This window comes from Grammomys surdaster, unplaced genomic scaffold (assembly GCF_004785775.1).
Source record: "Grammomys surdaster isolate TR1022 unplaced genomic scaffold, NIH_TR_1.0 139176, whole genome shotgun sequence".
NCBI classification, from domain to species: Eukaryota; Metazoa; Chordata; class Mammalia; order Rodentia; family Muridae; genus Grammomys; species Grammomys surdaster.
In genome coordinates, this window is record NW_021622535.1 from 2,127 (window position 1) to 74,215 (window position 72,089).

The 72,089-nt window shown below is 35.8% G+C and overlaps 2 protein-coding genes and 1 pseudogene across 2 annotated transcripts in view; all 3 read left to right on the top strand.

Annotated features, from left to right (window-relative positions):
- The first annotated feature begins 2,402 nt into the window (after nucleotides 1-2,402).
- On the top strand, nucleotides 2,403-4,657 carry LOC114615753 (annotated as a pseudogene).
- Nucleotides 4,658-7,835: 3,178 nt separating this feature from the next.
- On the top strand, nucleotides 7,836-40,577 carry LOC114615754 (complement factor H-like). Its single transcript, XM_028761399.1, has 9 exons — nucleotides 7,836-8,055; nucleotides 8,438-8,614; nucleotides 17,714-17,896; nucleotides 18,059-18,268; nucleotides 18,839-19,012; nucleotides 19,631-19,807; nucleotides 24,606-24,782; nucleotides 37,413-37,595; nucleotides 40,107-40,577. Exons 1-9 carry the CDS (start codon nucleotides 7,836-7,838, stop codon nucleotides 40,301-40,303), a joined length of 1,698 nt encoding a protein of 565 aa, XP_028617232.1. The 3' UTR covers nucleotides 40,304-40,577.
- A 21,524-nt stretch (nucleotides 40,578-62,101) lies between these two features.
- LOC114615752 (complement factor H-related protein 3-like) overlaps nucleotides 62,102-72,089 on the top strand; it is a gene marked incomplete at its 3' end in the record, with an annotated part of 13,106 nt that continues 3,118 nt past the window's right edge. Inside the window, exons 1-2 of the mRNA XM_028761398.1 lie at nucleotides 62,102-62,228; nucleotides 66,875-66,928. Coding sequence (XP_028617231.1) covers nucleotides 62,156-62,228; nucleotides 66,875-66,928 — 127 coding nt within the window. The remainder of the gene's footprint in view (nucleotides 62,229-66,874; nucleotides 66,929-72,089) is intronic.

The following is a 72,089-nucleotide window of genomic DNA, read 5'->3' on the forward strand; positions in this document are numbered from 1 at the left end:
TTCTCTCCATTTAATTTGGTGCTATTAGATTGGAGTATATTGCCTTTATTATTTTTAGGTCTATCCTTTGTATCCCTCATATCTCTGAGACATTTATCATGATGGGTTACTGGATTTTGACAAAGACTTTTTCAGCATCTAATGAGTTAACCATGCCTTTTTCTTTCAGTTTATATATACATATTCTTCAATATGCATATTTTGGAGTCCAAGAGTTGCCTAACAAATGATGCAAACAATGATATCAGACAGACAGGGATAGTTTATTATATGCATACCCTAAGACTTATCAATCAGGGCCTTAGCTCCAATTTCGGGGGCTGAGCAACAACCCCAAACAATTTTTCTGTATGAGCTTATAAAAGCTTAAACTTCAAAAACCATAGTGAGATCATATACAGGTGCCGGAAGTGTTGCCCGGTGGTCTGCTCTGACTAAGTCACTTTAGACATAACAGTTCACATAGAACTTTAATTTGATGGATCCTATGCAAAACTTTGTAGAAAAAATAAATCAAATGACAAATTAGACTATGAATGTCATGCTGGATATAAAAATGAATATAAACATATCAAAGGATCTATAACATGTACTTATCTTACAAATCTCATACAGAATATAACAGAACATGTGATCAGCATGACCTTGCTTTGAGTCAAGTTATATTTCTGTGTCAATGACTGGCAGGCATATACAGTAACAATATGAAATACCTGTCAGGCATGGAATAAAATGGCTACACATATGCTATGGTAGGAGACAGGCATCGAAAGTGTGTCTGTATATTAACAGATTTTCATATGTTTAAGCAACCCTGAATCATTGGCATGAAGGTTACTTGACCATGGTGGATGGTATATTTCGTATGTTCTTGAATTCTGTTTGCTGGTATTTTATTGAGTATTTTTGGATCAATGTTTCTGTAGATTCTTGAGCTAAAAATCTTTTGTCTCTGGGATCTTTTGTGTTAGGAGACATTTAATGAATGCTTCTGTTTCCTTAGGTATTATAGGTCTATTCAAATTATTTATCACATTTAAATTTAATTTTGATAAATGGTATCTATCAAGAAAATTGTCTATTTCTTTTAGATTTTTCAATTTTCAAGTTTTTGAAGTCTAACCTAATGATTCCTTGGACTTGCTTGGTATCTATTGTTATGTCCTTGTTTTCATTACTGACTTTGTTAGTTTCAACATTCTTTCTGTCTCTTAGGTAATTTGGCTAAGCATTTATCTTGTTGATTTTATCAAAGAACCAATTCTTGTTTTCACTGATTCTTTGTATTGTTCTCTTTGTTTTTACTTTATTGATTTCATCCCAATAATGTCTCTTGGCTCCAAGTTGGTTTATTTCCTGCTTTATACTCTTCTTCTAGAGTTTTCAGATATGCTGTTAAGTCATTAGTATGAGATCTCTCTAATTTCTTTATGAAGCACTTAGTGCTATAAACTTTCCTCTTAACATGCCTTTCATCGTGTCCCATACATTTGGTATGTTGTGCTTTCATTTTCATTAAATACCAGAAGCTTTTAATTCTTTATTTCTTCCTTGATCCAGTGGTCATGCCATAGAGAGTTATTCAGTTTTCAAGAGTTTATATGCTTCTGTTGTTAAAGTTAAGCTTTAATCCATTTAGTCTGATAAGATATAAGGAAATATTTCAATTTTCTTGTATCTTTTGAGACTTGCTTTGTGATTGAGTACATGGTGAGTTTTTGAAAAAGTTCTGTGATGTGTTGAGATAACGATATATTCTTTTATGTTTGGGTAAAATATTCCATAGGTTTCTGTTAAGTCCATTTGATTGGTAATATCTCTGAGGTTCATTTTTTCTATGGATTTTTTTTTCTGTCTGGAAGAGGTATCCATTGGCAAGAGTTGGTTGTGGAAGTGTTCTACTATTAATGTATGGTGTGTGAGATATGTAATTTTTTTCTTTTTTTATTTGCTTGTATGTTTGTTTTTAATTTTTATAAATGTCAGTGCCCTGGCATTTCGGGCATAGATGTTAAGAATTGAGTTGTCATACTAATGAAATGTTCATTTTGATTAGTATGAAGTTTCCTTCTGTACCATTAATGATTAATTTAGCTTGATGTCTATTTTGTTAGATATTAGAATGGCAACATGATCTTGCTTCTTGGTTCTGTTTGCTAGAGAAATCTTTTTCTAGCCTTTTACTATGAAGTAATACCTATTTTTGATGTTGAGGTATGTTTCTTGTATGCAGAAGAAGGATGATACTGTTTTCACATCCATTCTGTTAACCTGTGCCATTTTTATTGGAGAATGGAACCCATGGATATTGAGAGCTATAAATGACCAATGACTGTTAATTCCTATTATTTTGATGGTGGTGGTGGTGGTGGTGGTGGTGGTGGTTGTGTGTGTGTGTGTGTGTGTGTGTGTGTTCTTTTGCTGGTGTGAGATTATTTATTACCTGTGGTAGAGATGATCTCCTTGTGTTGAAGTAAAGATTATTTATTTCGGAGAGGGAGACGGACGTTTTGAGAACGAGGAGGAAGGAGAGAAAATGGCGTCCACGGATTACAGTACCTATAGCCAAGCTGCAGCCCAGCAGGGCTACAGTGCTTACACCGCCCAGCCAACTCAAGGATATGCACAAACCACCCAGGCATATGGGCAACAAAGTTATGGAACCTATGGACAGTCTACTGATGTCAGGTATACACAGGCTCAGACCACTGCCACCTATGGACAGACTGCATATGCAACTGCCTATGGACAGCCTCCCACTGGTTATACCACTCCAACTGTCCCCCAGGCATACAGCCAGCCTGTCCAAGGATATGGCACTGGTGCTTATGACACCACCACTGCTACAGTCACGACAACGCAGGCCTCATATGCAGCTCAGTCTGCATATGGCACCCAGCCTGCCTACCCAGCCTATGGCCAGCAGCCAGCAGCCACTACACCTACAAGACCACAGGATGGTAACAAGCCTGCTGAGACTAGTCAACCTCAATCTAGCACAGGGGGTTATAACCAACCCAGCCTAGGATATGGACAGAGTAACTACAGTTATCCCCAGGTACTTGAGAGCTACCCAATGCAGCCAGTCACCGCACCTCCATCTTACCCTCCTACCAGCTACTCCTCTTCACAGCCGACTAGTTACGATCAGAGCAGTTACTCTCAGCAGAACACCTATGGGCAGCCGAGCAGCTATGGACAGCAGAGTAGCTATGGTCAACAAAGCAGCTATGGGCAGCAGCCTCCCACTAGTTACCCCCCTCAGACTGGATCCTACATCCAGGCTCCAAGTCAATATAGCCAACAGAGCAGCAGCTACGGGCAGCAGAGTTCATTCCGACAGGACCACCCCAGTAGCATGGGTGTTTATGGGCAGGAGTCTGGAGGATTTTCTGGACCAGGAGAGAACCGGAGCTTGAGTGGCCCTGATAACCTGGGCAGGGGAAGAGGGGTATTTGAAGGTGGAGGCATGAGGAGAGGTGGGCGGGGAGGAGGACGCGGTGGAATGGGCAGCACTGGAGAGCGAGGTGGCTTCAATAAGCCTGGTGGACCCATGGATGAAAGACCAGATCTCGATCTAGGCCTTCCTGTAGATCCTGATGAAGACTCTGACAACAGTGCAATTTATGTGCAAGGATTAAATGACAATGTGACCCTGGATGATCTGGCAGACTTCTTTAAGCAGTGCGGGGTTGTCAAGATGAACAAGAGAACTGGACAGCCCATGATCCATATCTACCTAGATAAGGAGACAGGAAAACCTAAAGGTGATGCCACAGTGTCCTATGAAGATCCACCAACTGCCAAGGCTGCCGTGGAATGGGTTGATGGGAAAGATTTTCAAGGAAGCAAACTTAAAATTTCTCTTGCCAGAAAGAAGCTCCCAATAAACAGCATGCGAGGTGGCATGCCACCTCGTGAGGGCAGAGGGATGCCACCACCACTTCGGTGGAGGTCCTGGTGGCCTGGGAGGTCCCGGAGGACCCATGGGTTGCATGGGAGGCTGTGGAGGAGACAGAGGAGGCTTCCCTCCAAGAGGGCTCCGAGGCTCCAGAGGGAACCCCTCTGAAAGAGGAAATGTCCAGCACCGAGCTGGAGACTGGCGGTGTCCCAGTCTGGGCTGTGGAAACCAGAACTTCACTTGGAGAACAGAATGCAACCAATGTAAGGCCCCTAAGCCCGAGGGCTTCCTCCAGCCACCCTTTCCACCTCCGGTGGTGATCGTGGCCGAGGTGGCCCTGGTGGCATGCGAGGAGGAAGAGGTGGTCCTGGAGGAATGTTCAGAGGTGGCAGAGGTGGAGACAGAGGAGGCTTCTGAGGTGGCCGTGACGTGGACAGAGGTGGCTTTGGTGGAGGAAGACGAGGGTGGTCCTGGGGGGCCTCCTGGACCTTTAATGGAACAGATGGGAGGAAGAAAAGGCGGACATGGAGGACCTGGGAAAATGGATAAAGGCGAGCACTGTCAGGAATTTAGAGACCGGCCCTACTAGAGACCTGAAGAGCTGCATTGATGACCAGATTTATTTTTTAAACCAGAAAATGTTTTAAATTTATAATTCCATATTTATAATGTTGGTGACAACATTATGATTATTCCTTGTCTGTATTTTAGTATTTTCACCATTTGTGAAGAAACATTAAAACAAGTTAAATAGTAGTGTGCTGAGTTTTTGTTTTGTTGATTTTGTTTTCTTTGTTTTTTTGTTTTTTGTTTTTTTTGTTTTTTCTTTCTAAGATGGTTGTTTTAAGACTTAACAATGGGAACCACTTGTGAGCATGCTCAGTATCATTGTGGAGAACCAAGAGGGCATCTAATTGTAACAATGTTCATGGTTGTGATTTTTTTAAAAATAAAATTCCAAATGTTTATAAAAAAAGATTATTTATTTCTTAGGCATAATCTGCTCGGGTTGGAGTTTTCTTTCTAGTACTTTTTATAGTGCTAGGGAGTTAATATATATTGTTTAAGTTTGATTTTCTCATGGTATAGCTTGTTTTCTTTTTTTATGTTTATTGAGTGTTTTTCTGACTACAGTAGTCTAGGCTGCAACTGTGGTCTCTTAGTATGTCCAGGACCTTCTTGTTTGAGTTTCCATTAAAATTAGGTATATTATGATAGGTCTGCCTTCATATTTTTCCTCTCACATCTTTTAGTATTTATTCTTTGTTTTGAATATTTTGTGCTTTGATTACTGTTTTAACAGAACTTCACTTTCTTTTCCCATCTATGTATTGTGCTGCAAGCTTCTTCTACTTTTATAGACATCTCCTTCTTTAGATTAGTAAGTTTTTCTTTTACTATTTTGTTGAAAATATTTTTGGCCTTTTTAAAATTAATTCCTGGTAAGTTTCACAAGTATTAAATCCCACTCATGTTTCCATTCTTCCATATCTAATTCGTGCTCTTGCAAGATTTTCCTCAAAACAAAACAAATTTTTAAAAAAATCTAACAAATAAATATCTTATCAAGGAAGCCGCAGGCATTGCAGTGTGCCATACAGTATATCCTTTTGTCCAAACAGCTTTACTTGCAGATGTCCATTCCATTCAATCATTGGTCTGGGTTGAGGCTTCTGGCTTATGGTATACCATAATATATTCTGGATATTATATGATCCTATTTTCTTTTACACTGTCTCATCTCTATAAACAACATATCATCCGTTCCTGTCCTTTTCCAAGAATTGTAATTTTGAGTGTTGACGTATGATACATTTAGCTCAACTCAGGAAATATGTATAACATTTGAATTGGACTTGTATTTTCAAACCTGGTTTATTCATTAGTGGGTATAAGCTTGAAAGCAATGATTCCCTACAATTCTAAATCTATCAGCATAAAATAGTTCCAAAAGTGAGGGCCGTCATTACCTGAGACCTTACTACAGTCGTGTCTGGATATTGATGGCCCATTCCTGTGAGGGGTCTGTAATTTTTGAGAGTTTGTGATTATAATGGCAATGTTTTCTTCAGAAGATATAGCAGCCTTGACCATTCTAGTTCTTAGAATCTTTATGCTCCTTCCTTCACAGGGTGCTTGGAGGGGATGGTGCATGTGTCTTGTTTAATACTTCCACACATTGTTGCGATTGCTAGTGCATTTTGTATTAATAAATCTTTACTTTTATTATAATTTACTAGAAAAAAGTATATTCTCTGATGTTAACAGTGTGATTAGCTATGAATATAAACATATTGACTTAGAAGATTGTTCAGTGTTAAGTCAATTTATTTTAATACCAGAATTAATGTGTGTCTCTGCATGCAGATCTTATGACATCTTTGCCATGGACTTTTGAGTAGCTTTACAATTACAAGTGTAGAATCTGTGTAGTGCAGTGAGACACAAACCCAACTATGCTTGAGTTTCCACAATGCAGATCTGCCCAAATATGTCTGAATTGTCTGTTGCTTGAATATATCTGAATTTAATTTATTTTACAATGAACTTTCTGATATTTCCTGGATAAGATAAAGATGATTAATCTATCTGTAGTGTCATTAAATAACTTTTTCTAATTAAAATGTGTAGTGCTCGCTCCTCAGTGATGTTTAATTTCTCATTACTTTCATTAATTCTTTTATTATTTGGGAGAAATACATTATAAAATGTACAACTGGAACAATAAAGGAGATGATGATTCTGAGTCTGTGCTAGAAATTACTCTAGAAATTAATGTTTTGTGTCATGTTGAATATGTAGTAGGATGAGATTTATCTATAAAAATAAGAAGATCTTGGGATTGAAGATCAGTAAAAACTAGAAGATCTTGTACTGTGCTCATAATATTGATAAAAGTTGTAAAATTGGTAAATATATTGGTCAGCTGTCTGAGTAGACTGCACTAACAGTGTGATACATAGTACAACAATCATTTTTGATGCAGCTACAACCTGCATCTGAAAATTGTAAGATGTCAAACAAGGATCATTTAGGTACTGACCAACTCAGATGACCATGTAGATTATCAAATATTATTTTTGTTTCAAGAATTGTGTCTAAAGGGGGAGAAAAAGATTTACCTGTGCCCACTGGAGAGTGAAGATTAGGTAAAAGTCTGAGGACTGTGGTATTAATGATATTCGTACTGTAAAACAAACCTCCTTTTGTTACTTTTTAGAACAAAATCTCAGTGCACTAATTTAACTTATTGATGTCCTATGAAAAGTATAATTCTCAAAATTGTTAAAGAAGAACATTTAGGATAAAAAGAATTATAATTTTTGAACCATGTAAAAAATGTGTAAAAAATTCTTGAAAAATTTCTCTAATAAAATAAAGTCTAAAATGAATGAGGAAACTTAAGGAGAATTGTTTGTTTTTATAAATATTTGTTGAAATAATTTTTAATACATTGCATGAGGTTTCTTGAAGCAGAATCACACTTCATGAAAAAAAGATATTGTCATACTAAAGTACAAATTATAAGTAATAATAAAAAATAATTATACATAATATATTACTTATATACTTAATGTAATGAATAATGCAGCATTTTAATACAAAGATACAAAAAGAGCTCCATATGTTCCATATTCATACTGTATTTTAGTTTCAGTGTAAATTATAAACAAGCAGTTTTATTGGATATTGATAAATATCTCTAACCCACATCTCTGGTTGGGTATCAGTATAACTTGATTTCATGTTGAAAGGCATTGTCACAAACTAAAGTTGTCTTTTGTTTTATTTTTTTGTCCCACATACTCACTGTTCTATCATGTAGTTATATTAATCAATTGAAAGTAATTTACTGATCAAGAATTCTATCTCTGATATGAGTGGTTTTCTGTTTGTTTTATATATATATATATATATATATATATATATATATATGTATGTATGTATTTTATTTCAAGTAAAACCTTGTGATTTTCCACAATTCAAACATGGACGTCTATATTATGAAGAACTACGGAGACCCTACTTCCCAGTACCTATAGGACATAATTACAGCTATTACTGTGACAATGGGTTTTCAACACCTTCAGGGTCATACTGGGACTACCTTCGTTGCACAGCACAAGGGTGGGAGCCTGAAGTCCCATGCCTCAGTAAGTCAATGTCTTTATATTTAACGATGTTTAATTCTTTAAAAGAGGAAGCACATACATACGTACAGTTAAATTTCTCATGACAAAATGTGACCAACAAAAGCATTTGTGAGCCAAAAGCAGCTAGTTTCTGTCCTTTGTGAGCAGCCCTTCATGAAATGTACACACACAGTAGGGGCTATGGAAATACCTTTATCACTTGCATATTTTATTTATAAGAACTAAAGACAAATGCTAGTCTCTTAAACATTTGTTATTAATTTTATTTTTGCACCATACACATGATATTAAACAGTTGTAAAGATAACATTTACCTTAGTTTACTTTTAAACTAATGAAAGCTTTTGTACTGTTTTTCATTTATAATTTTTATGTTTCTTAGAGCAATGTGTTTTCCATTATGTGGAGAATGGAGAATCTTCTTATTGGGAAAGAAAATATTTACAGGGTCAATCTGTAAAAGTCCTGTGTTACAATGGCTATCATCTTCCAAATGGTCAAGACATAATGACATGTACAGAGTCTGGCTGGTCCCCTCCTCCCAAATGCATTCCTATTAGTAAGTAACCAGCACTGAAATCACAAGATGCTCATGATTTTCCTTACCATTTGTATTAACTGTGGCGAATTGTCTCATGGTTTCCAGTGTGTATAAGTGAATACTGTAGATTCTTGACAACTATATAGCAAACACTCCTAGTAATCATTAAGCTATAATTCAAAAAATTTAGCAAATTTTATTTTATAGTAGCATGCACTTTGAAATTACTTTGCCATTTTATTCAAAACTATTTTAAAATTATAGTTTAAAATTAAACAAAATAGCTATACACATCAGTCATATATTCAAGAAATAACACTTTACAAAATGGCTAATTGACATTGAATTCTCTATGATGTGCTACAGGGAAGATGACTCTTGAATAGTGTTCTTGGCCCAGGTTTGATGTTCTTTTCCAATATTTGTGTCAATATATATTTATGCTGTATCAATTTCTTCTTGTTGGGTATTGTTGTAAATGTCTCAGTTTTGTCCATTTTAGTATTTTAAAAAAATATATCTATAAGAGGTTACAACATCATAGTGTTGATATATATTCCTTTTAATACCATTTGGATATTTTAAATATAATCCTAGTTCAATTTGTAGTTTACTATTTTTCAAATGCAGGGTTTTTTTTCTAACTTATACTTTAGCAATTATTTTGCTGGAAAGTGAAGATTTCTAAAAGAATAATCCTTTAGTTATACATGTCCCAGATGTGTCCTTTTTTGTTTTTCTTTTTTTACTTCATATGTACATCTTTCTTTACATAGACTTGATTGCCATTATCTTGCATTTTCAGAATGATTTTCAATTATTATATAATAATGAGTATTTTTATGACTGTGAAACATATTTAAAAGTCTAATCTGTTTTTGAATGTTCATCAATTGTCTTTTATTATACCATTTTGCTGATGAGAAATTTTTCTTACCTTCAGTATTTTTTAGACACTTGTCCTTTCTTTAATCTCCAAGAATTTTTATCTTCATTTATTTAAAATGTTTTTATTGGACATTTTATTTCTTTACAATATAAATGCCATCCCCTTTCCTCATTTCCCCTCCCTAGAACCCCCTATCCAATCCTGCCCTACTCCTTTATGCTTTTATACCATCTTGATTAAATATATGTATTAAGTTCAGTTCTTGGTTGAGGGTCTAGCACCACAACAGATGCAAATTATCAAGGAACAAGCTAAACAATAAACTCAAGTAATCAAAGTAAAAGCAAGGCATTAAACCCAATTACCTGAACACTCCCGTGATCACTGTCTCTAAGGGCTTATCAGCATGACCAAAGTATCTGAGCCTACTTCCTTGTCCTAGCCCAAAGTCATTTTTGTGTCTGAAGCCTACTTCCTTGTTCTAGCCTAAGATTTAGATTCCTGCCTGAAATAACTTCTTTGTTCTACCCTAATGTCAGATTCCTGCCTGAAACCTATTTCCGGTCCTTGGCCAATGTCATACTCCTGACAAGTGCCCATTTCCTTGTCCTTGGCTCATTTGAGATTCTTGCCAAGCAACCTCCAAAGGCTCTCTGCCTCTCTGCCTTTCTTATTTCATTAACAAGACTGAGCCTGTCTTAGGTCATTCTGAAAAGAAAGGGTTCCTTACTTGTCATGGAATATACATTATAGAAGGCACTTATGTCTGAGGTTGATAAGCCTCTGTGCAGAATTTTAACTATCCTTGTCTTGTCAGCCTGTTAATTTAATAACTCTGTCTGGGAGTCCATTTTAAGGTTCAAGTGATGTACTTGGCTGCCAACATGTTGATGTTGTTGAAGAAAAGCTTTAACATTATGGGCAGGAATAAACGTATTCCCAGGACAAAAAGGGCTAGCGTGATCAGCCTATATATGACTATTTTGAAGCTGGAACAAAATAGAAATACTGACCTCAGGCCATGAGTAATTTTATCTGCAGTATCTACCTCATCAACATTCAGCAGAACAGCATTCATGAAATTCATTACTTCTCTATGTATCATTAAAACATCCGAAGACTTTCTAGAATTATGCCAAATGCACAAATACACTGCACGTGTCATTAAACTTCTTCCTAATTATAATGACTACCACTGCAAATTGTAGAACTAACATGAATCCAATAGTATTTGCCAACATTCAAGATGGATACTTACCCATAAATTCTGAAGCTCCTTTCACTAATTTGAATAGGATAAAGAACATCAATCTGGTCTTCCAAATGCCTATCTGAGTCCTCTGATATATTCAATACTTTAGTAGCATATTTTGTTAAATGATTAACAAAAGTAGCTGTCTTAACTTCTTGTGTCACAGCAATTGCAGAAGCAGTGGTGCTACCAAATAATGTAATTAAAGCTGTTATGCCAGCAATAATCAAGCCCAGTATCTTCTTTCTTCTACTTAATGCCTGACTCATTTCTTCCAGTACTGGGAGGCTATTTTTATAATACCAAAGATCTGTGATACTCAGGGCAATAAAACAAAAGCTGGTTGAGAGACCTCTATAACTGACATGCCTGATTTCAAAACACAAACACAATAAGAAGGTGTACAAGCAATGCAAATTACATTTAATACTGTAGAAGAAACAAAAGTATTAACTTGACAATTTAAAGAACCTTAAGTCATGTGCTAACCCCTGTCGGAAATCTAGATGCTACCCCAACTTTATCTCTTGCTAACATGACATCATAATGAACTGCAGCTAATTTCCATATATGTCTCTGAAAGTGTCCAGAACCAGACTTCCAATTGGAGACTGTTATTTCCAATATTGGATTGATTTCTATGCCAGTCTGAATAATTGGTGACAGTTAAGAACAATAGAAGAGGCATTATAACTTCTATTTCTGACTTTCTCTTCCACAAGGTCTAAAATCTTGAGATAAGACAGCTTGTCCCATCAAGGGTATAGGTAAGCAATGGTGGATAAGAAACCTATGTCCAATACAGCTTCCCAGTCATCATTATCAGGGCACTCAGCAAGCTCATGCTTAGCATCATTGTTTGTCCTGGCATAAGCATGTCTCACCCATCGCTCTGGTAGCCACCATGCTCCGTCAGCATCTTCCAGAAAAAACACAAACATGCCCTTTTCCCCATCTTTAATACTTGATATGGATCATACCTTATGCTAGTAATTGGAACCTTCTCTTTCACCTATGCATATGTATGTCTAGCTGTAGAGTGCCATAGACACTCAGCAAAAAATCCCTTGGCATTCAAATATTTTTAGAAAAATACTTTAAACTGAAAAATAAAAGAATATAATTTAAATAAATTTATGGTGTACACGGGTGTATCTCCCCCTTTTTAATTGATAAAAATATTGTTTTAAAGTTCCATGAGCCCATTTCAATTCTCTTGTCCTTGAAAATTATAAGGAATCCCATATTATTGGTAATGTTAAATTTCTGTTAAAATTTCTCAAATGTTCGACTGCTATAGCAAGTTCTATTATTTTCTTGTTTGTTTGTTTGTTTGTTTGTTCGTTTTTCTTATTTTATAATTGGGTACTTTATTTATCTACATTTCAAATGTTATCCCCTTTCCCAATTCCCAACCCACCAAACACCTTAATCCATCCTCTTTCCTCCCATTTCTATGAGGGTGTGCCCCACCCACCCTCCTACTCCCAACTGCCTTCTCTCAAATTTCACCTCACTGGGGAATCCAGCTTTAAAGGGACCAAGGCTCTCCTCTCCCATTGATGCCCTATAAGTCCATCTTCCTCTTCAAATACAGCTAGAGACATGATTCCCTCCATGTGTGTTCCCAGGCTAGCTATTAAGACCCAGGGAGCTCTGGTTTGTTGGCATTGTCACTCTTCCCATGGAGACAAAAGCCCCTTCAACTCCTTCATTCTACTCTCTAACTCCTCCACTAGGAAACTTGTGGTCAGTTTCATGATTAGCTGTCAACATCTGCCTCTGTATATGTCAGCTCTGGCAGTGCCTCTCAGGAGACAGGTATATCAGGCTGTGTCAGCATGCACTTCCTGACATTCACAACAGTGTAACACATTTTGCATTTGAGAGGGATTTCCAGGTGGGGCAGTCTCTGCATGGTCTCTCTTCTAATTTCTGTACCACAAATTGTCTCATATTTGCCCCCCTGAGTATTTTCTTACTCCTTTTAAGAAGGACCGAAGCACCCAAACTTTGGTCTTTCTTTTTCTTGGACTTCATGTGGTCTGTGAGTTACATCTTGGGTATTGTGAGATTTTTGGCTAATATCCACTTATCAATGAGTACATATCATGTGTGTTTTTTTTCTTTTTTTGATTGGGTTACTTTACTGAAGATGATTATTTTCTAGTTCCATCCATTTGCCTAAGAATTTCTCAAATTCATTGTTTTTAATAGCTGAGTAATACTCCATTGTGTAAATGTACAAAATTTTCAGTATCCATTCCTCTGTTGAAGGACATCTGGGTTCTTTTCAGTTTCTGTCTACTATAAATTAGGCTACTGTGAATGTAGTGGAGATGTGTCCTTGTTATATCTTGGAGCATATTTTGGGTATATGCCAGGGAGTGGTACCACTGGATCCACATTTTCTGAAAAACTGCCAGACTGATTTCTAAGTGGTTGGACAAGCTTACAATCCCACCACATCCTTGCCAGCATCTGTAGTCATCTGTGCTTTTAATCTTAGCCATTCTGACTGGTGTGAGGTGGAATCTCAAGGTTGTTTTGATTTGCATTTCCCTGATGACTAAAGATGTTGAACATTTCTTTAGGTGCTTCATGGTCATTTATATTCTTCAGTTGAAAATTCTTTGTTGAGCTCTGTACTTCACTTTTAATAGGGTTATTTTGCTGACTGGAATCTAATTTCTCGAGTTCTCTGTAAATTTTGCATATTAGTCCTATATCAGATATTGCATTGGTAAAAGATCTTTTCCCAATTTTAGAGTGGCCATTTTTTCCTATTGACAGTGTCCCTTGCTTTACAGAAGCTTTGTAATTTTATAAAGTCCATGTGTCAATTCTTGATCTTAGAACATATGCCATTGGTGTCCTGTTTAGGAACTTTTCCTTTGTGCCCATGTATTTGAGGCTCTTCCCCACTTTCTCTTCTATTAGTTTCACTGTGTCAGGTTTTATACGGAGTTCCTTGATCCACTTGGACTTGAGTTTTGTACAAGGAAATATTAATAGATTGATTTGCATTTTCCTACATGCTGACCTCCAGTTCAACCAGCACCACCTGTTGAAAATGTTGTGTTTTTCCACTGAATGGTTTTAGTTCCTTTGTCAAAGATCAAGTGACCATAGGTATGGGGGTTCATTTCTGGGTCTATTATTCTATTCCGTTGATCTCCTTGCCTAGTTCTGTACCAATATGATGCAGTTTTTATCACTATTGCTCTAAAGTACAGCTTGAGTTCAGTGATGGTGATTCACCCAGATGTTCTTTTATTGTTGAGAATAGTTTTCTCTATCCTGGATTTTTTTGTTATTCCAAATGAATTTGAGAATTGCTCGTTCTATCAATATGAAGAATTGAGTTGGAATTTTGACAGGGATTGCATTTACTATAGTAATCCTGCCAATCCTTGAGCATGGGAGATCTTTCCATCTTCTAAGATCTTTGATTTCTTTCTTGAGGGATTTGAAGTTCTTGTCTAATCAGATGTGTCACTTGCTTGGTTATATTCACATGAAGTATTTTATATTATTTGTGACTATTTTGAAGGGGTTTGTTTCTCTAATTTCTTTCTCAGCCTGCTTATCCTTTAAGTATAGGAATGCTACTGATTTGTTTGTGTTAATTTTCTATCGAGCCACTTTGCTGGAGTTGTTTATCAAGGTTAGGAGTTCTTTGGTGGAAGTTTTCGGGTTACTTAAGTATACTATCATATCATCTGCAAATAGTAATATCTTTACTTTTCCTTTCCAATTTTAATTTCTCTAATCTCCTTTTGTTGTCTAATTGCTCTCCCTGGGACTTCGAGTACTATATTGAATAGATAAGGAGAGATTGGGCAGCCTTGTCTAGTCCCTGATTTTAGTGGGTAGCTTTAACTTTCTCTCCATTTAGTTTGATGTTGGCTATTGCTTTGCTGTATATTGTTTTTACTATGTTTAATTATGGGCCTTGGATTCCTGTTCTTTCCAAGACTTTTACCATGAAGGGGTGTTGAATTTTGTCAAATGCATTCTCAGCATCTAGTGAGATGTTCATGTGGTTCTTTTCTTTGAGATTGTTTATATAGTGGATTATATTGATGTATTTCTTTATATTGAACCATCTTTGCATTCCTGGGATAAAGCCTACTTAATGATGGTGGATGGTCGTTTTGATGTTTTCCTTGTTTCATTTTAAGAGAATTTTATTCAGTATTTTGCATCAATATTCATTAGGGAGATTGATCTGAATTCTCTCTCATTGTTGGGTCTTTGGCTGGTTTATGTATGAGCATCCTTTTGGCTTCATAAAACGAATTGGGTCATGTTTTTTCTGTTTCTATTTTGTGGAATAGTTTATTGAGAATTGGTATTACATCTTCTTGGAAAGTCTGACATAATTCTGCACTAAAGCAATCTTGTTCTGGGTTTTTTTTTGGGGGGGAGACTATTAATGACTGCTGCTATTTCTTTAGTGGTTATAGGACTATTTAGATGGTTTTTGATCCTGATTTAAGTTTGGAGGTATCAGGTATATGACTAGCAAATTGTCCATTTCATCCAGATTTTCCAGATTTTTGAGTATAAGCTTTTATAGTAGGATCTGGTGATATTTTTGAATTTCCTCAGTTTCTGTTGTTATGTTACCCTTTTCACTTCTTATTTTTATTAATTTGGATACTGTCTCTATACCCTGTGGTTAGTTGGGTTAAAGGTATATCTGCATTTTTGATTTTCTCAAAGAACCAGCTCCTGGTTTTATTGATTCTTTGTGTATTTATTTTTGTTTTTACTTGGTTGATTTCAGCCCTGAGTTTGATTATTTTCTGCTGTCTACTCCTCTTTGGTACATTTGCTTCTTTTTGTTCTAGAGCTTTGAGGCGTGCTGTCAAGCTGCTAGGGTATGCTGTCTTCAGGTTTTTTTGTAGGCACGTAGAGCTATGAGTATTCCTCTTAGCACTGCTTTCATTGTGTGCCACATGTCTTAATATGGTGTGTCCTCATTTTTTTCAAATTCTAAAATGTCTAAATGTATTTAATTTATTTCTTTATTTCTTTTCTGACCAAGTTATCATTGAGTAGAGCATTGTTCAGTTTCCATGTATATGTGGGATTTCCATTGATTTTATCAATGATTTTCATTGATTTATTGAAGACCAGCCTTAACCAGTGGTGATCTGATAAGATACATCAATTATTTCAAACTTGATCAATATGGATTTACTTATGAGTCATAATGGTCCCTTATTTTTAGAGTTCTACTACATATAATTATTTTATCACAACAAATGTGTTATGTTATTTCTGTGCCTATGATTAATCATCATGTCTTTCAGTATGATTGTGTGATCTGTGATCTGTCAATATAGCAATTTATTTAAGTCTTCTAACAATCAGCTTACCTGCAAAATTCTGCCTTATTTGACACCTTCAATTGCATGTCAGTTGGCAACAGAGTCATTCTACTATTATTTCTGCTTCCCTCTTTGTATTTATCACTGTTGTTTTGGAGGTACTGCCTCATTTGATGTGTTAACTAAAGTTCACAGAAAGTATTTCCATGCCATTCCAAAATTAAACCTATTATGTGCATTTTAATGAAGTTCACATGATGTTCTTTTGTTCCCTCTGTTATTCTATTATTTCTGTTTTCATTTTGGTTATAGTATTAAGATAGTAATTGTTTTCTTTTATGCATGACTAGATAGTTGTTCAAAGAATGTAGTGAAATGTATTTGCTACATAGTGTTGATTTATTTCTAGCAATTCCACTTTACTTAAGCAGAAATATATAAAAAAATGAAATTATTGCTAACCATTAAGTAAGTACCTGTTCATGTTTTGAATATGAGAGATGAGTTTGTAGTGATTTAGTGGAAAACTTGTCAGAATAGCATTAATACCAGCACTGTATTATCCGGACTGTGAACCATCAGTTTTCACATCTCTATCCAGTTCAGGTTCAATGGAGTGTACAGGGTAGTTGACATCTTGAATTACATAATACACACCACTTGTTATCATACTCAATATTTTTATTAACCAAGAGTTGATATTAAATTGATTATCAGTTGTGATGTCTCAACTTATTTTCTACCTGACAGAATACACAATTTCCTAGGAAAAACACTCTGAGCATGTCTGTAAGGACATTTCTAGTTTAGATTAACTGAGGGGAAACGATCCAATATACATGTAGGTGGCAGCATTTTATGGGCAGGGTTTCTGGGATTAATAAAAAGGGAAAGGTGACTATGCATCCTGACTATGGATACAATATGAGCAGCACCTTCACATTTCTGCTGCCATTGCTTCCTGTATGATGAGCTAACTTAAACCCTTCCTTCTTTCTTCTTTTCTTCCTTCCTTCTTTCCTTTGTTTCTTCTTTTCTTCATTTCTTCTTTCCTTCATTTTTCTTCCTCCTTTCATTATTTCCTTCCTTCTTCTTCCCTTCTTTCCTTCTTTCCTTCTTTCCTTTCTTCTTTGTTCTTCTTCTTTTATCTTCCTTCCTAAGCTTCTTTTGTCAGGTATTTCATCACAACAATGAGAAAAGTAACTAGTATTAAATAAATACAAGTACAGCTTTTACTAATCAACTTTCATTTGTAAATTTTTTCATGAGGATTTTTTATGTAATCCAACATATTAGATCATAAATATCCATAGACAACTCTAGAGAAATATTTATGTAAGATTAATCTTAATAGGATATATTTAAGTGTATAATTCAGCTAAAATATTTTAAAGGCTGGAAATGACTAAAGCAAGTTTTATAAAAATATTATAAAACTGTATTAAAAATGAGAAAAAATTTCAAAGAATCACTATATTAACAAAAATCACTATATTAAATATCTATACAAGTTAAATGTATAAAATATGGACAATTTTTATATTATCATTACTAATTTACTACTTAACAAACACTATTACTTCAATAATTTAAGATACTGTCTTTAGTAAAGAACTATAATTTTTGATGTTTTCTAGGAAAAGAGAGAACATCCTGCCCTCCTCCACCACAGATTCCAAATGCCCAAGAGATTGTAACCACAGTGAAATACTTGGATGGAGATAAAGTATCTGTTGTTTGCCAAGACAATTACCTAGTGCAGGACCCAGAAGAAATGGTGTGCAAAGATGGAAGGTGGCAGTCATTGCCACGTTGCATTGGTCAGTAGCTATGACTTTACAACATTAGAACTCAGGTGTAAGGATATGTATTGAAAGGGCATACTATAAATATTCTGGACACATAATTCAAATAGTGTGTTTTATTTTCTAAATGTAAGTTTTTACTTCTGCTTGACTATTTCATTTATGTTCTTCATGTAGAAAAAATTCCATGCTCCCAGCCCCCTACAATAGAACACGGATCTATTAAATTACCTAGATCTTCTGAAGAAAGGAGAGATTCAACTGAGTCCAATAGCCATGAACACGGAACTAGATTTAGCTATGTCTGTGATGATGGTTTCAGGATATCTGAAGAGAATGTGGTAACCTGCTACATGGGAAAATGGAGCTCTCCACCTCATTGTGTTGGTGAGAGTGACATGAAAATTCAGCCATGATTTTAAACAAGTCATTACCAATATTCTATTCTCATCCTAACCAGAAGAAAGAAGGATTTAGATCAGCACACTTACACATTTATATATTTTGACCATACATTTGTACTTGCATAATTCAATCTATGCTGCTTTAGTTGATTGTACTGTTTCTATTGAAATCTAGTTTCATTCTTGAATTTCTGTTTTTAAATATGACATATAGTCTACAAACTTCATTGGCTCATGTGAGTTGTATTGTTTGATGTGCCACTGAGTATTAATGTCCAAAGTGTCTTTTTCCCATATGTGCTCCCCACACCCATCCCACAATATGTTGTATTTTCTTAAATTATTAATTCCTTGACGTTGTTTAACAGATGCAAGACAACAGAATGTGGTATTAGGAAGCACTGCCCACCTTCTTTATGATGGCACATCTTTCTTCTAGTTAACATTTCCTTCCAGTACTGCTACATAAAGAACTGATACATACAGTTGAATTTCTGTATTAGTACAATGTGGAATGTTTTGACTATGTTGCTCTCATTTGTGTCATTTTCAGGAATTCCTTGTGGACCTCCACCTTCAATTCCTTTTGGTACTGTTTCTCATGAACTAGAGAGTTACCAATATGGAGAAGAGGTTACATACAATTGTTCTGAAGGTTTTGGAATTGATGGACCAGCATTTATTAAATGTGTAGGAGGAAAGTGGTCTGAACCACCACAATGCATAAGTACAGTTTTATTTTCATTGTTTGTGTAATATATAATCTAATTAAATCTATATGTGGCACAATTAAGAAATAAAGTGATAATTCTTGCATGTACAAGGGTGTTGCTTAATAATTCTAGATACTGGAAGGCAAATACAGTACTAGTAAAAACATAATTTTATCCTTTCAGCCCAACTAAATTAATTTTGTTTCATGTAGTCTGAGATATCAGAATCCCCAGACTTCAAGAACACACAGGCTCTTCTAAACAAGCTCATTATCAGCAATGCCACTACAATTACATGTACTCTAAAATTTTGAAATAATAATCGTGAGTAATTTGCTTTTGATAAAACATAAAGTAGAAATACTCTGTAAGCATGAAATGTATGAGAAAAATTGAATGCAAAATATAAAATCTCAAGAATTATGATTATTAGAGTTCTGTATCTACCTTATTTATTTTTATAAATATGAAGGAATTCAATATAACTAAATAAAATGGGAAAATACTGTATTTATTACTACTGTATTTATTAATACTGTATGTATTACTACGAAGGTAACTACTGTTTCATGTATTTTATATTCTACAACTTTCTGAAAACATATTCCTACATAATTTATTTTTCTTTTCAGAAACTGATTGTGACTTTTTACCCTCATTTGAAAATGCCATACCGGCTGAAAAGAAAAAAAAATCATATAAGTCAGGAGAACAAGTTACATTCAAATGTCTACCACGTTATCAAATGGATGGCTCTGACACTGTGACATGTGTTAATACCATGTGGATTGGACAGCCAGTATGCAAAGGTATTTGGATGGGCTTTTAACACGTATTTATTTTAGCAACAGAAAATGGCATAATTAAAAATGGTGCAGAGATAGTTTTAAAGGGAAATCAAGTTGGTTTATATTAAAAAAAAATAAAAGCATTGAGTTGAAAACCTGATGGTAAAGGTTTTTTGTGATGGTGTTCAGAGTTTGATTCTACAGTCAGCATCATCAGTACCTTTGGACCATGTTTTGAAAAATGTAAATTAACACCAAGGAGTACATGCTACACATCTTAAATAAGAAGACATCTAGAGATGAGATCTTCAGTCTCCTATAATGTCTTTTCTGGGATCTATGTATGACTCAGTTTGGAATGTGATGTAAGCTCTAAATATTTATTGATACATTTTTTAATAATTATTTTTCAATTGAAATCTTGCTTATATCTCATTTTATCAAATTTATTAGAATATTAGGATATTTTATTTGGTCAGCATTTTCTTATGACTATGGTGTTCTTAAAACAATGTTCTTTTTTCCTCTAACATTGCAAACATTTTTTTCTCATAGTATATCCTGATTATGTTTCTCTTCCTTCTACTCATTCCTGTTTCTTCTCAACTTTTGTCTCATCTGATCTATCCCTTTTCTATATTTTAGGAGAAAGAAAATAGTTTTCTAAGGAGTAATAATAATAAAACAAAAAGAAAACAAACACAATGGGGGGTGACAAAACAATAATTTTAGGGAAAACAGCAGAAGAAAAGATCTTAGAAACTATGTAGACACAAAGCGACATTTTATACACTCAGGAATCCCATAAAAATAATAAGTTGAAAACCATAATATATATAACAGCATGCAGAGGCCCTTACTGTAACAAAGATGCTTACCTCTGTAGGCACCAGTGCAACTTTGCTATGTTCAGTGAGTTGCATAGGTGTTGTCTTTCACAGTGTAGCCTTGCCTTCAGACTATGGGGTACAATCTATAGTCTTGTCAACAGTCTGCATGTGTTGTTTGGATATTCTATTTGACCTATTTGGCACCCATTTAATTACATGTACTCTAATCCCAGTAATAAAAGCTTCATTGGTGACAGGATATGTCCATCGGGATACTCTCTCCTAACAAATCTTGGTGATTCCATTTATTTATTTATTTATTTATTTATTTATTTATTCAATCATGTTAATTTATTATTATTTATTTACAAGAAACAGCTTGTCCTTTGGCCTCTCCTTCCTGCAGGGCTAGTTCCAAGCTATTGCTGAAACAGTTTCCAGCACAGACCAAGAATGTATATTGTGTAGCAATTTCCAGTACAGAGCCTCCTGGTCAAGTTTTGATGGATAAAGGAATGCAAATGAGGCCCAGAACCCTTGTTAAACACTGTCTGCCTGAGTCGCCCTGTTCAGATAGGAGTGTCAAGGCTGCACCTAAGGATTTTTTTTAAGTTAGGTTTTTTTTTATTGGATGTTTTATTTACATTTCATATGTTGTCCCCTTACTCCATCCCTCACCCACCCAGGAACCCCCTATCCCCTCACCCCTCCTCCTTCTTCTCTGCGGTTGTAACCCCTACCTATCCCACCACTCCCACCTCCCCACCTTCAAATTCCCACCCCCTAGAGTGTCCAGACTTCATAAGGTCAAGCATCTCTTGTTCCACCTATGCCCAGCAGGGCCCTCCGCTCTTATATATACAGCTGAAGCCTTGGATCCCTTCCTAAGTGCTCCCAGGCTGGTGGTTTAGACCCTGGGAGCTGTGGTTGGTTGATATTGTTGCTTTCCTCATGGGGCCACAAACCCTTTCGGCTCCAATGGTCTTCACTCTAACTCCTCCATTGGGAACCCCATGATCAGTTCAATGGCTAGTTGTGAGCATCTGCCTCTGAATATGTCAGACTCTTGCAGACCTCTGAGGAGACATCAGGCTTTTATCAGCATGCACTTCTTGACTTCCACATCAGTATCTACCTTTGGTGACTGCACATGGGATGGATACTCAGGTGGAATGGTCTTCAGACGTCCCTTCCTTCAGTTTCTGTCCCTCACTTTGTCTCCATATGTGCTCCCTTGAGTATTTTGTTGCTCCTTCTAAGAAGGACCAAATCACCCCCACTTGGTCTTCCTTCTTCATGAGCTTCATGTGGCCTGTTAGTTGAATCTTGGGCATTTCAAGGTTCTGGCCGAATATCCAGCAATCAGTGAGTGAATATCATGTGTGTTCTTTTGTGCCTCACTCAGGATGATAATTTCTAGTTCCATCCATTTACCTAGGAAACTCTCGAATTCATTGTTTTTAATAGCTGAGTAATACTCCATTGTGTAAATATACCACATTTTTTGAATCCATTCCTCAGTTGAAGGACATCTGGGTTCTTTCCAGTTCCTGGCTATTATAAATAAGGCAGCTATGAACATAGTTGAGCATATGTCCTTGTCATATGTTCAAGCATCTTCTGGGTATATGCCTAGGAGTTTGTTGGTTGTCATTTTGTCCTATTGACAGTGACCTTTGCCTTACAAAAACTTTCCAATTTCATGAAGTCTCATTTGTCAATACTTGATCTTAGAGCATGTGCCATTGGTGTTCTGTTCAGGAACTTTTCCCCTGTGCCCAAGTATTCGAGGCTCTTCCCCACCTTCTCTTCTATTAGTTTCAGTGTATCTTGTTTTATGTGGAGGTCCTTTATCCACTTAGACTTGAGCTTTGTACAAGGAAATAAGAATGGATCAACTTTCATTCTTCTACATGTTGTCCTCCAGTTGAACCAGCACCATTTGTTGAAAATGTTGTCCTTTTTCCACTGGACAGTTTTAGCTCCTTTGTCAAAGATCAAGTGACCATAGGTTTTTGTGTTCATTTCTGGGTCTTCAATTCTATTCCATTGATCTTCCTGCCTGTCTCTGTACCAATACCATGTAGTTTTTATCACTTTTGCTCTGTAGTACAGCTTGAGGTCAGGGATGGTAATTCCTCCAGAAGTTCTTTTATTGTTGAGAATAGTTTTCGCTATCCTGTGTTTTTTGTTATTCCATATGAATTTGAGAATTTCCTTTTCTAACTCTGTGAAGAATTGAGTTGGGATTTTAATGGGAATTGCATTGAATCTGTAGATTGCTTTTGGCAAGATGGCCATTTTTATTATATTAATCCTGCCAAGCCATGAGCATGGGAGATCTTTCCATCTTCTGAGATCTTCTTCGATTTCTTTCTTCAAGGACTTGAAGTTGTTGTCGTACAGGTCTTTTACATGCTTGATTAGATTCACACCAAGGTATTTTATGTTATTTGCGACTATTGTCTATTTACTATTTCTTTTTCAGTCTGTTTATCTTTCATGTAGGGGAAAGCTACTGATATGTTTGAGTTGATATCCATCCACTTTGCTGAAGTTGTTTATCAGGTTTAGCAGTTCTCTGGTGGAAGTTTCGGGGTCACTTAAATATACTATAATATCATCTGCAAATAGTGATATTTTGACTTCTTCCTTTCCTACTTGTATCCCTTTGACTTCTTTTTGTTGTCTAATTGCTCTGGCTAGGAATTCCAGTACTATATTGAATAGGTAGGTGGAGAGTGGGCAGCCTTGTCTAGTCCCTGATCTTAGTGGGATTGCTTCAAGTTTCTCTCCATTTAGTTTGATGTTGGCTACTGGTTTGCTGTAAATTGTTTTTACTATGTTTAGGTAGGGGCCTTGAATTTCTGATCTTTCCAAGACTTTTATCATGAAGGTATGTTGAATTTTGTCAAATGCTTTCTCAGCATCTAGTGAGATGATCATGTGGTTTTTTTCTTTGAGTTTGTTTATATAGTGGATTACATTGATGGATTTCCGAATACTGAACCATCTTTGCATTCCTGGGATAAAGCCTACTTGATCATGATGGATGATTGTTTTACTGTGTTCTTGGATTCGTTTTGCTAGAATTTTATTGAGTATTTTTGCATCGATGTTCATAAGGGAGATTGGTCTGAAGTTTTCTTTCTTTGTCGGGTCTTTGTGGGGTTTGGGTATGAGTGTAATTGTAGCTTCATAGAACGAATTGGGTAGTGTTCCTTCTGTTTCTATTTTGTGGAATAGTTTGAAGAGAATTAGTATTAGGTCTTCCTTGAAGATCTGATAGAATTCAGCACTAAAACCATCTGGTCCTGGGCTTTTTTTGGTGGGGAGACTTTTAATGACTGCTGCTAGTTCCTTAGGGGTTATGGGACTGTTGATTCCATTTATATGTCACAAGTAAATGATGAGAAATAGACAAAAATTCATCCTGAGTGAGGTGACTCAGAAATACATAATTGTATATATTTGCTTATATATAGATACTAGCTGTAAGTCAATCAATGCTAAGTTACATTCCATAGAACAGTAGAGGTTAGGTATACAGTAAGGGATTGGGGGCAAGCTATTGTCTCTTTGAGATGGAGAAATAGAGTAGATATTTATGAATGTCAGGAAGGAAAGACAGAAAACAGAATACACAGAGGGACAGCAAAAGTTAAGGGTCATTTGAGGGATATTATAAAAAACTAATAGAAGTTTACTTATATGATACAAATTTACATATATATGCATATATATGCATATATATACACATACACATGCATACACACACATGCATATATATATATATATATATATATATATATATATATATATCTTCCAACATTTACCTGTGACATTCATGATTTCATTCTTTCAGTGTTAATAGATGTAGCAAATTTTCTTTATCCATTCATCAAGTCAGGAGTATATTTGGAAACTTATGCAATAATTAGATGCTCCAGATGAACAAATAAGTAATAATACTTTATTTTGCTCTTTAGATAATTCCTGTGTGGATCCACCACATGTGCCAAATGCTACTATACTCACAAGGTCCAAGGCTAAATATCCATCTGGTGACAGAGTACGTTACGAATGTAACAAACCTTTTGAACTATTTGGGGAAATGGAAGTGATCTGTCTAAATGGGATTTGGACTGAACCACCGAAATGCAAAGGTAGGGCATCATTTTCCCTAATGTTTATTTGACAACATAATTTACTTACTGTACATTAGTGAAAATAAACTGAAGCAATTTTTTAAAAAATTTAAATTACTTTATTTATTATCATCCCAAAAGTTGTCCCCTCCCAGTCTTTGTCCCATACCCCCTCTACTTCCCCGGAGAAGATGCCCCCTCCATCCCTCTTCCCTGGGTCATCAATTCTATAAAGGATTAGGTGCATCTTCTCCCTCTGAGGCCAGAAAAGGGAGTCCCCTGCTATACATGTGCCAGGAGCCTCTGACTGGCCCCTGTATGCTCTTTAGTATTGTGGCTTAATCTCTGCAAGCTCAGAGGGGTACAGGTTAGGTGACACTCTTGATATTCCTATGGGGTTTCCATGGCCTTCAGCTCCTTCAATCTGTCCCCTAACTCTTTCATAGGGGTCCCAGATCTCTGTCCAGTGCTAGGCTGTAAATATCTGACTCTGACTCAGTCAGCTGATGGTAGAGTTTATCAGACGAAAGTCATGCTAGACCCCTGTCTGCAAGCACAACATGGCAGCAGTAATAGTGTCAGCATTTGGTGCCTGCCCATGGGACAGATCTCATGTTGGGCCAGTAACTGGTCACGCATTCCTTAAGTCTCTGCTCCATTTTTGTCCCTGCATTTATGCAGAGACAAAACAAGAACAATTTGGGGACAAAATTTTTGAAGGTGGATTGGTGTTGCATCCCTCCTCTCGGCCACTCGGGGTCCTACTGAACTATTGGAAGTGGTTTCTTCAGGTTCCCTTCCCACTGTTGAGGATTTTGCTTAAACTCACCAACACTGAGACCTGAGAGCTTCTCCATACTGAGTCTCTGGTACTTTAAGGAGGTTCTGCTCATCCTCTGTAGCCAGCAGCTTCATGTTTCCATTTATTTTCCTGGTCCTGTGTACTTCTCTTCTGTTTCGCCCACACCTGATCCTGTCCCCCTTTCCCTTCTCCTCCACTCTCCCTCCCAGGTAGCCCCCTTCCTCTACCTCCCATGATAATTTTTTTTCACATTCTAAGTCGGATTGAAGTGTCCTCACTTGAGCCGTCATTCTTGTTTAACTTCTTAGGGTCTGTGGGGTACAGAATGTATATTTTGTACTTTTGGGCTAATAGCCACTTATCACTGAGTACATACCATGAATGAATGTCCTTTTGAGTCTAGGTTACCTTAATCAAGATGATTTTTCTAGTTTCACCAATTTGCTTGCAAAATTCATGATGTTCTAGTTTTTAGTAGTTGAATAGCATTCCATTGTGTAAATGAATCACATTTTCTGTATCCATTCTTCGGGGGAGGGACATCTGGGTTCTTTCCAGCTTCTGGCTATTATGAACATAGTGAAGCATGTCTCCTTGTGGTATTGTAAAGAATCTTTTAGGTATATGCCCAGGAGTGGTATTTCAAATTTTCTAAGAAACTACTAGATTGATTTCCAGAGTGGTTGTATAAGTTTTACAATCACGACAGCAATGGAGGAGTGTTCTTCTTTATTTATATCCTGGTCAGCATATGCTGTCACATGAGTGACTTGAGAAGCCATTCTGGTTGGGTCAAGGTGGAATCTCATGATTGTTTTGATTTGCGTTTCTTTGATGACTAGAGATGTTTATTTTTTAACTTTCTTTTTAAAATTGACCACAGTTTGTTCTCCCTCCAATTCTCTCAGCTTCCTCAAACTGCACCTCTCCCCACATCCCCTGCCCTCTGCTTTTCTTCAGAATAGTCCTCCAACAGACAACAGCCAAACAAGACAACACAAGATACAATAAGAAAGGTCAAAAGTCCTCTCACATTGAGGCTGGACATGGCAACCAAATAGGAGAAAAAGAGTCCCAAGAGCAGGTGAAATGGTCAGATAACTACCTATTCCCACTGTTAGGAGTTTCACAAAAACACCAAGCTAGCAGTCATAATATATACATAGAAGACCTGGGGCAGATCCATACCTTCCTCTTATTTGCTGCTTTAGTCTCTGTGAGCCTATGTGAGCCCTGCTTAGTTGATTTTGTGGACTAAGTTCTCCTTATGTACTCAATCCCCTATGACTCCCACAATTACCAGCCTGCAATCTTCTGTAGGATTCCCTGATCTCCAAGGGAAGGAACCCAATGAAAACCTCCAATTTAGACTCTTTCCTCATAATGTCTGGCTGTGGGTCTCTCCTCCTGCTCCCATCTGCTGCTACAAAAAGCTTGTCTGATGACAGCGTCACAAGACATGCATCCTAGGTGTCTGAGGTATCCAGTCTTTGGTTCCTGGCCATCCAGTCAGTGTAGAGCATGGTCATTCAGGAGATGATTTAGCTGTTAAAGGTTAGGCTCATTACTAAAGTGATAAGAGAAGCATTTTTTAAAAAAATAAAATAAAATGATACAGTTTTGGTGACTATAATAAAGAAGTATGGTGGGAATTTTTCAACAAAATTATATCAACTTAGAGGAACAATTGACGCTAAGAAAAAAAAATCACTTTACTACTAAAAACATTTACTTATTTATTAAATATTAAATGTATAAAACATAATATTTATATAAGTAAATTTTTTTCAAATAATTACTTTCAGATGTAAGTAAATAGTATGAGAGAATATCTCTATATGAGAAAATATTTGTTAGTTTTCCTTATTTCTTATGTGTTGAGCTCAACATGTGGGAATTTTCAATGAGTACATGCTAAAATTTAGATTTAAAACCACAGAAATTTTCCAATTTACATCAATTAGTCATTTATTATTGAATATGAACTATATATTTATAATGGACAAATTTAAATCATATCTAGAAAGAAACATCAACTGTCTAGTCCTTCCATCAAATCTCAATATTCAGATCATTTGCATGTGAAAAAATTTTTTAGTATGTCAGTTCATTTGTTCTTTGTGTTTGTGTTCTCTATTGGAAATATATATACATATATATATATATATATATATATGTATATATATATAATCTTTTTTACATTCCAGTCCTCCTTATCGCTCTCCCAGTCTGCGCTCTCTGAATGTTCTTCATCCCATACTTCCTCCCCATCTTCAAGAGGATGTACTGTCTCCACCAGACTTCTCTACTCCCTGAGGTCTCAAGTCTCTTCAGGTTTAGTTAGGTGTATCATCTCTCACTGGTACCAGAACAGGCAGTCCTCTGCTGTGTATGTATTGGGGCCTCATATCAGCTTGTGTATGCTGTCTGGTTGGTTGCTTAGTGTCTGAGAGATCTTGGAGGTCCAGGTAATTTAAGATTGTTGGTCTTCCTATGGGGTCACCCTACCTCTCAGATTCTCAAAGCTTTTCCCTATTTAAACTACAGGGTTTCCCTGTTTCTGTCCATTGGTTGGGTGTAAGTATCTGCATCTGACTCTTTCAGCTGCTTGCTAGGCCTCTTAGAGAGCAGCCATACTAGACTCCCCATGAGATGTATTCCAACTTGGGCCTGTCACTGAACCTCCTTCCCTCAGCTTCTTCTCCATTTTTGTCCCTGCAGTTCTTTTAGGGAGAAACAATTCTGGATGAGAGTTTTATGACTGTGGAAGGCAACCATATTCCTACACTTGATGCTCTTTATTTCTACTGGAGGTGGACACTACAAGTTCCCTCTCCCCACTATAGAACATTTCAACTAATGTCCTGCCCTTTGCAACCTAAGAGTCTCACCTTCCAGGTCACTGCAACTTTCTATAGGTCTCCCCTATTCCTATCTCCTGAGCATGCCTATTTCCATTCTTTCTGCTGGCCCACAGGGTTTTAGTCCTGCTTCCCCCTGTCCCCCAATACCTGTTCATGTTCACCTTTTCCCGTCTCCCACCCCGGTACTTCCCTCTCCCTTTCCCCCATGATTTCCTTCTTCTCCCTTGCAACTGAGATCGAGGTAACCTCACTTGGGCTCTTCGGCTTGTTAACCTTCTTGAGATCTGACAATTTTATTCTGGGTATTCTGTACTTTTTAAGCTAATACTCACATATTAGCCAAATTATATTATACCATGCATGGCCTTTTGGGTCTGAGTTGCTTCGTGTAGGATGATATTTTCTAGTTCTATCCATTTGTATGCAAAATTTGGATGTCCTTGTTCTTAATAGCTGAGTAGTATTCCATCATGTAAATGAACCATATTTTCTCTGTCCATTATTCTATTGTGGGCCATCTGGATTGCTTCCAACTTCTGGATATCACAAATAAGGCCACTATGAACATAATGAAACACATGTTCCTGTGGCATGTTGGGGCATCTTTTGGATATATGCTAAGAGTGCTATAGCTGTATCTTCAGGTATATCTATTTACAATTTTTAGAAGAATCTCCAGATTGTTTTACAGAGTAGTTGTACCAGTTTTCAATCTCACAAGCAATGGAGGAGTGTTCCTCTTTCTCCGCATCCTTGCTGACATGTGCTGTTACTTGAGGTTTTGATCTTCACCATTTTGATTGGTGTAAGATAGAACCTCAGGTTAGGTTTGATTTGAATTTCCTTGATGACTAAGGACTTTCAACATTTCTTTATGTGCTTCATGGCCCCTCAAGATTGATCTTTTGTGAATATTTTTGTTAATTTCTATATCCATTTTTTAATTGAGTTGGTTGGTTTCTTGGTGGTTATCTTCTGGAGTTCTTTATATATTTTGGATGTTATCCCTTTATTGAATGTGGGGTTAGTGAAGATTAATATTATTGTTGAGTTCTATATTCTGTTTTTTGATTGGGTTATTTGGTTTCTTGGTGGCTAGATTCTGGAGTTCTTTATATATTTTGGATATTAGCCCTTATTGAATGTGGTATTAATGAAGATTTTTTTCCAAATATGTAGGTTGCTGATTTTCCTATTGACTATATACTTTTCAGTTTCATGAGGTCCCATTTATCAATTCTTGATCTTAGAGCCTGAGCCATTAGAGTTCTGTTTAGGAAATTTTTCTTTATGCCGATGAGTACAAGGCTCTTATCCAATTTCTCTTATATTGGATTCAGTGTATCTGGTTTTATGTTTATGTCCTTAATCCACTTGGACTTGATTGAGCTTTGTGCAAGTTGACAAATATGCAATTATTTCATTTTCTACATAGAGACTGCCAGTTAGACCAGCACCATTTACTGAAGATGTTTTCTTTTTTCTCCAATGTATATTTTTGGCTTCTTTGTTAAAGATAAAGTGCCCGTAAGTGAGTAGTTTTATTTGTTAGTCTTCAATTCTATTTCACTTATCAACCTTTCTGTCACTGTATCAATACCATGCAGTTTTTATCACTATTGCTTTGTAGTATAGCTTAAGGTCAGGGATGTTGATTCCCTCAGAGGTTCTTTTATTGTTAAGAATCATTTTCACTATTCTGGATTTTTTGTTTATCTAGACACAACTGAGAATTGATGTCTACATGTCTTTGAATAATTGTGTTACAATATTGATGAGGATTGCGTTGAATCTATAGATTGCTTTTGGTAGGATGGCCATTTTTTTCTGAGTTAATCTTGCCAATCAATGAGCATGTGAGATCTCTCCATTTTCGGAGGTCTTCAATTCCTTTCATGGGAGCCTTGAAGTTCTTGCCATACAGATCTTTCACTTGTTTGTTTAGAGTTACCCCAAGATATTCTAAACGATCTGTCACTATTGTGAAGGGTGTTGTTTCCATAATTTCTTTCTCAGTCCATTTACCATTTGTATAGAGAATAGCCACTGAATAATTTGAGTTATTTTTTTATCCAGGCAATTTGGTGAAGTGATTTATAAAAGTTCTCTGGCAAAATTTTTTGGGTTGTTTATATGTACTGTTATATCATCTCCAAATAGTGATACCTTTAATTTTTCCTTGCCAATGTGTATCCTTTTGATCTCCTTTTGTTTTCTTATTACTCTAGCTAGAACTTCGAGTAGTATATTGAGTAGACATGGGAAGAGTGGTCATCCTTATCTTTTCCCTGATTTTAGAGGGATTGGTTCAAGTATCTCTCTATTTAATTTGATAGTACCTGTGGGTTTTCTGTATATCGTTTTTATTATGTTTAGGTATAGACCTTGAATTCCTGATCTGTCCAGTACTTTTAACATGAAGGAGTGTTTTATTTTGTCAAATGCTTTATCAGCATCTAATGAGATGACCATGTGATTTTTCTCATTGAGTTTGTTTATATAGTGGATTATGTTAATAGATTTTTGTATATTGAGCCAACCTTGCTTCCCTGGGATGAAGTCTACTTGATCATGGTGAATGATGATTTTGATGTGTTCTTGGATTCAGTTTGCTAGAATTTTATTGAGTATTTTTGCATTCCTATTTATTAGCAAATTTGGTCTGAAGTTCTCTTTTTTTTTTTTTGAGTCTTTCTGTGGTTTAGATATCAGAGTAATAGTGGCCTCATAGAATGAATTAGATAGTGTTCCTTCTCTTTCTATTTTATGGAATAGCTTGAACAGTGTTGGTATTACCTCTTCTTTGAAGGTCATGTAGAATTCTGCACTAAAGCCATCTGTGCCTGGGCTGTTTTTGGTTGGGAAATTTGATGATTTTTTTCTATTTTCTTATGGGATATTGACCTGTTTAGAAAGTTTACCCGATCTTGATTTAACTTTGGTACATTGCATCTGTCTAGAAAATCCCCCATTTCATCTAGATTTTCCAGATTTGTTGAGTACAGGCTTTTGTAGGACGATCTGATGATATTTTGTATTTCCTTACTTTTTGTTGTTTTGTTTCCCTTTTCCTGTCTGATTTTGTTAATTTGCATATTGTCTCTGTGCCTCTGTGCCCTCTAGATAGTTTTGATAAGCGTTTATCTATCTTGTTGATTTTCTCAAAGAACCAGCTTTTCATCTTGTTGGTTGTTTGTATTGTTCTATTTATTTCTATTTGGTTGATTTCAGTCTGGAGTTTGACTATTACCTGCCCTCTAATCTTCTTTGGTGTATTAGCTTCTTTATTTTTTTTTTTATTTGATATTTTCTTTATTTACATTTCAAATGCTATCTCCTTTCCAGGTTTCCTCCAGAAACCCCTTACACCTCTCCAGTCTCCTTCTTCTATGAGGGTGTTTCCCCACCCATCCACCCATCCCAGCCTCCCCACCCTAGCCCTCCAATTCCTTTACACTGGAGCATCAGTTTTGTTCTAGAGCTCTTAGGTGTACTGTTATGTTGCCAGTATAAAATCTCTACATTTTTTTTAAACCAGAACACTTAATACCATGAATTTTCCCTTTAGCATTGCTTTCACTGTGTTCCATAGTTTTGGTTATGCTGTATCATTATTTTCAATGAATTCCAGGAAGTTTTAAATTTCCTTATTTATTTATTCCTTGACCAAGTTATCACTGAATAAAGATTTGTTCAGTTTCCATGGGTATGTGGGTTTTCTCTTGTTATGGGTCTTATTGAAGAACAGCCTTATGCTGTGATGATCTGACAGAATGCATGGGATTTCTTCAATCTTCTTGTATTGGTTGAGGCTTGTTTTGAAATCCATTATATGGTCAATTTTGAGTAGGTACCATGCGGTGCTGAGAAGAGGGTATATTCTTTCATTTTAGGATGAAATCTTCTGTAGATATCTGTTAAATCTGTTAGATTCATAGCCTCTATTAGTTTCACTGTGTTTCTGTTTAGTTTCTGTTTTAATGACCTATTCAATAGTAAGAGTAGGGTGTTTAAGTTTCCCACAATTATCGTTGAGGTTCAGTGTTTTTTTTTTTTTTTAGCTTTAGTAAAGTTTCTTTTATGAATGTGGGTACTCTTGCATTTGGGGCATAGATGTTCAGAATTAACACTTTCTTTTGGTAGATTTTTTCTTTCATGAACATGAAGTATCCTTTCCCAGCTTGATATCTTTTAGACTGAAAGTTTATTTTATTGGATAGTTGATGGTGATTACTACTTGTTTCTTGGCACCATTGCTTGGAAAATTTTTTTCAGCCTTTTACTCTGTGGTAGAGTTTGTCTTTGCTGTTATTGATGTGTGTTTCTTGTATGCACCAAAATGCTGGATGCTGTTTGTGTATCCAGTCTGTTAGCTTATGTCTATTTATTGGGGAACTGAGTACACTGATATTGATAAATTGTTAGTTCCTGTTATGTTTGTTGTTGTAGGTGGCATTATGTGCATGTGATTCTCTCCTTTTTGCTTTGTTGTGAGATGATTAATATCTTTCTTTTTCTTTGGTATAGGTATGATCCTTATGTTGGAGTTTTTCTGGTAGAACTCTACATAGTGCTGGATTGGTAGATAGATACTGTTTGAATTTGGATTTGTCCTAGAATATTTTGTTTATTTTTCCATCTATGTTGATTGGGAATTTTGCTGAGTATAGTACCCTGGGCTGGTGTTTGTTTTCTCTTAGGATCTGCATGAACTCTGTCTAGGCTCTTCTGGCTTTTGTTTGTCTTTTTTGAGGAGTCAGGTGTAATTCTCATAGGTCTGTCTTTGTATGTTACTTGGGTTTTGTCCCTTACAGCTTTTAATATTATTTCTTAGTTCTGTGCACTTTGATCATCCTGATAAGGCCTTAGAAATAGTGACCACAGGAGTGTTCACAGAACTTTGCTATTGCTCTGCTTGTTCTTTGACTACTTGCATCTACTATATTCCTAATTCCTCAACCTAGAATTGACTTTAATACTTCATGTAATTAAAAGCAAAAAGGAGCAGGTGAGATGGGATAGGTGTTTTCTAGGGAGGGGAAATAGGGAAACAGGGTGGCATCTGAAATATAAATATATGAAATATCCAATTAAAAACGTGAAAAAATGTTTTTGGATTATTGTGTGATGAGAATATTTTCTTTTCTGGTCCAATATATTTTGTGTTCCACAGGCTTTCTGTACACTTATGGACATCTCTTTCTATAGGTTGGGGAAGTTGGATTCTATGAATTTGTTGAAAATGTTTTCGGGTCCTTTGTGCTGGGAATCTTTGTTCTTCTCTATTTTTATTATTCTTAGATTTGATCTTTTCATTGGGTCCTGGATTTCCTGGATGTTTTGGGTTAGGATTTTTTTTTCATGTTTTGAAGTTTCTTTGATGGTAGTATCAGTATATTCTAAAATATCTTCTACACCTTGGATTCTCTTTTCTATCTCCTGTATTCTGTTGATGATGCTCTCATCTGTAATTTCTGACCCCTTTCCTAGGTTTTCCAATTCAAGGGTTACCTTTATTTGTGTTTTCTTTATTGTTTCTACTTCCATTTTTGCATCATGGACTACGTTGTTCAATTCCTTTACCAGTTTGATCGTTTTTTTTCCTGTGTTTCTTTAAGGGATTTGTTTCCTCTTCAAAGTCTTCTGCCTGTTTATCTGTGTTTTCCTGTATCTATTTCTACGACTTATTTATGTCCTCCTTAAAGAAATCTATCTACCATGAAGGAATTGTCTTCATGAGATAGGATTTTTTGTCAGCTTCCCAATTTTTAGGTGTGATGGTGCACCCAGGCTTGTTGTGGTGGAAGAACTGGTTATAATGTTTCCAACTCATATTGGATTCTGTTGCTTTTGGTCTTGTGGTTGCCTCTAGCAATCTGATTATCTCTGGTCTTAGCTTTCCTAAGTGTCTTTGTCTTTATCCTACCTCTTGTGTTCCTGGGTTGCAGCAGGCATCCTGGTACTCCCTGACTGTATTAGACCTCTTGTGAAGCCTTCAGAAAGTGAGGTCTACATAGGTGCATGTATGCCAATGACTTGTTGATCTGGTTTCAGATGCTTTCCTAGGAGGCCTTCAGACTGTGGGGTCTTCAGAGGAGCAGAGAAGCTGGTGATCTGCCCCTGCAGAAGATGCAGTCTGGAAGGAACGTGGAATTCAGTGGGCTGAGGGCTTGGAGGTGATGGGTCATGAGTCTACTGGAGTCTTCAGGGTGACCAGGTGCTGGAGTTGTTTGGGAGGGTCTCTTACCTATTGCCCTCCATGCAGCAGAACTCCTAGGAGGCCTACAGTCTGTGATGTCTTCAGAATAGTGGCCAAGCTGACCAGGTCTTACTTCTCTTTTTTCACCTTGATTTGGAGGAGTGGTTCTCAAGAATATAATGGTGTCATGTATTTTATTATTGCTTTCAATGCACAATCTGAGTATGCTATATATAATATTTTCCTAACCATCTGTTGCTGAAGTAACCATGGTGTTTGTGTCTGTATCATTATTGATTAATGCTGACATTTTTATATTCTAATGAGTAAGTAGATTCTGAACTTGCCTCCAAAATCCAATTATGTTTCCTATTTCCTATGTTTTCCTTAAAGATTCCTTGATAGATTTCTGTTTCATAGATTAAATACCGTTCTTTTTAATTTTAATTTTTTCTGAATTCTTGTTTCATTATTTATTCCCCTTCCTAGTATTACCCTTTGAATAAGTCTCCTTTTTTGCTTTTCAGCATTATTCATCATATTTTTCTTTCTTTTTATTATTTTATTTATTTACATCCCAAAGGCTGGCTCCCTCCCCAGACCCTCATCCCCAAGTTCTTCACTCTATCACTCCTCCTTTTTGCTTCTGAGAGAGTGCTCCCCCATCCACTAACCTACCCATACCTCACCCCTACCAGCATCTGTCTTTCCTTGCACATCAGCTTTCTACAGAGTTTGGCTGATCCTTCCCTATTGAGGTCAGACAAGACAGTCCTCTGCAACATACATACCAGAGGCCATGGACCAGTCCATGTACGCACTTTTGTTGGTGACTTAGTCTCAGGGAGCTCTGAGGTATGCTGGTTAGTTTATACTGTTGTTCTTCCTGTGGGGGTCACAATCCCCTTCAGCTCCTTCAATCCTTCCCTTAACTCTTCCATGGAGATCCCAGACATCATTCCAGGGGTTGGCTGTAAGTATATTCATATGTTTCAGTCAGCTGCTGGTAGAGCCTCTCAGGGGACATCTGTGCTAGGCGCCTGTCTGCAAGCAGAACTTGGCGTCAGTAATAGTGTCAAGGTTTGGTGCCTGTGCATGAGACGGATTCCAAGTTGAGAGAGTCAATGGATGTGCTTCTGTTCAAGCTCTGTTCCATTTTTATATCTGCATTCCCTTTAGACAGGAACATTTCTTAATCAAATATTTTTAAGATGAATGGGTGATACCATCCCTCAACTGGGGGCCATGTCTACCTACTGTTGGTCCCTTTAGGTTTTATCTCTTCACTGTTGGACATTTTACCTCAGCTTATACCCATTGGATCCTGAAAGCATGTCATATCCTTACTGTCTGGGACTTTTAAGAGATTCCCAAGTCCCCCAACCAACACTGGTGCATAATTTTATACATTCTTCTAGCCCTGTAGGACTCTGTCATGTCTCCCCCCTCCCAATATCTGACCCTACCTTTCTTCTTTTCCCTCCTTCCTCCCCTCTCCCATTCATGTCACTTCCTCCCTCTGCCTGCTATGATTATTTTTAACACTATTCTTAAATGCTAGGTTTCACTTGAAACACAAACATAATTTTATTAGAACAAAGATCATCTGCTATATACCCCTAATTTTACAGTTAAATTTCTTCTACTATTAATTTCTATTTCTATTTAAGTAATGAATTCTGGTAGTTATTCTTTTGGAAAATATCTCTGCTGGATATAAATCCCCTTTATCTTCTTTTATTGGAAAATGTCTACATTAATATCTTTATTCAAAAGGATTCAACCACAGAATATAGAACTTAAAGCTGACACTCATTTTCTTTTTTTCCTATGGTCTTCATGGTGGTAGATAGGAGTCACATTCTTTGGTAACTTTGTCCAGTGTGATTGCTGATGACATTCTAGTGATTTTTTCCAAGATATTTTCTTTATGCAGTTTCAATAGATGGATCTCCACTTTTATGGGACTTGTCCTATTTGAGTTTACTTAACTCTTGAGTATGCACATTCATGCATTATGACCATTATGTTTTCATTTTCCTTCACAGTAAAATATTAATTTTGTTTGAATCTCGAGCGTTTTGTTTTTACCTAAAAAGCATTTGAATTTGTTTAATTTCATGATGCTCCTCCCAACATCTGACTGAATAGAATCAGTACTTTTGATTTCAGACTTTCCCTGTGTCTTCCAAGGGCAAGCAGTAGTCAAAAAGGAAGACACATAGGATAGTATTAGGTAGTTAGATGAGTTCTGAATTTCTTTGCTAGAATTTTCAATGTATCTTCTTTGCATATAATGTTTACTAAAAATACTATGTCCAAGCATTTCAGATATACTTAGCAAAAGTATAATATATAGATGGCTATGCTTATTTTGACCCTATTAGAAACCCAGACAACCTCATTAGCCTTCTGTAATATTATAAGCTTTAAAGTCGTATTTACAAATATATTTTTAAAACAGTGGAAATATATAAGGTCATATACTATTGAATCGTTTTTTAAAACTTGCCTATCTACATTGGCATCTGTGTGTTCTAAAGCCTTCAAATATTGGTAAATATCTTAACAGCTTCAGAACACACATGTTTGCTGAAGTTAAGTAACTGCTTTACGTGAGAAGGCATGAAGAACTTGTAACATTTTATATGATTAATCTTTCTTAAAGTAATCACTTATTTAGCCAGAAATCACTAAGTCGTGTTTAATGCTGTATTCTTTCTGGTTCTGCTTGAGCCTGTAATTTGACTTGATTCTGAAACATTCAAATCTTGTCTCCTTAGACTCAACAGGGAAATGTGGGCCTCCTCCACCTATTGACAATGGAGACATCACCTCCTTGTCGTTACCAGCATATGCACCATTATCATCAGTTGAATATCAGTGTCAGAACTATTATCTACTTAAAGGAAAGAAGACAATAACATGTAGAAATGGAAAGTGGTCTGAGCCACCAACCTGTTTACGTAAGTACCTTATTTTCATAGATTATAGGAGATTTTGTGTTATATTATGGATATTATTCTGTTAATACTAGAACTCTCACAAGTACTGTTTTGATTGTGCTTCAGTGCCAAACATCAGCATGTGATAAAAACAAGATTATTAGATCCTTTTATAAAAACCACCTGTCAAATAAAATTGTGCATGCTGATACTTATAATTAAGTTTTTACTACCATGTATTATTGCCCATAAAACTGGGAACCAGAATGATATTTTATACCTGTTTTCTCAGTCAGTGTTCTATTGCTGTAAAGAGGCACTATGGCCATGGCAAATCTTTTAAAAAACAAACAGACAAACAAACAAAAAACACGTTTGTTGGGTGGGTATTGCTTACAGTATCAGAGATTAGTCTACTCTCATGTTTGGGAGCATGGTGGCCCAGAGGCAAACTTGATGGTGGAGAAGTAGCTGAGCATTCAACATTTGGCTTTAGCAGGAGCAGCAAGCTATAGACATACATCTTCTAACAAGGCTACACCAGTTCAGTAAGGCCATAGCTCCTAATCCTTCTCAAGTATCACCAGTCCCCAATGAATAATCTATATTTGAGTCTATGAAGGCCATTCTTTTTCAATTCATCACACCTGTGTACATCTTACAGGTATTAAATTCATACAATATCTCCTTCCCGTAGATAAGCCACATAACATCTATTAATCACTGTCATGCATTCTAGAGAAATTATAGTCTTTCTTTTCTCTGTGAGGAAGAATACAATAGTGTTGTCTTTCTATGTTTAGTTTATTTGAATTAATGTCCTCCAATGCCCTTTTCTAATTAAAACAATACAATATATCTGCAAAGTCTGGACAATATTTTATGTTTAAATATACCATGTTGTCTTTATAAATTCACCAATTAATATTAGTTCAGACAATTTTTTCATCTTAGGTATACTTCTTTAGCAGTTTACAATAGATATATGCATGCAGTTTGAGTAATTTGATTTCATTTCCTTTGGGAACATACCAGAAGAAACATATAAAAAACATGTAAAAATATATTTTTAAATTTTTAAGATATCTCAATTGTTATCTATAGTAATTTCACAAAGTCATATTTCCATCAATGTTTTGTTTGTATTTCACCACACATTCATGAGCATTTTTAATTATAATGGCTCCTTTCTCTGATGCTATTTTAACTGAGTGAGAAGATATTTTATTATGGCTTGACAATGAAATTATAGCTAATGATATTTAGGTGGTTTTTTTTTTTAGAAGTATCTATTCATTTATCCAGTTTTCATCGGCTTACTTTTCTTTTAAAATGTGTTTTTCCACAGACTAATGACAATTAACTTAAAGATTATCAACAAATTAAAGTCCTTTTCAATTATTTAAGTATAGCCTAAGACACATATAGTGCAAAGCTTTTTCAAAATCAATTTACTGGAAATGGCGTTGTAACTTCCAAAAGACCAACCATGCCCATAGCAATCAATTTAAATCAAATAAAACAAAACAAAACAAAGCAAAATAAATGTATTTTCACTTCTTTTTTTTGACATAGGAAACCCCTATAAAAGCCATGTAAATATCTGGAAACAAACAATAGACAACCATTTACTTTGATTCAAGTGTCTAGCAATTTCTTAGTTGTATTAATTAAGCTCTGTGCTATGCACAAGTACCTCATTGTGATAAAAACCGTGGGTCAGTGTTTGCTTTTTACTTTCTAATTTGGAGTCCTATCCAAACACAGTGTCCAAAACCAATGAAATGTTTCCCAGTTGTGCTTCTTTGTACTTTCAGTGGTTTGTTCTTACATTGATGTCTTTGACCAACTTTCAGTTGACTTTGCCCAGAATGACAGACAGATATAAATTTTAATCATTTCCATATGGATATCAATTATTCTTATATCGTTTATTGAATATGATATCAGTTTTCTAACCTAAGTTTTTGGAAAGTCTATTAAGATGAGTTAATTGTAGATGCATAGATCATTTCTCAAATCACTTTTCTCATTCACTGGAGGGTTTATTGCATTCAAGTTACTGTGGGGCTCCTGGTGTATGTTGAAATCAGATATTATGACATTCCAGATTTTCTTTTCTGCTCTAGTTCCAGTTATCTACTCATTCTATTGTACTTCCATATACATTTTAGATTTTTACCCATATGAATATAAAAAATGTAATTGGTATTTCTTTGTGGGATCATATAGACTGCTAGTAACCATAGAAGATGTGGACATTTCTATATCAATATTAATTCTTACAATACTTCAATATACAAGATTTTTCCATTTTTGTCTTTTCTGATTCTTTTACCAGTTAACTAACATTTATGATTGAAGTTTTCACTTCTGTTGAGGAATTAATAGCTGAATTAATTTTGAAGTTATGAATAATGATGTTGCATTTATTTTTAATTCTCAGAAAAAATGGAAATTGTTTATTTTAAAAGGATGTTATTTTTGTATGTTTATGTATTACTTAATGAACTTTGATAATTTTTCTTTCAGTTGCATGTGTAATACCAGAAGATATTATGAAAAGACATAACATAGTCCTCAGATGGAGAGAAAATGAAAAGATTTATTCCAAATCAGGGGAGAATATTGAATTTATGTGTAAACCTGGATATAGGAAACAAAGAGGAACTCCTCCACTTCGTACGAGGTGCATTGATGGTCACATCAATTATCCTACTTGTGTATAAAATCACAATACAATTATTAGTAAATCTTATGGGTGAATCTTTGTTTAAAAATGCACATGCATATTACTAGTACAGTTTCAATTTTCATTTGAAATATTGTTAAGCTCATTTCTTCTAGTAAGAATAAACTATTTTGTTATATGGCACTTAATTTGTAACCTTAAATAATGTTTTCACAATGAAAGAGCAGTGCATTCAAAACTCCTACTCCAAAATATATATTCAGGGACAAAATATATCAATGCACAAAAATAAATGTAAGATCTTCAATGTTTGTTTCTGTTCAGAACTTTTCAGATTTTTCACGATATCTTTTGATGTAAAGTTCTGATTCACAGTGAGTGGAAGACATATTGACTCAGTCTTCAAATTAGCATTTTGATCCATAAGCAGCAAAAGGCCATGTGCCACACTGAACATCACTTGAGCATAGGCAACCTCAAAACCTTCCCCCACTGTGACAGACTTCATTCAACATGACCCTACCTATATTTAGTAAGCTACACCTCCTTACAGTGTCACTTTCTATGGACAAACATTCAAGCACATGAGTCTATGTGATCCATAGCTATTGAAACTCCCACAGATATATACATATTGTGCACCCAAAATACTAAAGGAAAATAACAATAATTATAATCAAATTTATAAAATCTGTAGTTATCTTAAGAGTTAATAAAGTGTTGCAAAAAGGCAACCAAAACACTCACTATATGAATGAGTTATATGAATTATAATTATATGAATTATATGAAACAACTATAATCCTTGTTTCTCAAATTGGTTACATTGTCTTCGTTGATGGCTTAGTTAGATTGCTATTGCTGTGAACAGACACCATGACCACAGTAATTCTTACAAAGGAAAACCTTATTTTAAATTTTTTATTAGATATTTTATTTATTTACAGATGTCATCATCTTTCCCCATTTCTCCTCCCTAGAACCCCCTATCCTATACCCCCTCTTCCTTTTTCTTTTATACCATTTTGATTACATGAATGTATTAAGATCAGTCCTAGGTTGAGGGTCTAGGAAAACCTATAATTGGGGCTGGCTTCCTGTTTCAGAGGTTTTGCCATTATCATTATGATGTGAAGCCTGACATCTCAAAGGTGCTGGAGCTGAGAGTTTTTACATCCTGATCCTCAGGCAGCAGAAGGAGACTGTGTCACACTCACTGGACAAAGTTTGAACATAGTTCAAAACCTGCCCACACTGGGACATACACCTTCCAACAATACTACAACTAGTTCCAAAAGGCCATATCTCCTAATAGCATCACTTGTAAAGTTCCAGGAGTTATACCACATGGTATATGTGGGCCATTCTTATTTAATCAGCACATCTGTATTTAGCTACATTCCTTTACTACATATTTTGTATTTCCTCCACAACCTGCAAGCACCTCTGCAGGTCTTGGCTCTTTTCCTAGAGGAATGACTCCTATATTAATTCCTGAAAGGTCTGTGCTCTTTGTCATGTTCCCTGGATTAGACCGTGGTAAATTCCCATTGACCTTCATCACAGGACAATATTAGCATCAAAAGACATCCAAGAATATTCTATGCATACAAGATTTAATTTTCTTACCTCCATTTTGGAGTTGCAGTCCAATTTTACCATGGAAATTTGGATTTATCAACACACTTACAACTGTTCCTTCCTCCTCACCCTATTTGTTAAAGGCCATTAGAAGCCCAGAGTGGCCATATGGAATACTGAACTACTAGGCCATTAGAATATTTTTTTGTGGATCATTATAGGAATATTCAATACCCTGCATACAAAACTTCTAGGATAGCAGAACTTATGGTCTCTAGAAGAGGAAGCAATTTTTCCTAGACCATCACTAAGGGTGATAGTGAGTTTCTGTTTTGTATCTCTTGATCTTTGACCCATGGATCTTGGCTACAAGAGATACCATATCATATCTTAGTGAATATTCAAAATATAATCTGCCCAATGGATAACACTGCCACAGCTCTCCCTGCTGTTGCCATAAAATTTTACACTGTAGCTATGTCTACATAAGGCCTTATCTCTCCATTAGATTAGTTAGTGCAGAATAATGGGGAACAAGATAAGACCATTTGATACAATGATTATTGGCCTTGGCCGGGTGCAATACAGTGTAGAATACCATGATAGTGAATAAGGCATTCTTTAACTTCATAGATGGTTGTTTTGCCAGAGGTAATGCTTACAGGAGAGGCAAATCTATAACCAAAATAAGTATTTACACCAGAAGGACAATAAGGTAAACTTCCCATAGTAGAAATGGTCCAATATCAGTCAACCTGTCACGAGGTTGCTATCTAGTTTCCACCAGGAATGGGGCCAAATCAGGAGCTCAGTACTGATCTATGTTGTAGAGAGATTTGACCTCAGAATACAGTTGTAGCCATGTCAGGCTTGGTCAGTAGAAGTCCATGTTGTCAAGCCCATAGGTATACCTCATTCAGTCACCATCTTAATTTTGTTAATGAACACATTGAGCAATGACTGAGATGTCTGTGAAAAAATAAAAGCTAACTTTCCACAGAGCGGCATTAAGACTACTTGATAACTGAATGCCACTTCAGCAAAAGTCACCTATTGATGAATATTTCCAAGGGACACAAGTTTCTTCACAACTTCTGAAAATTTAGAGAGATCTATCTACATATAGCTTCTTACTCAGATGTCTTTACCATCAATTTTCCAATCATGATCTTCCTCAAGCCTCATCCAACCAATAAATTAGCTACAACTCATGGTTTAGTGAACCACTGCACATCTAGCCATTTCTCTTTTCAAAGAAATTATATGACCATGTAGACTGTCTGAAGTCTTGGCCTCTGTGAAGATTTCCCCTAACCCATTACTTTTGGCATTGCTAGAAGGGTTTGTAACAGTGTACCTGTCCACTTCTGGGTGGTGCTTGTAAAACATGCAGAAATAACAGCAAACCAGGCCTAAGTCTTCTCCTTCTCAGTCAAATCAATCATAAGCAGCACACCAGGAGGCTCTAGGTACACGCTTTTCTGCTGACATTATTTTAACAGAGTAAAAATCATTTGGCCAACTTCTTCATGTAATATACTTGTTCCAGCCTTCAGGAGCTCTTCAGAACCAATCATGTATACATCTCTCACTTCGTAATAAATTGCTGCCATGTACAACCTACTTTCTGATCTGATAACACTTGTGTCATTATGGGCTGCTCATGTTGCATGATGAGTAGCGTCCAATAGCAAGCCAAGTGCTCTCTTTCAAATGGAGAATAGATTATTTGTAAGTGGTGGTAGGATTTTGCTCCAAAATCCCGAAGGTCTATTTTGTAATTTACCTATAGGTGCCTGTGGCAGGCTCCAAGGAGCATTCTTATCTGCCATTGACACCTCAAGTACTAACAAGTCTTCTGGATCATATGGTACAAGTAGTAGATCAGTCTTCACATCTGCCTAGACCTTTGGAAGAGATTTATCCCGTTTTAGGCCTGACCAAAATCTACCAGTCAATTAGTATATGTATCAGAGTAGTATACCTAAGTGAGGAATGTGTTTTCTCTAGAATCAAAATAGGCCCACTAAACATTTTACTTCTTTTTGGTGGCGAAGGACACCAGATACAACAAAAAACTCCTTCCTCTAATTTTGGTACTATAATTAGTAGTAATATATATATATATATATATATATATATACACACACACACACACACACACACACACATATATACTATATATATATATATATATATATATATATGATATTCAGGTTATCTGATATGCATCATCTATGAAATTATTGTTTGATCCCTAATGACAACACAACCCATAGTTTGAGAACCACTTAAGGAAGATCGACAACAGATAAAGACATAAGACTAGGTGTCTTACCAATGTTTGCCTTCTCTTTTCTGTGTGCTGCCACATGGTAGAATCATGACAAAGAAATACTGTGTGCTTTGCTTGTATTGGAACTAACTCCATTAGTGAAGAAAAAAACCATCTAATCCAATCTCCCAGAAAACTCCATTGTCCTTACTATCATAAAGGTGATGTGGAAACATCAAATAAATGTTAGGTAGGATCTCCATTAAGACTGTAGCAGAGGAATGAAAAAGACAGTTCATCGTGATGGGAACTAAAAGACAGAAAAATGGTTATTCCCATCAGACAAAATAAAAATTAAATTAAAAAATATTAAAGGAAAATATAAGAGATTGTGAAATATAAAGTAAATTCATTAAATACATCTAACAAATAGGTCTCTGTGTAATAAATTTAATATAAAAACATATTTATAGAAGTAAAGGAAAAATACACTTAAGTATATTAACCATGAAGTCTTCTATTAAATGTGGGTTTATCGGATAGAAAAGTAACACAGCAACATTATACTTGATTGATATATTAGACATATTGTCTTAATTTATAAGGTTATATTATTTCTCCAGAACATAAAATCTAACTGACACACTTCACATCACCAATGAATATAAGTAATTGAATTTGTGAAATGCATGTATGACATGGTACCTAAGAAAAGTAGCATGCACATCCTTGCAAAAGGTATACAAAACATTCTTCTGAATAGCTAATATTCTACACAGTGAACTTCATCTTTAAAAATATTTGTGTTTTTATGGATACCTCTTTACAATGTCAAACAATGAATATCTGAATATACTCATACTGAACCATTCAACCACGTTGATGTCTAACAGGAAGCATTTTACAACACTTGGATCTCAACCTTTTGCTACATGATAACTTGAGTCCCTGATGAATTACAAAATAACCCTATCAGGGTGAATTACAGAATAGACCTTCAGGATTTTAGAGCAAAACCCTACCATCGCTTACAAACAATGTATTCTCCATTTGAAAGAGAGCTCTTGGCTTGCTATTGGACTCTACTCATCATAACATAAACAATGAAGAATTTTCTTCCCCCTGCTCTAACACATTGGGCATTAATAGTGACATGTGATAGCTAGGGTTGGCACACTCTGACCCACTGGTCACCTACACCTCACACTTTCTCTGACCACCAAATTTAATTTCTTAGGAAATGTATTGAGAGCCTTCTTTTTCATTGAAAAAATATTTTTATATGTATATTGTGATCATGGCTTTCTCAGTCCACTTCCTCAAGATCATTCATACACTCACATCCAGCCAACACCAAGAAATTTCTGTCTCTTTAAAAAGCAAATAAACTGGCCAAAAGAAAAATTCAAACGAACACAAAACAGAATAACAAAGGAAAAAAGCTTTCAAAACCACACATAGTGGGGCTATAGAAATGACTAAGAGGTTAAGAGCACTGACTGTTCTTCCAGAGGCTGTGATTTTAATTCCCAGCAAAGACATGGTGGTTCATGACCATTTGTAATGGGATCCCATGACCTCATCTGGTGTCTCCAAAGACAACAACAGTGCACTCACATAAAATAAACAAAATCTTAAAACACACACACATATAAGGACTTGTGCCCCCTTTGCACTCCATCATCCAGCCTACAACTATAACCATATTCCTAGATAAATGAAGAGACTCCTACTCCAATTTCCTGCCATCCCAAACAGGATTCCCTGCCCCCTCTACATTTAATTTCTCAGTCCATAACCTTATCTGAATACCTGGGACATAGTGTTGCTCAAAACAAACAGAGGCTTGCAACCATCAGGAAACACCACCTCTACCTGAGGCCTGCCCTCACCCAGGACAACCAATAGCCTTAAGTCATCAGGATCTAACATCTCTGCCTGCTACCACCAACAACAACTAGCTCTATCAGGAATATCAGAGACCTGCTGAAATAGGTGTTACAAGATCTACCTGCAATCCTGGAGACCTGACCTCATTAGGGATTACCAGGCTTGTCAAAACAAGGGACAACCAGGTAATGAAAGGCCAGTTTTAAAACACAGTCAACAATAGCCAAGGCAATATGGCAGCACCAGAACTCAGAAATTCTACAACAGCAATCATTAAATGTCCTACCATACCTGACTCACAAGAAAATAACTTTATATCTAATCTTATGAAGATAATAGACATCTTTAAAGAAGAAATGAATAATCCTTTAAAGAAATGCAGGAAAATATAATCAAACAAGAGAAAGAGATAAACAAAGCTGTTCAAGACCTGAAAATGGAGATTAAAGAAATAAAGAAAAGACAAACCAAGACAATCCTGGAGTTGTAAAACCTAGAAATTAGAACAGGAAATGACATACAGAAGCATCACCAGGAGAATACAACAGAAGCATGAATCTAAAGAATAGAAAATATTATAGAAGAAGTTGACACATCAGTCAGAGAAAATGAGAACTCTAAAAGAATTCTAAGATTGATGGAATATTTATTTTTATAGCTGAGGTATATTTCTTGTGTGAAGCACAATAATGGATCCAATCAGTTGTTAATCTCTGTCTTCTTATGGGGAACTCAGACCATTGGTGTTGAGAGAAATAATCAGTGATTGTTATTTCCTGCTATTTTCATGTTGTTGGTGTTAGTGTGTGTGCGTGTGCGTGTGCGTGTGCGTGTGTGTGTGTGTGTGTGTGTGTACTCTCCTCATTTTTGCTGAAATGGAATTTTGGGTGTAGTTATCCCTCTTGGGTTGGAGTTTTCCTTCTAGTATTTTCTTCAGGACTAGAAATGTGGGTAGATATTATTGGAATTTTGATTTGTCTTGAAATATCTGGTTTACTCCATCCATTGTGATTGAGAGTTTTGAAGAATTCAGTAGTCTAAGATAGCACCTGTGGCTTTTTTTTACAGGTTACAGGACATCTGTCCATGCTCTTCCTGTTTTTAGAATCTCTGTTGAGAAATCAGTCATAATTCTGGTAGGTCTGCCTATATACGTTACCTGCCCCCCTTTCTCCTTGTAGCTCTTAATAGTCTTTCATTCTTCTGCAGAGTTTACACTTTGATTTCTATGTGTGCAGAAAATTTTCTTTTCTGATCAAGTCTAAATGATAATTAATAAGCTTTTTGTATGTTTATAGGTATCTCTTTCTTTAGCTTGGGAAAGTTTGTCCTATAATTTTGCTGAAAATATTTTCTAGGACTTGAATCTGGGAATCTTCACCTTCTTCTATTGCTATTATTCATAATTTAAATCTTCTCATGACATGACAAGGTCAGAGAATAGTTTTCCACGTAAACAGACTCAAGAAGCAACCTGAAGTATCCATTCTATTATTTAATAAAATAGACTTTCAAACAAAATCAATCAAAAGTACTAGGGTTTCTAAGAAAACCGGTAATCTTCTATCTCAATACCCAGAAACACCACTCCTGGGCATCCCCAAAAGATGATCCAACATTCCCACAAAGACACTTACTCAACTATATTCATAGCAGCTTCATTCATAATAGCCAGAAACTAGAAACAACATAGAAATCCCTCTACTGAAGAATAGATAAAGAATATGTGGCACATCAACACAATGGAATACTATTCAGCTATGAAAACAATGACATCATGAATCTTGCAGACAAATAGATGGATCTTGAGAATATCCTTATGACTGAAATAACCCAGTCCCAAAAATAACATGCCCGGTAAGTTTTCCATTATAAGTAGATATTAGGACCCTTCTAGTCTGCACCTGTGATTGGAGCAGTCCTAAGGCATCAGCTCTGCGTCCAATACCCCCCAAACTAAAAGGAGGCTGAACTCCCAGAAGCTCCAACAAGCCCAGGAGTGTAAGTGAGTAGGCCACAACCTCCCTCCCCCAAACAGGGAGTAATTTGGGACTTGCAGGGGGCAGGAACTCCCTGAAGATCAGTGACATGGGACCCATTCGGTCTTCACCTGCACCTAGTACTAAGGTATCAGCCTGACTCTCAAGAGCTATGAGAAATGAGATCTCAGGATCACTGGATTTCATAGACAGTAGGACTCTGAGGGGTTCTGACACAAGCAAGAAAACAGGACAGTCAGACTCCAATCAGATACAATGAGTGAAGGTAGCACTAGAAATAACCAGAAGTTGAAAGGAAAGAAAAATAACATAAGCAACAGAAACCAAGGTTACTTGGCATTATCAGAACCAAATTCTCCCACCATAACAACTCCTGAGTACATCATGACAACAGAAAAGCAAGATTCAGATATAAAGTCACTTCTCATGATGATAATAGAAGACTTTAAAAGGGACAGAAATAAATCCCTCAAAGAAATACAGAACACATGTAAACAGATAAAAGCCCTTAAAGAGGAAACACAAAAATCCCTTAAAGGGGTACAAGAAAACACAACCAAACAGGTGAAGGAACTGAATAAAATTATTCAGGACATAAAAACAGAAGTAGAAACAGTAAGGAAATCACAAAGGGAAACTACCCAGGAGAAAAAAAAAACTTAGGAAAGAGATCAGGAGTCATGGATGCAAGCATCATCAACAAGATACAAGAGCTAGAAGACAGAATCTCAGGTGCAGAAGATACCATAGAAAATATTGACACAACTGTCAAAGAAAATGCAAAATGAAAAAGTTCTTAACTCAAAACATCCAGGAAATCCAGGACACAATGAGTAGACCAAACACAAGGATAATAGGTATAGAAGAAAGTGAAGATTCCCATCTTAAAGGGCCAGTACATATCTTCAACAAAAGTATAGAAGAAAACTTCCCTAACCTAAAGAAAGACATGCCTATGAACATACAAGAAGCCTAGAGAAGCCCAAGTAGACTAGACCAGAAATGAAATTCTCTTAGTCACATAACAATCAAAACACCAAATCCATAAAAGAAAGAAAGAATATTAAAAGAAATAAGGGGAAAAGGTCAAGTAACATATAAAGGCAGACCTATAAGACTTACACCAGCCTTCTCACCAGAGACTATAAAAGCCTGAAGATCATGGACAGATAACATACAGACCCATAAAAGAACACAAATACCAGCCCAGGCTACTATATCCAGCAAAACTCTCAATTACCATAAATGGAGAAACCAAGATATTCCATGACAAAACCAAATTTACACAATATTTTCCCACAAATCCAGCCCTACAAAGGATAACAGAGGGAAAGTATCAACACAAGGAAGGAAATTATACTCTAGAAAAAGCAGGAAAGAAATCTTCCAACATGCCCAAAAGAAAATAGCTACACAAACATACCTCCACTTCTAATAACAAAAATAACAAGAAGCAAAAATCACCTCTCCTTAATATCTCTTAACATCAACGGACTCAGTTCCCCAATGAAAAGACATAGACCAACAGAATGGATACTTAAACAGGTCCCAGCATTTTGCTGCATGCAGAAAATGAACCTCAGTGACAAAGACAAACACTACCTCAGAACAAAAGGCTGAAAAACAAGTTTTCAAGCAAATGGTACCAAGAAACAATCTGGAGTAGCCATTTTAATATCAAATAAAATTGACTTTCAACCAGAAGCTAACAAGAAATATGAAAATGGATACTTCATACTCAGCAAAGGAAAAATCAACCAAGATGAACTCTCAATTCTGAACACCAATGCACCAAATGCAAGGGCACCAACATTCATATAAGAAATTTTACTAAAGCTCAAAGCACACATTGCACCTCACACAATAATAGTGGGGGGCTTCAACACTCCATTCTCATCAATGGACTGATCTTGGAATCAGAAGATAAACAGAGACACAGTGAAACTAAGAAAAGTTATGAAACAAATGGTTTTAGCAGGTATTTATAGAACAATTCATCCAAAAACAAAAGAATATACCTTCTTCTAAGCACCTTATGATACCTCCTCAAAATTTGACCATATAATCAGTCACAAAACAGGCCTCAACAGCTAAAGGAATATTGAAATAATCCCATGCATCCTATCAGATCACCATGGACTGAGGCTTGTGTTCAAAAATGATAAAATAAATGGAAAGCTCACATAAATATGGAAACTGAATAATGCTCTATGCAGTGATAACTTAGTCAGGGAAGAAATAAAGATATTAAAGACTTTTTAGAATTAAAAAAAATGAGGACACATCATATCAAAACATATGGTACATAATGAAAGCAGTGCTAAGAGGAAAATTCATAACTCTAAGTGCCTACAAAAAGAATCTGGAAAGAGCACACCCTAGCAGCTTGACAGCACACTTGAAAGCTCTAGAACAAAAGGAATCAAATGCACCCGAAAGGATACACTGCAGGAAATACTAAAACTCAGGGCTGAAATCAACAAGTAGATACAAAAAGAACTACACAAAGAATCAATGAAACCAGGAGCTGGTTCTTTGAGAAAATCAACAAGATAGATAAACCTTTAGCCTGACTTACCAGAGGGCACAGAGACAGTATCAAAATTAATGAAATCAGAACTGAAAAGGGAGACATAATAACAGAAACTGAAGAAATTCAAAGACTCATCAGATCCTACTACAAAAGCCTATACTCAACAAAACTGAAAAATCTGTATGAAATGGACAATTTCCTCTGCAAATACCAGACACCACAGATAAGTCAGGATCAGATAAACCACTTAAACAGTCCTATAACTCCTAAAGAAAAACAGGCAGTCATTAAAAGTCTCCCTATCATAAAAAAGCCCAGTATCATATGGCTTTAGTGGAAAATTCTATCAGACATTCCAAGAAGACCTAATACCAATTCTCTGTAAACTATTCCACAAAATAGAAACAGAAGGAACACTAACCAATTTATTCTATGAAGTCACAATTATGCTCATACCAAAACCAGGCAAAGACCCAACAATGAAAGAGAACTTCAGACCAATCTCCCTTATGAATATTGATGCAAAAATACTCAATAAAATTATTGCAAACCAAATCCAAGAACGCATCAAAACAATCATCCATCATAATCAAGTAGGCTTTATCACTGGAATGCAGGAATGGTTCAGTATTCAGATATCCATCAACATAAGCCAATATATAAACAAACTCAAAGAAAAACCCACATGATCATCTCACTAGATGCTGAGAAAGCATTTGACAAAATTGAACACCCTTTCATGGTAAAATTCTAGGAAAGAGCAGGAATTCAAGGCCAATACATAGCATAGTAAAAGCAATATACAGCAAACAAGTAGCTAACATCCAACTAAATGGAAACAGAAAGTAATACCATTAAAATAAGGGATTAGACAAGGCTGCCTACTTTCTCCCTATGTATTCAATATAGTACTCGAAATCCTAGCCAGAGCGCAATTAGACAACAAAAGGAGACAAAAGGAAACAAATAGGAAAGGAAGAAGTCAAAATATCACTATTTGCAGATGACCTCAAAACTTCCACCAGAGAACTCCTAACCCTGATAAACAACTTCAGCAAAGTGGCTGATTATAAAATTAACACATAAACTGGGGAATATTGAATGACAGTGAAGCACCTAAAGAAATGTTCAACATCATTAGTCATCAGGAATATGCAAATCAAAACAACCCTGAGATTCCACCTCACACCAGTCAGAAGGGCTAAGATTAAAAACTCAGATGACAGCAGATGCTGGCAAGGATGTGGAGACAGAGAAATACTCCTTCATTTTTGGTGGGATTGTAAGCTTGTATGACCACTCTGGAAATCAGTCTATCAGTTCGTCTGAAAATTGGACATAATATTACCTGTGGATCCAGTGATATCACTACTTGGCATGTACCCAAAACATGCTCCAACATATAACAAGGACACATCTCCACTACATTCATAGCAGCCTAATTTATAGTAGCCAGAAGCTGGAAAGAACCCAGATGTTTTTCAACAGAGGAATGGATACAGAAAATGTGGTACATTTACTGTATTACTCAGCTATTAAAAACAACAAATTCCTGAAATTCTTAGGCAAATGGATGGAACTACAAAATATCATCCCGTGTGAGGTAAACCAATCACAAAAGAACACATGATTTATACTCGTTGATAAGTGGATATCAGCCCAAAATCTCACAATACCCAAGACATAACTCACAGACCACATGAAGCCCAAGAAAAAGAAAGAAAATGTGGATGCTTCAGTACTTCTTAGAAGGAATAACAAAATACTCATAGAGGCAAATATGGGACAAAGTGTGGGGCAACATCCAGAGTCAACTCTAATTGGAGATCCCTCCCAGATACAATCACCCTATGCAAACACTGTTGTGGATATCTGGAAGTGCATGCTGACAGGAACCTGATATACCTGTCTCAAGAGAGACACTCCCAGAGCCTGACATATAAAGAAGGGATGCTCAAAGCTAACCACCAAACTGATCACAGGGTCCCCAGTGAAGGATCTAGTGTGTAGACTAAAAGAGTTGAATGGGCTTGTGGCCCCATGGAGAGACCAACAATAACAACTAACCAGAGCTCCATGGGTCTAATCAGCTAGCCTGGGAACACACATGGAGGGACCCATGTCTCCAGCTGTATATGTTGAGGAGGATGGACTTCTCAGGCATCAGTGGGAAAGGAAGGCCTTGGTCCCTTGAAGGCTGGATGTCCCACTGAGGTTCGGGAAATAGAGGGCAGGTTGGTGGGAGACGATGGGTGGGTAAGGGCACACATTCATAAAAATAAGAGTAGGGAGGATGGGTTAAGGGTTCCTGAGGAGAAATGGGGAAATGGGATAACATCTGAAATGTAGATAAATAAAGTATCCAATTATTTTTTGAAAAAGAAAAACAAACAAAAAGGTAATGGAACTGGCTATTGAACTGGATCATTTGAGACACTTTGACAGCAATTTAAGATTACCCATACTACTGGGATTCCTTAAGATGTTGAAGGACAAGAGACTGAGAAAGAGTCCCCTGGAACTTAAAACAATATCTTCATAAATTAAAAATTGGGAGATATATCCCCATATACAACAAATTTATTTAAATCATGTTTTTTTTTTACTTCCTCTAAAACAATTTGGATGCCAAGAAACTTTCTACTGAATGTGTATGGTACACTACACCTAGGCATACTTATGCATAGGTGTAAGGGAAGGATCTACTTACTGGCATAAGGCATGAACCCAATCAGGTATTGAATATGGGGAAGAGGGCATGTTTCTGTTTTTTCTGCAGGATGTTGAAGGAGCATGGTGGCTGCCAGAGCAATATTTGAGACATGCTGAGGCCAAGACAAGAATGATGCTGACTTATGAGCTTGCTGGGTTCCCTGACAATGGTGACTGGAAGCTGTATTGGACATAAGTTCCCGACCCACCATTGCTTACATATACCCCTGATGGGATAATCTGGCTGGCCTCAATTTTTTAGACCTTGTGGGACAGAGAATCAAAAAGAGAAGTTGTAATTACTCTTGTATTGTTCTTAAATGTGACCACTTATTCAGACTCAATCATGGACTGTTCTAGAAATCAATCCAATATTGGAAAAACAGTCTTCAATTGGAAGTCTGGTTCTGGACTTTTTCAGAGACATATATGGAAATTAGCTGCAGTTCTCTATGATGTTATGGTAACAAGAGATAAAGTTGGGTCAGGATCTGGATTTCAAACAGGTATTAGCACTTGTGTTAAGGCTCATATAATTGTCAAGATAAAATATTTTGTTTCTTCTACACTATTTAATGTAAATTGCATTGATTGTATACTTTACAATTGTGTTTGTGTTTTGAAATCCGGCATATCAGTTATGGAGGTCTATCAACCAGATTTTGTTTTAGTGCCCTGAGTATCACACAACCTTGGTATTCTAAAAATAGCCTCCAAGTACTGGAGGAAATGAGTCAGGCTTTTAACAGAAACAGGAAGGTATTGGGCTTGATTATTGCTGGTATAACACCATTTAATTGTTAACACCACTGTTTTTGCAATTGCTTTGATACAAGAAGTTAAGACAGCTAGTTTTATTAATCATTTAGCAAAAAAATTTACTAAAGTTTTGAATATACAAGAGGATTTAGATAGGCATTTGGAAAAATGGATAGATGCTCTTTATCTTCTTCAAATTATTGGAAGGAGGTTCAGAATTTAAAAGTAAAGAGCCATCTAGAGTGTCATGCCAAATAACGTTGGGTTCCTATTAGTTCTACAATTTACAGTGGTAGTCACTGTAATTAGGAAAATGTTTGAAGACACTTACAGTGTATTTGGCATTATTCTAACAACTCTCTGGAGGTTTTAACTTTACATAGTGATTTTATGAATTTCAAGAATACTGTTCTGCTAGGTGTTGATGCAACAGATACTGCTGACAAAATTACTCATGGCCTGATGTCAGTATTTCTATTTTGGTCAAGTTTCAAAACTGGCGTATATAGCTTGATCATGGATTTTTGACCTGGAAATACATTCATTCCTGCCCACTGTGTTAACTCTTTTCTTTAACAACATCAACATGTTGGCAGCCAAAATACATGGATTGAACCTGAAAATGAACCCCCAGACAGAGTTATTAAATTAACAGGATGGCAAGCCAAGGATGGGTAAGTTTCTGCATAGAACCTTATTAACCTAAGACATAAGTTCATTGTCTTTGATAATGCATATTCCATGATGGGTAAGGAAGGCATTCTTGTCAGAAGGACCTAAGATAGGCTCAGTTTTGTAAATAAAATAAAAAAGGGAGAGAGGTAGAGAGTCTTTGGGACTGCTTGGCAGAAATATGACGTTGGCCAAGGACAAAGAAGTAGGCTTCAGGCAGGAATCTGATATTAGGATAGAACAAAGAAGTAATTTCAGGCAGCAACCTAAATTTTAGGCCAGAACACAGAAGTCATTTCAGGCAGGGATCTAAATATTAGTCTAGAACAAGGAAGTAGACTTCAGATATGAAAATGGCTTTGTGCTTGGACAGGGAAGTTTGCTCAGATATTTTGGTCATCCTGATAAACCCTTAGAAACAGTGATCATGGCAGCGTTCACACAATTTTGTAAACATTTTGCTTTGCTTGTTCTTTGAGTATTTGTATATTGTCTTGCTTGTTCCTTTTCTATTTGCATTTGTTGTATTGCTAGTCCCTCAACCAAGAACTCACCTGAATACTTGCATGTAATTCAAATTGAATAAAAGCAAATAAAAGGACAGAGGATGGATAGGGGGCTCTAGGGAGGGGAAATAAGGAAAGGGGATTATCTCTGAAATGTAAATAAATAAAATCTACAATAAAAATGAAAAAAAATCAGTGGACACTAGTCTAAAACACAGGATAGCCATGCTACACTCCACAGACCTAAGGTGGCTGGATAAAAAAGAGGGCACAAGCAAGAATGTTTGAGTCACACTTGGAAGGGGGGATAGAATGGTCATGGAAGTTAGATAGATGGAGAGAATTGGATGGGTGAGGTGATTGGGAAGGGATTAGGGTTTGGCTTTGAGTGGATGACCATGAGAATGAATGGAAATTTACAACTGGCAATGGATGCGGAGGAAGGGGGCATTTCCAGGAAGGGACAGAAACTTGAGTTAGTGAAGATACCCAAGAATCAATGGAGTGTCATTAGCTGTGACTCACATCTTTGTACATATGGACCATGGGGGAGGCTGTTGTGGATTGGTTCCAATGCTATTTGTGTAATTCAATTCTTCAAATCACATAGGAATCTGCACATCCATATGCTGAGAGTCCCTGCAACCAGTTGGCTGTAATTGGTAAATAAAGTGACCAGAAGCCAATGGCTAAGCAGAGAGATGGGGGGTGGTGGGGGCTGTAGATTTCCTGGACAAAGCACTAACCTCGGGGGAAAGTTTTAGAATCACATTTACAGGGAAGTAGAAAGATTAGTCTTGACAGATGGAGAAGGCAGAAAGTATGACCATGTGAAGGAGCCTTGAGAGTAGAGCAAGAGAGGGCTGCCCATGTGGGTGCAGGTGACTAAGTTAGAATGTAGATTTTAGTAAGTAATCATTCAGGAATATCAGAAGGAAGAGTGTGTTAGCTTCAAGAAGCTTTGGAAGTGCCCAACCATTGAGCTGTTTAGGGCATATTTAAAATAAGCCAGCATGTGTGTGTCTTTCATTCATTAGTCCAAAGCATTCATCAGGTATAGAGGATGTATATACACCTGCTGTCAGCATATAGCCAATTAATAAATTAACAGAACAGATGGCACTCAATGTGTTAAGCTTGTGCTCACTTTTAAAAAGTAATTGAAAATCTCAAATGGAAAACATACACCATGAGGAGAGATTAGGAGGGGGTGGGAAGAATTGGTTTCTTAGCAGAGCTGAGCCAAACCATATTGTTCCTCCCTTAGCTGTGCAGGTTCTGAACTAGAACAAAGGTACACAGCAGATGGAGGGGATTTACCCCCTAGACTCTTATTAAAGGCCTCTGGTAGACACAGAGAGTTTGAACTGAGAGATTCTGGGAGTCCACGCTGTGCAAACCATCAAGCTGCTCAGAAGGGAAACAGATGTAAATGGTAGCGGCCACTGTCCTTCAACAAGCAGTTATTCAAAGGATAGAGATGAATGAAATTTGATTTAATTGTTTTTAAGGATAGAAGGGAGTATAATGGTAATTGTTTAAGTGTTTTTAAGTATAAGTAGAACAAGGAAACCCAGGCCTTTGATCTCAAATATAGGCTATAGAACTGAGGCACAGAGATCCAAGAGAATGAATGAGAAAAATCCTTTAAAAGAATGCTTTAAAATGATAAAGATATTTAAAAGCTTTATATTTAAAATTGACTTCCAGAATACAGTTTAATTTTCAGAAAAGTTAAATTGCAAACCATGGTGGAATAATTTCAGTGTTAAAAAAAAACCAAACCACTGACTTTTTGCCCCAGACTTTGCCTTCTGTTGATATTTGATGAAAGTCATTATCAAACATAATTTATTTAAGGGCGCCTTCACATTAGAGTTCACAGGCTTATACTGCTATCTAGTGGCCATATAGAGTAATTAAACATTACTTAACTGCCTCACACAAAATTCTTGCATTATGTTTGAAAAATCACTGGAATTGGCTTATTGATAACCTCCTGAGGAGAGCAATTTAAAAGCCCATCTGACTCATTTATAGAGGACAGTGTATAGATTATTTTATTTTAAATTCTGTGTTTTAAAAATCAACATGTATTATTGTAATCATGATAAAATGATGTTTAATATGGAAACAATAAACAAAAATGATTGACAATTCCAAAAAAAAGAAATTTGAAAAGGTCTATGCCAGGGCAGCACTTGGTTTCTTTGAATGTGGTCTACATGGAGATTCTGGGATTGCTTAGCCTGGTATGACAAATTTAGAGCCTGGTAATAGGCTAATACCTTTTGTAGAAGGGAATGTAATTGATGTTAAATAAATAGGAAAAGACAGGAAGTTAAACAAGGAAGGATATTAATCTCCATAGTAGGGAAAATTTAAGAATACATGGATAAATAAATAAATTGAGGCTTTTGATCCTAAATTGCAGGTCAAGAGCAGGAAATAAGGAGAATAATTTTATCTCAGACAGTAAAAACTTAGGCCTTGATCTAGTACAAGAACCAGGCAGAAGACAGTTAAGAACCACTGTCTACAAACATAATGATATTTGTTTAGACTGAGTTAATTCCTTTGAATTGTTTTAATTATCAAAATGTCCTTGGTTATAAGTTTGGTGGTTATGACATTAAAAATCCTCCGAAAAAGGATGAGATATTCATGACAAAACAAAATTTAAGTAATGTCTTTCTGCAACTCCAGCCACACAGAAGATACTAAACGAAAAGCTTTAAAGGAAGGAAGGTAACCACATGTAAGAAATCTGAAGAAATAGATAGTCCCATACCAGTGAAAGCAAAGAAGAGCTGTACACATACACACACACACACACACACACACACACACACACACACACACAGTGCTACCACCATCAAAAAAACAGGAACTAGCACTAGCAATCATTGGCCATTAATATCTCTAAACATCAATGAATTGAATTCCTCTAAAGAAGTCCCAGGATAACAGAGTGCATACACAGGACCTTCTTCTGTATTCTTCTGTATCCAAGTAACACAACTCAGCAACAAAGAGACGTTACCTCAGACTGAAGAGCTTAAAAAAAAATTTTTTCCAAGCAAATGGACTCAAGAAACAAGCTACAGGAGCCATTATACTATCTGATAAAATAGACTTTGAATCAAAACTAATCAAAAGAAATATGGAAGGACGTTTACTACTAATCAAAGCAATAATCCACCAAAAAAATCTCAATTCTGAGTGTCTATGCCCCAGATTCAAGGCCACCACATATTTAAAAAACAAATATTCCTAAAGATTAAACCACACATTAAACTCTACATATTAGTAGTGCGAGACTTCAGTACTCAACTCTGACCAATTGACAGGTCTTCAAGACAAAAATTAAACAGAGAAATTTTGAAATTAATAGAGGTTATGAATCAATTGGATCTACCAGATACCTAAAGAACATGTCACCCAAACAAAAAGACTATAACTTCTTCTTTTCAGTATCTCATGGAACCTTCTCCAAGACTGACTATAAACCCTATCACAAAAGCAAGCCATAACAAGACAATTGCAATAACTCCTTGTATCCTATCAGACAACCATGGATTAAAGCTGGACTTCAACCACATCAGAAAGCCCACATACTCACAGAAACTGGGTCAAGGAAGAAATAAAAAAAAGAAATTCATGACTTTCTACAGTTCAATAAAATGAGGGCACAACTTTTCAGACACAATGAAAGCAATGCTTAGAGGAACATTCATAGCAGTAAATGCCTTCAAAATTAGAGAATTCTTAATACTAACAAATAAAAAGTATATGTGAAAGTACTAGAAGTAAAAAAAAGAATATACATCTAAAGAATTAAGTGACAGGAAATAAACTCAGGACTGAAATCAATCAACTAGAAACAAAGAGATCAATGTAAAGAATCAAAACAACAACAACAAAAAAATAATAATAGCTGGTTCATTGAGAAAAATCACAGAGTCTAACCGATAGCCTAGTGGGAAAGGATGTGCCTACTTCCTGCACAGACATGAAGTACGAGGATATGATGAAACAAGAAGCAATTCCACTGTTACAAAACGAGATGCTTAGATCCTAGAACAGAAATACAAACATGAATAACTAAGGCCACATGCTTCTTCCAGAAGTTAACAGCCCTATTGTAGCAGTCCCTAAGAACAGCAATTTAGCTGAAGCATAAAACAAGACCTTAAAATTGGCAATTATGAATATGTTAAAGATTCTTTTAAAAGATATGAATAAATGACAAAATTAAAACAGCAAAAACAACACACAGTTAAGTGAAATTGCAAAGAATAATTCTAAATATGAAAGTAGAATTTAACAGAGAAATAGATTTACAAACAAAGGGTCAAACTGACTTTAAGCTCAAAATGAAAATCAACAGAATAAAGAGAAAAATTCATGTCTTGAAGACAAGATAGAAGAGATGGAAATCCCAAAGGAAATATTTATCCTAAAAAGAAAATTAAAAAGATTACAAATCAATGCACAACTTATACAGTATCCAATATATTTCTGTATGATTAGTTATCAAAAGGAGAAAATATTCTTAACAAAACACAAAAGAAAATATCTCCTAATATAAATAAAAAGATGCTTAACAGGATACAATAGTCATACAGGAAAACAATAGAGAGTTCCAGAAAAAGAACTCCCCATGATGTCTAACCACTAAAGCATAAAATTTATACATTACAGAGAGTATTTTAAAACTGAAAGGTAAAAAGACTCACTCACACATAAAGGCAGGCACATTAAAATAACACCTGACTTCTCAGTAATGACCATGACAGGCAGAGGCCCTAGAAAGATCTTGTGCAAACTCTGATACATAGCATGTTTCTCAAATACCTATTCCAGATGTATCACAAACCTAAGTCTAAACACTGAAACACTTACATGTCTAGACGAACTGATAGGCAATGTCCTATAATAGAGGTGAGTGAAAGGACTTTCTGAATATGACTCCATTTGTACAGTATTTAAGTCCAATACTTGTCATGAGGAGTTTCTAAAACCTAAAAGTCTTTTGCACCGCCCAGGAAACAATCAGTGGACGAATACCAAGGGAGGTAGATCTTTTTTAGTGATACATGTGAGAAAAGATTAATATCCAAAATACAAAAATAACTCAGAAAGCACAGAATAAACCATACAGAAATATGTCCAATTAAAAAAAAAGTCCAGGATCTGTACAGAGAGAGCACACAGAAGAAAAAAAAGAAAGGATTTTTGTCAAGTCTTATTGCATCTTGTTATGCTGTGTTTAGATGATACTTCTGAGATTCCTGTTCTTTTTTGAAGGATAATGAAAAAGCAGTGGATCTGGGGAAAGGGGAGGTGGAGGCTGAACTGGAGGAGTGGAGGGGTAAGAGGTTCTTCTTGAATTGTATTAAATGAAAGAAGATTAATAAAAAGAAAAGAGATAAAAGAAGAACATGGCTAACAAATTTCTCAAACAAACCTTGAACCCTAGCAATTAGAAAGATGTATATCAAAACAACTTTTGTGATTTCATGTTTCTTTCTCAACATTGCGAAGATTACCAACTACCACCAATGCCAAAAGAACAGCAAAACCCTGACAACAAATTCTGGAGAAAAGGGAAACCTCATGAGACTTTTATAATATTGCAAACTGGTGCAGCCACCATGGAAATCAATACAGAGAATTCTCAATATGTCTAAAATAATTCTACTTCATGATGGAGCAGTACCATGCCTTGACATAGGTCGAAACGGTTGACATCTTATCCCATATACCCTTGCTCATCTATGTCCATTGCTGCTCTTTTCACAACAGAGAGCGAATGCAAACAACAGGAATGTCCTTTCAAATGATGAGTGGATCATGAAAATGCCTGACATATGCAATATGGAATACCACTCAACTATAAAGAAAAGTGAAATCATAAGATTTTTAGGTAAATGGATGAACCAGAAACGATCATACGGAGTGTAGTAACCCAGACCCATGAAGACAAACTTCACATGATCTCCCTTACTGGCGACTCCTAGCTCTAAATCTTCCCAGGCGAGTCTATATGCTGGATCAACTTCAGGAACCATAAAGGTAAATATAAACCATTTCCAGTGTAGTAGGGTGTGTGAGCATCAGAAAGGAGAATAGCAGGATACAAATAATTTAACAGGAGAAACAGAAAAAAGTAGAGGAGGATGAACTTAGGGAAGTGGATGGAGAAAACTACAAGTGGAAGAACATTGAATTAGCAGTAAATAAGCATGGGAAAGTCATAAGAAACCATATTATTAACTTCTCACCCAAAAAAATATGTTTGTGTGTGTGTGTGTGTGTGTGTGTATGTATGTGTGTGTATACAATTCTATATATGAATGCACATTTCCAAAACCAAAACCATCTAACAAACACAATAATACTAGACAAGTTACGCACCCTTTGGAGTTTTTGGTCAAGATTAGCTAATAGAACTTAAGATATTGAGGACCATTTCTATGGCACTTTGTTGTCCCCAAGAGGAAGATAATTCTAAATGGTGTATTTCACATTACAGGGTCCAAATGACTCTAAGATGGATCTGTTCTGAAAATTTCTGTCTGAGGACTAGTAATCATTGTACCAGAAGTGGCCCTGTAAACTTATAAAGAAGAAAATCAACCAACTGGCCTAATCAGCTATTATGTTTTAGAAGAAAAAAAAATTTATTCTCTTATCTTCATTTCTGAATAACAATCTGACTGACTAGGAGACTGGCACAAAAATTGAATGATATTACATTGCTTAATAAATGTAAAATAATTAACTTGTTATTGTGAAATCATTGATTGGATATTGTTTGTTTTGCCCCTCCCTTTTGAACTTTGATATTTACCAAACTTGATGATAGTAATACACTGAAATTCAGTGTCATACACAACACTGTTAGTGACGGGTTTCCCAGAAGCACAACCATATCTGAAGCTTTAAGCTTTAGAGCATGAGGTTCTCTAGCATGTTGCTATTATTCAACATCTTCCTAACTGCATGGCTTTCTACTGCTAAAGGGGGAGGTAAGTGAAAACAGATTTGAAACATGCATATTCTAGCCAAATATTTTTAAATCCTGTATGTATCTGCATCTGTATATGTATATATATATATGAATATTTTAAATTTATTTAAACATAATAAATAAATATTAATAGAAAATAAACTATATAATATTTTAAGTAAAAACAGAAAACATTGATTGTAAAAATCAATTTATTTTTGGAAATAGTTTCTGATAAGCAAAAAAAGAGAAAAATTGAATAAAATGAGGTTTTCTCTGTTGTGTAATCTGAACATTATGGATCATTTCTAGATTATAATTTGGAAAGAAAAAAGAAATACATCTTATAAAAGTGTAAATATTACATGTAACGATTAATTTTCAAAATGAAATTCCACGAAAATAAGTAGAGCCATTGAACAGGACAAAGTACCTGACAGACTCTAAATATATCTGAGTCCATGTGGGATTGATTTCATCTTCCCAAATTGGGTATGTTTTAACTTCATAATCATTAAAATGAGTAACTTTTCCTATTTCAAAGAAATTGCATTACATTGAATGAACATGTCTTTAATAAGAAGAAAGAATAATGTTATTTTGTAAGTGAGCCACCAGAATATTAACAATTCCCTCTTTTCTGATCTCTCCAATGTATGTAGAAAGTGGGAGATCATGTTACCACTGTGTTAACACTGTGTCTGAAGAGGATTTAACAACATTCCTCAGTGATTCATAAAGTCACCACATCCATGGATCAGCAAATAATGCCTTAAAGACAGAGTAGGATTCTAGGATTTAGTAACTGTCCCTGTCTGGTTTCATGAAGTCTGTATTTTGATATTTGTTGTTTGCTAATTTTTCCACATAATGTGGGTGATTTATGTAGCTCTTCAGTTCTCACATTGCTGTTGTTTTAGATACTCCCTTTCTCATTTTGTATCATTATTACAGAGATTTAAGCTCATTTTGTTATGCTATAACATTTCCCTTTGAATTGTCACAAGAAAGCTGTCTTCCAATGAGAGAAAAGTCCATCCTGGAAAATGACAGAAAATGTTCATTTTCAATTATTCTATACTTTTGTAATTTTGATATTATAATATAATTACATTGCTCTTATCCTTTCTTCTAAACTGTCCCATAGTCCCATCCTTGCTTTCTGACTCAGGCTATCTTTTTTTTTTCTCTAATTGTTATTGCATGTAATTATCTCTCTCTCTCTCTCTCTCTCTCTCTCTCTCTCTCTCTCTCTCTCTCATTCTCACTTTCTCTGTCTCTACTTCTATCTCTCTATATATTACCTGTATCTATATCTATGCTTATATCTATATCCTTAAATACTGTCAGCTTAGTATTGAATATGATTTGTAAATACAGTATGTCTGATATTCTGTACATTAGGGAGAACAATAGTCACACTTTTCCTTTTGAATGAATGAGTTTAAAAAATATGCAACAAGGAAAGAAAAATAAAACATTTGATGAGTAAGTGGTAGATAAATCGATGATAGACAGACAGACTGAAGAATTATAGACAGAAAACAAATGCAGAACATTAGTTCAGGTACTAATATGTCCAACTCTGATTTTCTAGGGTAACTAACTTAGGTCAGCTATCTGGACTTCCTCTCTGAAATTCTTCTTGTATGATGCTTCTAAATAATAGAATAGAGAGCGAGAGAAGATATCACATAATCAAACCAGATGCTATCAATTTCCAGCAGGAACTGACTAGAAAAGTTGAAACAATAAGCTTAAGATTCTAGTTGTGTTTTCCACCCTCACCTCCTGTAGATAAATTTGCTGTGACTCGTATTTCAGCTGTATTTTTTTTTCCTTTCCAGTAATCCAGATGGTGAACTCAGGTTAACAGCCTGAACATGCTTCCTCAGTTTCTGTGGAATATCTGTATACAAAGTTAATGATGTTACCTTTCTGTTATTTTTGTTTTTTATGTGGAAGCCTCATGCAATGGGACACAGCTCATCCTTTCAACCTCAGCTGGCTGCAATAAAATAGTTTGCCTCATTTATATCTTCAGGTTGTTATCAGCAGTAAATTTGATAATATTTTGTCATCTTTCTATCATCGATCTATCTATCTATCTATCTATCTATCTATCTATCATCTATCTATCTATTCATCTATCTATCTATCCATCTATCTATTCATCTTTCATCTATCTCTATATATCATCTATCTATTATAATCTATCATCTATTTCTATCTATCATCTATTTATCTATCTGTCATCTATCTTTCATCTATCTTTCTATCATCTCTATCATCTTGCAATTGTAAAAGAATCTTAATTCTTTTTTACTCTTTCATGGAAAAGAGATGCTTATCTTATGCAATATATGTTGATTACAAGTTTCCTCTTTCTTTATGCCTCCAAGTTCCTCCCTCCCTCCTCTCCCATCCAGACCCACTCCCTTTCTGTCCAAAATAGGGTAAGTTTCTAAGACAGAACAAGTAAACATTACTGTATAAAACATAAACTACCACATTGAATTTGGATAAGGGAGCTACAGAAGGAAATGAACCCAAGAGAACACACAAGAAGCAGAAAAGCATTTACTCATATACTTAGGAGTCCCTCAAAAATACTAAACTAACACTATAATATATACACAGAGGACATGGTATAGACCCATTCAGTGGCTATGCATGATGCTTCAGTCTCTAGAAGTTGCTATGACGTTTACTCTGTTGATTTGGAGAGCCTTGTTCTCCTGGGACCCTGTATCCTTTTGGGCTCTTTACATTCTTGCTACCTCTTCTGTCAGTTTTCCTGAATTCTGAGGGAAAGGGTTTGATGGATATACCCAATTTGGAGGCTAGTGTCCCAAGGTCTCCCTGTTGCACCAAACCTTTCTACCTGCCTCTTCTCTCTCTCTCTCCGTGTGTGTGTGTGTGTGTGTGTGTGTGTGTGTGTGTAATATGTGGCTGTTGGTATGTCTAATTGTTCACACCTGATGTACGAGGAAGCTACTCTTGTCATCACTGAATAAAGTGCTCATTGACCAGTATAGCAGAAAATAATTGGAAAAAAATTCATTCTTTTTCTCAAGAACAGTATTATTTGTTTCTACACTAGCTCTTTGGACTTTAGTCTCTGGTTCTCAATCACCCAACCAATATTGGGTATGGGATTCATCTCATGGTGTGGGCCTTATTTCAAATCAGATGTTGACTAGTTACACTAACAAGCTGAATGCCACCATTGCCCTGTCATATTTGACAGGCAGGATAGCATTTCTCATTAAAGGTTTGGGAACTGGGTTGGTGAATATGTTTCTGTTTTGGTAGCTTGAAGAATACTTCCCTCTACCGATATCCCTAGGACATCGGGATGAGAGATTTTTGAATCCACCAGCTTATCCTTTCCCTGTTCAATGAATTATGTCGGTGTTATCATGACAAATGGGAATTTGTCAGCTTGGAGAGAAGAAGCTATTGCCTTGGCAATAGCCTAGGGTTTTAAGAGATTTCTGTGACACGTATTTGTCCAATAACTTCATTAGATGTAAGCCAATCCTAGGACTGGAAGTTTTAAATGTTGACCAAAGGTGGCCAGTTGGCACTCCATGTTACCCATTACTTGGAAACTTCATTAGGATTACCTTCATATATTTAGAAAGATTATACTGCAATAAGTTTTCATACTCTCCCTTGAATGACCCTCAATTCTAGTTTTCTCTTCCTCTATTCTCTCCCCATAACCTCCTGTTTTTGTTGACTCTGCCACAAAATTCACCTGTATAACTTATTTTATTTCCCCTCCCAATGAGATTGATGTGTTCCCCTACTGCTTTCCTCTATGCTTAATTCCCATGGGCTTATGGATTACAGGATGATAATCATTTACTTTAAGACTAATGTTCACATATGAGTGAATACATAGCATATTTAGCTTTCAGGGTCTGCCAAAAATTATGTTAGAATTTAGATGGGAATTGCATTGAATCAGTATATTACCTTTGGTAGGATGCAAGTACTACCAATCCACGAGCATGAGAGTTTTTAATCAGTCATCTGCTATCTGATTCAATTTCTTTCTTAAAAAATTTAACAATTTTATCATATAAGCCTTTCACTTGCTTTATTAGAATTATCTCGATAGTTTACATTATTTAATGCTATTGTGAATGCTATTGTTTTCTTGACTTGTTCCTCAGTTCATTTATTATTTGCATATATGAAATTTGCTACTTTTCTGAATTAATTGTGTATACAGGTAAATTACTAAAAGTGTTTATCAGATATTCCCCAGTGCAATTTTTTGGATCACTTATGTATATGGTTATACAATCTAGGAAGAAAGATAGTATGCATTTTCTTCATTTGTCTTATCAATCTACTTAAGACTTCAAGTACTATATTGAATATATAGAGAAATCATGAACAGACTTATCTTGTTCCAGATTTTAGTGGAATTGCTGTCCCATGTAACTTGATGCTGACTATTGTTTTGTTGTAACTGAATTATGGTGATTTAGAGCCCTTTTGTCCCTAATCTCTCCAGAACTTTTATCTTGAAGGGATACTAGAATTTTGTCAACCACCTAATAAGATGATGATATGTTTTCTTTCTTTCAGTTTACTTTTATCGTTATTATAACTATTGATATATATGTTGAAACATTCTTGTCTCTCTAGAATTCAGCCTATTAAGGGAGGATGAACTTTTGGATGAGTTCTTGAATTTGGATTGTAAGTATTTTATTGAGTATATTTTAAAATGTATATTCATAAGGGAATTTGTTCTTTATTTCTCTTTATTTAATCTTTATGTGGTTTAAATGTTAGGATAACAGCTGTCAAATTAAATTAATTGAGCAAAGTTCCTTATGCTTTTATTTTCTAGAATAATATGAAGAGAGTATAGGTATTAACTCTTGCTTGAAAGAATGATAGAATTCTTCTTTAAAACCCTCTAATTTTGAGACAATTTTGATTGGGATATTTTAAATAATTGTTTCTATTTCCTTAGGGGTTATAAGTCTATTTAAATTGTTTGTCTGGTCATAATCTAAAATGAGGAAGTGGTACCTATTAAAAATTATCCATTTCTTTCAGATATTCCAGTTTAATGGAGTATAGGTTTTTAAAGTGGGACTTTATAATTCTCTGGAATTCCTTGATGTCTGGATTTTGGTCCTTTCATGTCTGATTTTGTTAATTTCGATATCCTCTCTATACCCTTTAGATGAATTGACATATGGTTTGTAAATCTTATTACATTTTTAAGAAGCAACTCTGTTTCATTGATTCTTTGTATTGTTTTCTTTGTATTTATTTTATTGATTTCAGTACTGAATAAGTGGTCAGAAAATTATGAATCACAAAATTGTTTATTTCTTGCCAGTATTTCTTTTTGTTTATTTCTTGCCAATTATTTTCCTTTTGGTGTGATTTCATCCTTTTGATCTAGAGCTTTCAGGTGTTTTGTTACATTTCTATATGATAACTCTCCAAGTATTTTTTAATTAGGCACTTCATGCTATAACCTTCCCTCTAAGCACCATGTTCATAGCATTTATATTTTCATTGTATTCTAGAAATTCTTTAAATGCTTCCTTAATTTCTATCTTGAACACTTTTTCATTCAGGAGAGAGTTGTTCTGTGTCCATGAGTTTGTAAGTTTTCTGTTGTTTCTGCTGTTGATATCAGTTTTAATCAATTATGTTCTCATAGGATGCGGGGTATTATTTCAAACTTCTTCTATCTTCTAAGAATTGTTTTGTGATGAAGTATGTGATCAATTTGAGATGAAGTTCTGTGAAGTACTGAGAAGAAGGTATATTCTTTTGTGTTTGGGTGAAATGTCTGTAGATACCTGTCAAGTTCATTTGAGTCATAACATCTGTTAGTTCTATTAATTCACTGTTTAGTATTTGTCTGAAAAACCTGTCTATTGATGAAAATGAAGTACTGAAGTCTCCCACTATCAATCTGCAAGAGTCTAATTTATTTAATCTTTAGTACTGTTTCCTTTACAAAGCTAGGTGCCCTTGCATCATCACTTGTGGTATAGGTGTTAAGAATTGAAAGATCATCTTGGTAGTACTAGTAGCATTCTCTCTCTCTCTCTCTCTCTCTCTCTCTCTCATGTTTGTGTGTTTGCCTGCTGAGAATATTTATCCATGTCATATTGATAAATATACTAGAACTTGTAAGAATACAATTGATAAATATAGAAGAGTAAGAATCATGCAACTGACATCTTTATTCAGAATGTGAACAATTAATACTCTGAGAACTAATGAACTTCCTATGAGTAATGTTCTAATGAATTCAATCTGCATAAAATCTCAATGCCCAGTTGGACCTCACAAACCATGTTTTCCCCCCATAGAGCCATATAAAAATAATCTAAATAAATAATTGAATAAAATCATAAACTGTAATGAATAGTATGAAGTAAAACCACTCCCCTTTTGAAGAACACAGAAACACAGTCCAACAATAAGTCTATATTTTGAAGAATAAGTTCATAGGATGCATGCTGTTCTCACAAGCACTCAGAATTCTCCTCACAGGAATCAATTCCTAGACAATGTGCTGTTATTTCATTGTTGTAGGTAACATCTTTAGGTTAGACTTTTCCTTCTTGTACCTTCTATTAGATTACATTTGTAGAAAGATACTGCTTAAGTTTGTTGTACCATGGAATGTCTTATTTTCTCCATCTATGCTGAAAGTATTGGTGGGTATAATAATACATCTGTGGCTTCATAGACTGCAGCACATCTTTCCAGGCCCTTCTTGCTTTAAGAGACTACATTTCCACCAAGATGTTAGGGATAATTGTAGTAGGACTGCTTTATATGTTACTGGGTCTTTTTCATTTTCAGCATTTAATATTCTTTCTTTGTATATTTAGTGTTTTCACTATTATGAGCCAAGGGGACTTTCTTTCCTCATACAATCTATCTGGTTTTCTGTATGGTTCTTGTGCTTTTACAGTCATGTCCTTCTTTAGGTTAATAAAATATTCTTCTATGATGTTGTTCAAAATAATTTCTGTACTTCTGGCCTGGGTCTCTTCTTCTTCCTATATTTCTATTATTCTTAGCTATGGTCCTCTCATAGTGTCCCAAATATTCTCTATGATTTTTGTTAGGAAATTTTAGACAACATGTTTTGACTGATATATATATTTCTTTTATTGTGTCTTCAACATCTGATATTCTCCCATTCATCTTTTAGGTTTTGTTAGTGAAATATGCCACAGGAGTTTGTGTTCAAATTCCAAGCGTTTTTTCATTTACATAATTCCCTAAGATTGGCTTTTCTTTATTAACTGTAATTCTATTTTTTAGGTCTTGAACACTTTTGTTCATTTTTTTCTCCCACTTTTATTTGTCTTCTCCTAGATTTCTTTATTTCCCTTTTAAGACTTCTATCTTGTTCATACAATTTTTCTTTATCATTTTCTTATGCTTCAACTATGTTAGATTAACAAGGTTCTTTTGTGGTATGTTTCCTGGGATCTAGTGAAAACATACAATTCTTGATGTTGTTGATCTTTTTTAATGCTGGCACTTAGGTTCTGGTATTTAAAAGATTAGAGTGTTGTGTGCTGATTTCTGTTTTTGTTTTTGTTTGTTGTAGTGTTTGCTTTGATTTGTCTTTGTTCCTTGGTTTCTGTTTCATCTCTTGATTTTAGAATAGAGTGATTGTGTGTTGCCTGTAGGAAATTTTCTATGGGGATTATAAGTGGGGCCACTAGGGGTTCCATTCATAATGTGTTTCTATGTGTATTGAGATGACGCCTAGGAATGAGAATACACTAAGTGTCTGAGTGGGGGATAAGAGGAAAGAACAAAGTATGCTCTACCAGGATGTATTTATGTAGTCTCAGATTAGGTGCAGACATTAAAGAGACATTACCTGAGAATGAGTGCTTTAGAGGCAGTGATAAAATTAATTGGATTACATCTGGAGAAACAGAAGGAAAAGTTAAAACCTATAGTTAGCTTACCTACTTCTCATGCAGGAGTGAAATTTGGGTTAGCAGGAAATGCCTTCTGGAGTTGTGTGGTGTAATAAAGCTATGAGTGGAGGGAGGAAGTTTAGGAGGGGGATCTACCAGAGGCAGAGTGGATTGATGCAACCACAAGCATTCTATTGCAAAGCTGCTGGTGTGACACTGGAATTATATGTGGAAAACATAGGAAGAAGTGAAGATTTTAGTCATCTTACCTACTTCTATGACAGGAGTACCCTGTGTGTTAGCAGGGAAGGCCTGTATGAGTTAGGGGTCTTCAAAAAGGCAGAAAGAATCAGTTAGGAAGTTAAGGGAGAAATATCTACTGGATTCACTGGTAATATGTGCTGGATGATGTAGAGGAAAGCTGCATCATTTATTCTGTAGGAATTATATTGGAGATCCAGGGATGAGAACGTGCAACTGAATTCAGAGGAGAGGAGAGAGTGGTGAGTAGTGAAGGTGTTCAGTTAGCTTATCCATTTTTCTGGCCTGGTTAGCTGATATATATCCAGGGCATGCCTCCTAATGTCAGAGGCTGAAAATAAGATGTGTTGAATGGGGGTAGTTGGATTAGATCTCTGTGATTCATTGTGGATGGGTCAGGAAAGAAAAGGAGATAAGAGCATGTTTTCTGCTATATAGCTAAAGATGAGACTGGGATACTGGATTTGGAGGAGGAGGAGAGGGAAGGGAAGTTTGTAGACAGCCACCCAATTCCGTTGTCCTTTTAACTAACTTAAGGTCTTCCTTGTACCCCCGGTTGAACTGAAAGTCATGTAGACTGCTTTGGCTAGAAGTCACTGATGATCCTTTTCTTTTGAGCACCAGGATGCTGTGATGTCAGACAAGTCACCATTCCAAACTTCAAACACGTTCAAGTATCTCTTCATAGAAGTAAACTCTTCAAATAGCACTATCAGGTGCACTAATTAGTACTTTTAGTACTTTTAGTACTTTTGCCTAGCACAGCAATGTTACCATAAGTACAAAAATTAGCAACCAAAAAAAATGTAGCCTATATCTGAAATAGATATCTGCATATTTATAAATGACAGATTCTGAATTCCTTCTCTGAAATTTTTGGGAAGTGTGAGTAGAAATATTAATCTGTCCTTACATTTTTATCAGAATTAAACACTGACTCTACTTTATCTCAGTATTCTCCAAGTTAGACTTAATATTCATTCAGACGTACTTGTCCATTCATAATTCTTTGTATCCTGTGTTTAAGTGTAGTAGATCATAGATGTTCAGAATTTGTTCAAGATTTTCTCGTTTATTCTCATCAAATACCTTATAGTTGTCTTTGCTGTGACAAGGCTATTTTGCATGTCTAGGGATTTAACCCACAAGAGCTTTGAGATAGTCCATCTTATTTCCTGGTTATCAGGATCTGTCAGAAGGGAGTTGTCATCCTTAAAAATGGAGACTGCTGGGACTTTCCCCTTCACACTTTTTCCTCTGCTGGATGTTGTCCTCCCTGAGCAAACTGCTTTCACAGTGTCAGTGTGTTCCAGCCCATTGTCTCTGCCACTGCTAACAGGGATTCATCATCCGCAATGTTTCTTTTTCACCTCTCTTTCAAGTGTGGTTTTTGATTTTGGAGTGAGACTATTAGTGAATATATCTATTTAGTCTTTTCATCTGTTTATTGTCTGTTTTACTGTTAGATACTAATATCACAAGTGAAGAGTTTTTCAAACATTTTTGGAATTATTATATAGACATAGGCATCTCCAAATGTTCTGTGAATTTTAATTCTATTATCGAGCCCAAGATACTCTGACAATAATTCTTCCTTGAACTACCCTTGGGTTAATTCTTTTGTATTTTTCTTTCTTTATATAACATAATATATATTGAGGAAAAAATATGTT

Bases quoted from the DNA above. Each gene is read 5' to 3' on its own strand.
- LOC114615754 (XM_028761399.1), top strand. From the start codon at position 7,836: ATGTATGTATGTATTTTATTTCAAGTAAAACCTTGTGATTTTCCACAA. The intron at 17,897-18,058 runs GTCAGTAGCTAT...TTCTTCATGTAG, and splicing joins GTCATTGCCACGTTGCATTG to AAAAAATTCCATGCTCCCAG. The intron at 18,269-18,838 runs GTGAGAGTGACA...TGTCATTTTCAG, and splicing joins CTCTCCACCTCATTGTGTTG to GAATTCCTTGTGGACCTCCA.